This window comes from Panicum hallii, chromosome 4 (assembly GCF_002211085.1).
Source record: "Panicum hallii strain FIL2 chromosome 4, PHallii_v3.1, whole genome shotgun sequence".
Classification (NCBI taxonomy): Eukaryota; Viridiplantae; Streptophyta; class Magnoliopsida; order Poales; family Poaceae; genus Panicum; species Panicum hallii.
In genome coordinates this window covers 1,783,777-1,843,619 of record NC_038045.1, presented here as the reverse complement: position 1 = coordinate 1,843,619, position 59,843 = coordinate 1,783,777, and the positions used below count along the sequence as shown (strand labels likewise).

Sequence of the window (59,843 nt, the reverse complement as noted above, 5' to 3'; positions counted from 1 at the left end):
ACCTCGGGCCGGGGTGGCGCGTGGAAGCCGGACGACGGCGGGCAGCAGGCGGCGGCGGGGCTAGGGGCGGCGGCAGCGCTGCGGCTTGGGGAAAGTGGGGCCGTGTGGTGGTGGAGGTCGTGGGGAGGGGCGGGCTGCGCGGGGGCCGATTTATAGGCCGGGGAAGGCGGTGGAGAAGGGGTTCGGCCGGCGGCTCCGCGGGCGGCCATTAATGGCGTTTGGCCGCTCGCGGCCGTCGTGACGTGGCGTGGCGGCGAGGGCGCCGGTCTTCGCACGTGGGGGAGGGTCGGGTGCTGTGCGGCACAGGGCGGGGAAATGACGGCGCGCGCAGCGGGGCGGGACGCGGCAGCGGCGGGCGGCGCGGCGTCGCGGGTCCGGGCGCGCGCATGCGCGCACGGCGCGGCACGGCGCGGGCCAGGGGTGTGGTGCGGGCGACGGGCGGCACGGCGCGGCGCACGGCCACGCGTTGCGCGTGCGCGTGCGTCGCGGCACGGCCGGGGCAGAGCAGGCGCACGGCCCAGGCGGCGCTCGGGCACGCGGCAGGGGAAGGAAGGAGAGAGAGAAGGGAGGAGGGGGGAAAGAAGAAAGAAGGAGAGAAAAAGGAAAAAGGGAAGAAAGGAAAAGAAAGAAAGAGAAAGAGAGATTGGGGAAAAAGAAAAGAAAAGAAAAGAAATGGGAGAGAGAAAAAGGGGAAAAAGAAGGAGGAGAGAGAGAGAGAGGGGCACGGCGGCGACCGCGGCCGGTCGGCCACGCGCGCGCGTCATTCGCGCGTTGCGTGAGGAGAAAAGAATCGCGTAGGCGCTGATCGCGGAAAGGCGGTCGCGCGTGGTCGTCGGCTGCCGAGCGGTGCGGGATGGGACAGCGGCGGGGAAAAAGAGGGTACAGTCATTGGAAAAGGGGTTGGGTCAACAGCTGGAGCCGAGTGATTGGTCGGCGAAAGAGTCCGGGAGGCGATTAGGGTTTCAAGGTTTTGAACAAAACATCTTAGCGCATAATTTGATTTGGTAAATTTTCAGGGTGTCACAATATACTTCAAGTCAATGAGGCGCGTGGCTTCCCTGGAATACTTGGATCAATCGATTGTATGCATTGGCGATGGGAGAAGTGCCCCTTATCATGGAGGAGGCAGTTCACTAGAGGTGACTATGGAGTACCAACTATGATCTTAGAAGCTGTTGCTTCCAAGGATCTCCATATTTGGCATGCTTTCTTTGGAATTGCTGGGTCAAACAATGACCTCAACGTGCTGAACCAGTCCCCACTTTTTTTTGATGCTTTGAAAGGGGAAGCTCCTTAGGTTCAGTTTTCTATCAATGGGAGTTGGTACAGCACATGTTACTACCTTGCTGATGGTATATACCCAGAATGGGCTGCATTCATGAAGACTATACCACTTCCACAATCAGATAAGCACAAGTTGTTTGCCAAGTTCCAAGAAGGAGCAAGGAAAGATGTGGAACGTGCTTTTGGGGTATTGCAGTCCCGTTTTTCCATTGTTCGTCGTGCGCGTCTATGGAAGCGAAAGAGTATCGCTAGGATCATGCTAGCATGTGTGATTCTCCATAATATGATAGTTGAAGATGAGAAGGATGATGACACCATTCACATTAACCTGAATCAAACTCCAGGAATAGCATTTGTTCTACCTCCTGAAGTTAATGTTGGTGGTAATGTATGTTTTGCTGATGTGCTGCGCAGAAAAGCTGCTATCTGTGCTCGTCCACAACATACCCAGCTCAAAAATGATTTGATTGAACATATTTATGATAAGTTTAAACATACCCTTCAAAATTAACCATGAAAATTAACCATGGTATACTACTACTGCATGTGTGTTTCTATTCCTTTTTTCTTATCAACGTGATATCTAATACATGTATTTTTATTTCAGGTCCTTTCCATGATGTGTACTCCGCTAGTGGTACTTCTTGCTGATGATCAGAAGCTACATATTTGGAGTGCACCTCTTGTCACTTAGATCATTATTTAGTAACTTATTTGCTTGAGAACTGATTTGGCAGTACCTGATCCAATTTCTATTCATAAAACTTATGTAATGCTTAGTTGTGTGTCATGGTACGTGTCATTTGGTTACGTGAGTAATATTGCTTCAACATAACCTGCTACCTAGTACTCTATGAAACAATTATGCTGCAGAATTTCATCTATTTTGATTGTATCTTAAAAGTTGGATGAGTATGTATCTTTCGTACTACTATGTTTGTTTGATGGATGGCCATAAGGATATGCTGCGCAATGAATCTAAATACAATACAAGCATTAAGTTTTTATGTATTTAATTTATAGTCACTTCAGTCTATTATATGAAAAAGCTTAACTGCTGGTGATATGGAAGGAACTTGCAGCCGCAGCCGGCTGCACCATACTACTTGCTCTTTGAAGAAGGCAGAGCGGGCGGTTTTTTAGAGCGACGCCAGCTCAACCCGGCAGGCCGTTGCGGCATTGACCGCCCAATAGGGGGCTCGAGCCCGCCTGCATGCCTGTCCAATAATAATTCAGGTACATTGTTGCCAGAGTGAAGCGACGTGTGATCATCGGACACGAAAGCAGTAGTCATGCAATTGGTAATTGCTATCTAAGTTTACTGAGAGTTCAGACTGAAATGGACGTGGGCAATGGTTCGTATGCTGATTTCGTTACCAGCTGCCCTGTTGTGCAGCTGCTACAAGAACACATTGAGTGCTGACAATGATAGACACGGAGGCTTGATGATGTCGGGCTACCCATACCAGGTCCATGTACTGGAGTAGGCCAGGGGACTGGGCTGTGGATTGTTTTTGAAACCAGGCCGAGCCAGCTCGACGCACTTTTTGCGCAAAAGAAAAAACAAAATTTGAAGGCCTCCATCGTGTGCAGCCCAGTTAGCCAGTTCTGAGGACAAAAGAAACTGTTCCGAGCCAGACCAGCCCAATTAGGCCCACCATGGGAATTTCAGTGCGGGCAGAAGAGCAGCGGTGCAATTCTCCTCTCACACCGCCACGTAGGCTGTGGATTCACTTTTCAAAATTCGTTTGCTTTGCTTTTTCTGTTCTGCTGAACATGTTCGAGGCTTCAAGCGCGCGGTCTTGACAGTTCCGGCTCCGTATCCTACCTGGAATCGTGCTGCCCGGCCTCGTCACAAAGTTCTCAGCATCTCAAAAAGAAAAAGGAAAAAACGAAGTCTTTTTGACGAACAAATGACGCCGTGTTGACGCGGTCGTCTAGTATAACAAAGGAGAAGTCATCGGTGTGACATACTCGTGCTTCCTTCACATCAGACCAGACTATACACTGCACGTACGTACAGTACATGACAAGAGAGGCGTCTACGTATACGTATAGCATACGTATCGGTCACGTATATTCCAATCGATGAATTATGTATATACTCTATGTAATCCATCCAAACGCGCACGGGTTCTTCCTCCTCGTCTTCTTCTACTTGTTGGCCGCCGAGCACTCGGGCGGCGGGCCCTGCGGGAACCGGTACTTGTCGGCGCAGTAGTCGTAGATCATGTAGCTGGCCTGCGCCCGCCGGAGCTGCTCCTGCCCCGCGGCGTCCAGCTCCTGGAACATCCACGCGCCGTTCGACCGCGCGCACGCCGCCGCGTCCGGCGACGTGCACCCGGCCGCGCCGAACCCGCGGTACGACGCCACGAAGGGGGCCCTGGACCAGTCCGTCTTGACGCGCCCGCCCTGCGTCGCCCACTCCTCGGCGTCCCACACGCTGGCGTACACCCGCATCGGCTGGCTCGCCGGGAACGGCACCCCGGCGGCGGACGCGGCGCGCGCGCGGAAGTCGCGGATGGGGACGCCGTCCACGTAGAAGACGATGTGGCTGGGGTTCCAGACCACGGAGTAGGTGTGGAAGTCTGCCGTGGGGTCGAACCACACCCGGAACTGCTGCTCGCGGCCGCCCTTCCCCTGGCTGTACACGTTGGTGTGCACCGTGTACGGCTCGCCGCTCGCGTTCCCCAGGAACTCGAAGTCGATCTCGTCGTGCTGCGACCCCTGCGACGAGAGGTAGAAGGTGGTGACGGTGCCGGCGGAGTCGCCGGGGACGAGCTTGAGCTGCATGTCGAAGCGGCCGTAGAGGTACTGGCTCCTGGACTGGAAGCCCGACCCCGAGGACCGGTCCATGGACAGCGTCAGGAGCTGGCCGCCGTTGAGGATCTTGCCGCGGCCGTCGCCCCAGGTGATGTCCACGTCCTGGTAGAAGTTGCCGGCGCTCGCGACGCCGGCGAGCAGCGCCGCCGAGCACAGGGCGCCGAGCACCACCAGCGTTGTTCTCATCGTGAGCCTGGGACCAGAAGCCATCGCTGCCGGCATCTATCTATCTATCGCTTGGAGAATGGAGACCCCAGAAGCCGCCTCCGGCGTCCTAGGAAAACGATACCCCAGCTGCGTTGGATCGCTTTGCGATGGATGGTGTGGTGTGTGACCAAGAGGCGATCAGGTCGCGGTATTTATAGCCCACCGGATAGAAACTTTCGGTCGGGTGGTTGGTTGGTTGGACCAGAGAGAGAAGGAGAGAGCATCGCAGGGGGGTGTCCGTGCGTGAGCTGGATCCATCATCCATCTCATGGTTTGCGGCTCGCCGACGTTGACACGGCGCAGCGGATCGACGGAACCACACGGCTCTGCCTGCCAACTGCCGTGCTTCCTGGCATCCGTTTTGTTCGGACCCAGGGGCTCTCGACGGTGGCGCACCAAGACAAGATCACATCGATGCTGCACGCACAGCGGCGCGGGGGATCTGAACGCGTGGCTCGCCGCCCAGTGACCGGCCGGCCTGCAAGCATCCCGTTGGTTTACACGTCCTGCTCATCAGCTAGCTTTATTAGCAGGCAGGAAACTAAAAGGGGAATGTCGGAGAGGAGACGGCTCGCTAGCCACCGAGTGCGCATCGCGATCTGAATTTACTGCTGCTTGTCTCCTGGCTCTGAATACGGCAGGATCGAGCGCATTGCGATTTGCGACGGTAGGATGTATTGCTTCAGGTCAGAGGCGGTCAGCGGCTGTTCAGTCAGAAAGGACCTGTTACTGTCTTTCAAAATCATCCCACTGTAGATCACACCACAACGTACGCACGGCATGGATAAGAAAAAACAGCTAGTGCCGCCAGCTGGCTGTAGGCCGTAGGCATTGTTTAAAAAAGTTGTGAGCCTGACCACCAAGTCTACCTTTACCACCCTCCAAAAAAAACTATCCAACAGCCGAGTGTGTGTGTGTATATATCTCTTGTGAAAAAAAAGAGAGCTAAGTTTCCTTTTGATTTTTATCTAAAATAAATTCTTTTATGTGAAATTAACACAATATAGACATAATAAATGCTTACATACACATACACACGATACAAACCCTATATCTTCGAGCACCTTGGATAGACTGGAAGAAAAAAATGACAAATTTTATTCTCGAGATATAAAAATTATAAGAAATGAAGGAAATATTGTCAAAACTGTTGTTGTGAAATAGGTTAACATGCCAAGATTTAGACCCGAAACACATCTCTTACTCTGAGGAGGGAAAAATGACAAATCTATTATATTAATAAGGGAGTGTTAAAAGAAGCCACCACGCTCGTCGAGAGGGTCTAGAAAATTCTCACGTTAATCTAAAAAAGAGAAGGATTTGCACCGTCAGATTTTATGAAGATCTAACAGTCTAAACTAACTTAAAGAGTCCATATCAAGTCGATTAATAATTAAAGAGTCCTTGGCAAATACGATTAATAACTAGCTAAATTTGGAATTTAAAAAATAAAAAATTAGAATATGACCAGAAAGACCATGATGAATATAACTAGAATAACTGAGTTCGGAATTGAAAAAAAAAGAAAAATTAACACTTGACAAAAGGAGTACATATTGAATATGATTTGGATTTTACAAAGATCTAATGGTCTAGATTAATCTAAACAATCCACATCAAATATGATTAGAGTTATAAGATTATTGCTAGAAAGAAAATAATATACATATAATAAATATAGAAAGAAAAAGAATATACAAGTAATAAGATAAAGAACTCTTTATTAATTCCTCATATGTACTTTTCAGAAAAGACAATGAAGATGAGGTACGTGTACCTAAATTCTCATCTGTACTTTCAAAAACACAATAACGTCCTGGTGTACCAAAATAAGAAAATTAGCACTTAATTTTATTTTTCTTTTAATATGGAAACAATGGGGAGACAAACCCTCCACCTTTACCTAATTCCATTGGCCAAATTGACCAAGGTGAAACAAATAAGAAATTTATGTAGCGTGCAAATGATAAAAAGCCAGCAGGAGAAGGGAGAGAGGTTAGAGCTAACTAACTCCATGCACTATGTTCGGACACCAATCTAAACTCATATTTCTTGGAATGTGCAGCCCTCATATAACTTAAACGAATATAGCTCTACTTAGTTTTGAAGGAGAAAAAGGGGCAAATATATATTTATCTGTCAATAAGGTCAACCATGGAGCGTCTTATATTTTTTTATGAATCATCACCTCCATTTGCCTCACACGTTTTCAATATGTTTACCTGAGTCCTTATTACAAAAGCATCCTTAGTGGAAATGGCTCGAGGTGGCAATGTCGAACTCGGCAGGTGGAGATCGATAAGCACAAATCATCATCTCACACGTCTTTAGTCTATTTGCTTGAATCTTTATTGCGAAATCATCCTTGGTGAGATTGGCTTGAGGAGCTAAAGTTGAACTATGCAGACGGAGATTAATACATTGCAAATCTAAGGCGATGAGATGCAGATAAGCAACAACATAACCATCAAGATGGATGAGAAGGATGCAGTACTCATCCTATTACTTCTCAAATAATAGGCCGCAGATGTAACTTCAGTTGATCTATTTAGAGAGTCTGAACTCGATTTTAGCTAGACATTTGTTCAATTTAACCAGCTACTGAAAGGACCAACACTAGACCTAGAGGGGGGGGTGAATAGGCCTTGTTCAAATTTTCCTGAAAAAATTGGCAGAAAAATGTCAGTGGCCGGATGATCCGGCACAAGGTCGGATCTTCTGGGGGTCGGATGATCCGGCCTAAGGTCGGATCTTCCTGCCCGGAGAAAATGACCAACAACTAAATTCAAAATATACTTAACTTTTGACAATTCTCTTTGAATACAAAGTTGGTAAAAGGTATTGCAAAGCCTATGCAGGTATCCAATGTGCGAGCTCTACACCTATCTAATAGATCGGGTCGAAACAAGCTCAAGAATGATATGAACAACAATAAGTAAATGGAGACACAATATTTAATCCGAAATTCACTCCACAAAGGAGCTACGTCTCCGTTGAGATGCTCACAAAAAGCCGGGCTGTCACTAGCCCCAAGTCTCTCACAATCAACCACAAAGGAGGATTGAGTTACTTACTATTGATCTCACAAAGAGATGGGTAATACAAACTTCCGGGAGCTCAAACCACAAGGGAATGGGAGCTTCCCGGCACCTCTAACCATCTAGGAGCTAGGCTCCAAGAGTAACAAACGCAAATTGACGAATCAAATGATGCTTCAAGTGCTTCTTGAGATGAACAAGTGAAAACCCACGAAGGGCTCTCTTCCCACACCCCAAATCTCACTTTCTCTCAATCCTTAGGTGAATCTTTGCAAGAATCAAGCTCTTGGATGGAGGAGAGAGTAGAAATCAATGCTGTGGAGGGGTGTTAGGTCGTGGGAAGCAGTAATGAATGAGGGGGATGAGAGGGTATAAATACCCCACCCTCCTCAAGTGACCGTTATGTGTATTTCTGAGGGGTACCGGATCATCCGGCCTATGGTCGGATCATCCGACCCAGCACTCACTTTAAGCACGAAAAGCTCTCCAGAATTCCCAGTGCCGGATCATCCGGCCATGGGTCGGATCATCCGACAATCAACAGAAGGTTTCAAGCATATTGGCCGGATCATCCGACCTATGGCCGGATCTCCGACCCAGGGCGGAGGGGAACAGCCAGGCAGTCCGGATCATCTGGCCTGGGGCAGAGGACATTGGCTGGTAGGCCGGATCATCCGGCCCAGGGCTGGATCATCCGACCCAGATGAGTTTGGAAGGAAGGTTTTCTCAATAAAGTATTTCATCTCAAATTGAATCACTTTGACAACCTGGATCAATCGACAGCATCCCCCTTATAGTACGGTGGTCCTATACTCAACTTCAAAATGAAAATTTGAATTAAATCACCAGTGAACTCCACCACCATACATATTTGAATTGGGGACCTTCTTTTCATCTTCTTCTTAATTCTTTCATTTTATTCCTGCACACAACTTCATCAAAGCATCATATCCTAAATTGTGATTGTCAAGAATCACCAAAATCAATTAGGGGCCTAGATGCACTTTCAGCTACAACTTACAAGGGAACGGTTAGAGATTTCCTATGCAACATATTTAGAGATAAATAGCTACAAGAGGATGCAATGCTAACAGAATAAAGAACGAAAGTCCCTTTGGTTGATCGATCACGGAATCTACACTTGATTTATTTCATTTTTTTGAAGTGGAAACAACTCGATGTAATTCATGGAGGTTGACTGGAACGTAGCAATCATAAATGATGTAGGAAACACTAGGTTTGATGACCTTGAGCTGCTATCAATATCCTCCTCTGGAGATGAAAAGAATCGCTGAATAAATTAACATCTTCACGATCCTGATTGATCGAATGCTTATCTGAACTAGACGATAGTCCACAACATTAGACATGCAGTGTCCTGGTGAGCCTTGTGCAAGCGTATCACTACAGAATATACAACAAGGTAGAGATGGAGGAGCAGGACCAACAAGAGTAAGAGCTACATGAAGAGGGCGAAGATATTGTATAGCTCTGTAGCCGTGGACTCGCTTGCTTCGTGGTGATGAGAGGTGAGTGATGGATAGGGACAAACGGTGAAAAGAAATATTTCTATTCGATAATAGTCCCTAAATACAAATTGTCATTGCAAAACATAAATAGGATGGGAACAAAAGCTCAAGAATATAGCCAAGATCAACATAAAAAGGAAACGACGCGTATACCATTGTTAATAATTCATTGTAGCAACCATGTCCATCATCGCCCCTGCATTCTTAAGGAAATAAAGCATGAAGGGAAGAGACGATACACGTGAAAGTAAATTATGATGCGGTATATTTAATTAATTAATTAATTATTTCATACAATACTTAATCAATCATAATCAGTTAACAACTTCCATATTTTTTAAGCAATAACTTAATTATTACATTGTGGCATGGTGTAGTTGAGCGTTTATGTTTATGCAATGAGAATCGGTCACCTTTTCCTAATAATAGCCATGGAAAAGTCATACTAGGGATGTCATTGCATCTCTGAAATGTATTATTCTAAAATGTCTGAATAAAGAGGCTATACAAATATAACTAATTTAAGTATGCAATTATTAATTATAAGATCAGTTTTAGCATCGCATTAAGACCGAGTGATTGATTAAGGGTTTGGGAATCATTTTTGTCAGAATCAAATGCTACAAAAGGATGTGAATATCACAATGGATATGCAGGTGATAGCCGCATGATGAATGGGAAAATGGATAGCCTATAGATCAATATGTAGTATGTCCATGATATAGAGAGGAACCATACCAAAAAGACAAGAACAACGACACATAGAAGGCTAAGGCAAGACTAGGGGCGAAGCTAGCTAAAATTGACCGTAGGTTCTTTCCTATTACATAATGAGTTCTTTACCTTTGAAAAAATAGTGCAATATAGTGTTTTCTACTATTTTGCTCAAATCCATCGGGGTCTGCTGACCCCGCTAGCAAAGCGCAGCTTCGCCTCTAGGCAAGACAAAAAGCATAAAATAAGGTATAAACATAGCCAAAAGAGTCAGCGAATAACAAGGTGGAGAGGTCTAGATCCATCTAGGGCCAAAAAGTTCCATTAGAATATTAAGGAGGGAAGACTTAGTTCAAGATGTCAATGGACTACACATGCATCAAGATTGTGATTATTAGCGAGAAAATTGGCTTGCTCAAGGCGTGGAAAAGAAGATGGTGCATTGGTGTAGTTATTGTTGAGAAAGACACTAAGAGCATAACTAAAAAAATGCAAAAGCCGAAATGAATGTAACAAAAAAATAGTGGGATAATATGAAGTGGGTCCAGTTCAGGATATTCGAGGCTAGAGCCAAATATGCTAAAAAGAGTAGGAGAATATAAACGAGCATAGGCCTATTCTATATATGTCCTTGGACCAAATGTGCACTAAGATGTTGATTGTGGATTAGAAAATTAGCTTGCCCAACGCGCAAGAAAGAAGATGGTACATTGATGTAATTGTTTAGAAAGACAACGGGAGAAGAACCTACACAGGTATCTCACGAGTATGAGACAAAAAAAAGAAAACTTCTTACAGAAAAAATATAAATGTTGCTTACTGAAATCAGACTAGCGCGCGGGATGAACCGGTCCAGTGGGGAGTAAATTGAAACAATATTCCGTATAGTGGGTTTCCTTATAAAAACATATCTGCTACTGCTAGTAGCTTCCTAATCCTAGTGCCTCACCGATTTCCAGTGCCGGTCAATTTGGTCATGAGTTGGTCTGAAGACAAAAGGTATGGTCACGATCGAGCTGGGTAATCTGTGGTAATTAATCGTGCCACCTGTAGAGCGAGTGATCGATCTAACATTCTATGGGCAGTATAATGGGCCGGTGATGACCAGACGACTGGCTCATCAGTCCGTGCGCCCCCAACGCACGCGTCGCAATCGAAGCCCTGGGCAATGTGTGGAAGGCTGGAAGCCAAACAACGTTGAACGGGTAGTGAAGTCCCGGTCCTCAACGATGACCACCGGAAATTCCAAATCAGGCATCGCCCCCGGCCCCGGCCGCCATCACCCATCATGCCATGGCCGATCGGCCTAGATCGAGGAGAGCGCGCTTGCTCGTGCACTCCATGCAGGTAGAGGTAGCCTTATCATCTCATCTGCCCATCCCGTTTCACCTGCTGCCACAGCAGCCTTGATCTGACCCCCTGGTAGTTAAACTTATCAGTCCCTCTTGCAAAAAAAAAGAGAGATCGAGTCAGTGTAAGAAACATGATCATATTAGATTATAATTATGATTTTGGCAATTATGTAACAATATAGTCAATAGAACTAACAAATTTGTGAGATAATATTTGTAGAATTTCTAAGTCCCGTCATGAAGTCCGGTTCATATACAAGATAATTCAAATTGCTGTCAAAATATCAACGGCCAAGAGTGGATTTTAGACTATATAAAGCCTCACCCCGGGTCATTTGGGGCTGCTAGAGTTTGTGAGAAGCTACAGAAACTTTGCTGAAGTTCTCCAAGCCAACCAAAGAGCTCATTGACCAAATCTTAGGTTTAGCACAAGCTTTGTAAGGTGTAGTGCTAGGCTAGCTCTAGAGAGAGTGTGAAAGCAAGGTGTTGTGATCTTGTGATGGTTCTTGAGTGAATCTCAAGCTTGTATCTCGGTGTGCCAGTTCTTGGAGTCTTCGTAGTTCGTCGGCAAGTTTTCGACCCTCCGGCTTGGTGTGAAGTGGTGACGACAGCTTTGTGCGGAGGATAAGGAGACCCCTCCTTCGTGGGAAGCTCCGTAGTAAAAGTGGCATCAAGGTGGCCGAGGGATTTGGCGTGAGCCTTGGTGGCAAGTTAAGAGGAGTGAACAACGTGGACTAGGGGTAGCTTAGTGCCTACTGATACCACGGGATAAATCCTTACGTTAAGAGTTTGGTTCTTCTCATCCCCTCTTTTACGTTTCCGTATTTCATACTTGCAATTTGTGTATCTTTATTTTCTTTCTTATCGTAGTATCTTGGTAGGATTTGCTATAGGTTGTAAAACTCATTTTGGAACGAGGGTTTCACAGTAGATAAATCATAGTTGCAAATCTAGATAGTATATTCTAGATTTTTTTTTACAAACTAATTTGAGTCGAGAATTTAAGTTGTCGTTTCAGGCTACGCACACACCGATTCCTTCCGATCAGCCATGCCAATAGTATTGGGCCATGCATGCACCGATGGACGCCTTCACATCATCGACGATCGCTTTCGATCCGATCAAGTGGAGCGGCCAATTGACTGGCCATGCGGCTGAATGGGCCGGCGGTCGATTCATCCATCGATTGGTAAAGCTCGATCCAGACACCACACCAGTGTCTTTTCTCAACTTCCATAGTGTCCCTCCCGCGGATGATGCGCCGCCCGTAGCTACTAGCTATGGTGCTCTTTCGATCCGATCTTTGTGTCCATGCCCCCACCAACTGCCTGATTGGAAGCATGCATGACACTGACGATAAGCATATGTATGCTCCATCTCGTTCTCACGCCACAAATAAAGGCGATACGATGCATGATGGTTGCTGTTCGTTCGTGCGCGCGTGCTGGGCGACATTTCTTGCTTTGCTGCTGTGCTGACCCGGCGGTCCCTGGAGGGGCACCTGTGCTACCTTTTGCAAATATGTATAATGCATACTTCCGTTAAGAAAGAAAGGATCTACCTATCATGGCGGCCAATTAATCAGATCAGTAGTAGCTGCTGCAACTCCTGAGGATTAGGTTATTAGGTACGTAGTCGCAAAATCTAGGCCCTAGCCAGGTGCATGCACGTTTATAGTGTATAAAGGACGTATGAATAGGCTTGTATTTCAAAGATCTTTAGTATGGCATTGATTTTGTGGCAGGTGATGATGTACTAAAAGAAAAAAAATGGCTCATCAAAATCTACCTCTAAAGATATTCTGAATTCTAATACGTCTACTAATTAAGAAACAACATATATCAAGCGTATAGGTAAATACCCTGCTGGTCACTGTATATTTTTGTGTACTAGTGGCACAACGCCTTGGAGCTAGGGACCATCTCTGATGAGATCAGGCGTGCAAGGAAGAGTTTGAGCTCGCACACGCATCGCAGCATCCGAACGCCGGCGGATATCGTCGCCGGCCGGCGGCACAGCGCCGGAATGATTGTTGGGTGATGCTAGCTGTTTGGGTGCTGAACAGAACAGCGTTCTAGCTCTGTGCCATCTGAAAGCTAGCGCCGGAGAGCCTCCACCGGACACAACCGAAACCCCGAAAAGAAAAGCTAGCGTCGCTCTCCGACCGCCCCCTTTTCGTCTCGGTTTTCTGCTCACCGGACGTCGCCATCGGCGCTATCGTTCCGGCGCCCGCATGCCCTGATGCGATGCCCCCGCCCCTTTCTCTTTCAGGTTGGGACACATGCACCCAATCTGTTCCTCCAGGCCGTCCGTAGCTACCCCAGGTCGCCCCGGCCGGCCGGCGCGCGCGTCTTGTCCGGCCGCCGTCGCCGAGGGAGGGAGATCCATTGACGAGATGGAGTTCCGATCCGGACGCCCACGGCGGACCACGCCGCCGCCGGACCTACCACACCGGTCGTCCTCGATCACTGATCAGGTGTCAAATTAAAGCATATCCGCACGCCAATGATCGGTAGCACCGATCGAGCACCAACTCATCAACAACAAGTTCGATCGCGAACCAAGACCCGGCCCTCTCCGTGGTCCTTTATTTCGAGAGGCCGAACGACCGATCGATCACAAAGGGATCGGGAATTGGAGGCACGTCCGACGTCCATGTCCGTGTCCACTTCATTCTCCTGTGCATCCGTGTGTATCTATCCCCTCCCCGGCCGGCCGCACGACAATTCGTCCACGCCTGCCGTGATCCGTAGCGACAGGGACGTCGTACGTTGCCGTCTGATCGCCTCGGTTCGAGCTGGAAGCAGCTGGCTCACTGATCGTCTCCCTGCTCTCCTGATCGTCCTGAGCTTCCGAGCTGAAGCGGTTGTGGCCATGCGGGTTCGGCGCCTCTGGCGGACGGCGGCCGGTCGAAAGCGAGGACGGAGGAGTGCCGTGAGGAGCTCATTTTTCAGGAGGAGATGGATGATGGGCTGGGGATAATGGTGGATGGATTTTCAATTTGCTGGTGAAATGTCCATCCATCCCAGCCAGAGGCTTCACACACAGCTATAGTTGAGGGGAACGTGAGGAGGACACGCCAAATGTAGTTACTGTGCACAGGTAGGCCTGCGTGGCCACATATATTCCTTTTCTGTATTCTTTTTTTATGTTGGTTCGAGTGGCGTAGTCAGTACCGTGTATGCAAATTGGAGGAAGAACTAGTAACACTGTTGCAAGCAACCCTTTTTGGGAATATTGCGAAAATAAAAGGATGCACACTTGCATGGTTGTAAATTCAAATCCCGCGAGTGCATGTATGTCAGTAATACTCAGCATCCCTTTCAAAAAGAGAAAAAGAAAGAAAGAATGCTCAGCATCCAAACAGCATCTAGCCCGGCCCATCTTGTTGCGTGTGTTACTCGCAACGGGATCGAGCCCTACTTGGTGCCGCGACTGTCTGCCGGCGCCAGATCAGAACTAGCCACGCTCAGGACCGTGCTGCAGCAAGTTGAGCTGACCACACTTGAAGACCGCCGTTTTTCTCCGATCTCCGGCAAGGAAGGTGAGCTCAGAGCCGGGCCAGTATACCGCCTGACCATGCAAGCAACAGGGGCTGGCCGGTGTGATTATGCCGAGTTTGTGTGGCGCAACCGAGCACCCCCTCTTCGCCTGGTACACCTGAAGGAGAACAACATCCTTGCTGAAGCTACCTGTGAACTCTGCAGTCAGGGAGATGAGGACTGCCTTCACCTGTTCCTGACATGCCCGTTTTTCAGATTAAGTCTGGAGTAAGCTGGGAGTCGAGGCGGCAAGGCAGAACATCCAGAGGCTTTGGACTGTTCCTCGTCCGACAACAGTCCCCGCGAAGCCCTACGACAATTTTGTTCTGCTGATTTGCTGGAACCTTAGGCCCATTTGTTTTGGAGATATCTCCAAAAATCCCGTAGGTTAAGCATTTGGCTCGGCCCAACACTCCAACTGTACTGTTTCTTCCTCCAGCCAAAGCACAAGTGTTTTTCCAGATGATGCCGTAAAAGCAGGAATCATACACAGTTCGTCTACCGAATCTCATCCGTTTCAAAAGTTGTTTCGTGGAATCTAAGCCCACATCATCATGTCCCAGCTTGCACTTGTTCCTCACTACACAACCCGGCAACCGCATCTTCAAGAGACAAAAAATCAAGCCCGATTATTACAGTAGTGCCGCCACGTGGCGAGACAGAAGGTTCTCTAGCTAGCTAGTAGTAGCAGAAGCAGAAGACGACGACCGACTGATTCGAGGTTGGAGCTCATCACGACCTGCCGATGGGGATGACGCACTCGGGCGGGGCTCCGTGCGGGAACCTCCTGCGGTCGTCGCAGTAGTCGTAGACCATGTAGTTCATGCGCACCCAGCTCAGCGTCATCCAGCTCCACCAGTCCATCTTCTGCGCCATCCACGCCGCCTGCCTCCTTCGCCGCCGCGCGCCGCCCGCCGGGCACCGCGCGCGCCCGTCCCCTTCGTCCCAGACGCAGGCGCTGCTGGAGACGTTGTAGCGGCGGTAGGCGGCGACGAAGGGCGCGCTGGCCCAGTCCGTCTTGACGCGGCCGCCCTGCGTGGCCCAGTCCTCGGCGTCCCAGATGCTGGCGAAGACGTGCGCCGGCTGCCGCGCCGGGAACGGCACCCCGCGCGCGGCGTTGTTCCGGAACACCCGGATGGGGGTGCCGTCGATGTAGAGGATGATGTTGTGCGGGTTCCAGAGGATGGAGTAGGTGTGGAAGTCCGCCGTGGGGTCGAACCACAGCACGAACTGCTGCTCCCGCTCGCCCCTGCCGTCGCTGAAGATGTTGGTGTGCAGGAGGTACGGCTCGCCGCTCGCGTTGCCCAGGAACTCGAAGTCCACCTCGTCGTGACGCGCGCCGCCGGTGCAGATCTGCAATGCAATGCGACGGCGTGCATTTATCTGTCAATGCCAATCTCTATCGAGGGATCCACGACTCTGTTGAGTTTTCCCTCTCTTTTTTTACTGGCAGGCGATCACTAGTAACTTGTACAACAGTGAAATGGTCTCATTTCCACCCAAAGTAAAACTGGAGGGAGACATGTACTATACTACGTAGCACACGCGATAACTGTAGCAGAGCTACCTCGCACTGTTCATTTCGCAAATGCCAATTGAATTCATCAATTACTACCAGCATTTACTCATCAACTCGTACAGAGTTCACCGCGGCGAACCCCAACTACCCGCCCGATCCGCCGAGCCACGGCGCCGATCTTGTTCAGTGGAGAGGCTGAGAGCAGAGCGGCTATTTTTCACCTGCTTGCCTGACCAAGCTGCAATCTTTTTTCACCCCACAGAAAAAACAAAAAAGAACAAAAAAAAATCACTCCCAGGACGCCAAGTGTCAGTCAGAAGGACACATGGAGCTAGCTGGCACTACTCCCCCACCAAAACAATCTCAACTAGCACTCACGAGATGGGGCAATGAATTCCGAACGACATTGACCCATAATCTTAGCCAAGCGCAGCAATGCAATTGAGTAATTTTTGACCGAGCCACAGATCAGTAAGTAATAATCGAGGACAGGGTGCTCACGTAGAAGGAGGTGATGGTCCCCGCGGACTCGCCGGGGACGAGCTTGATCTCGAGGTCGAAGCGGCCGAAGAGGTAGCGCTGCTTGGACTGCAGGCGCGCGCCCGTGCGCTCGTCCAGCGACAGCTCCACCTGCCGCCCGCCGTCGCGGAACCGCGCATTGCCCTCCCCCCACACCACGTCGAAGTCCCGCCGGAAGTCGTGCCCGCCCGCCGCCACGGCCAGGGCAAGGACGAGGACGGCATGCCGGCAGAGACCGGAGGCCCGCATGCCTGACCTGACCTGAGTACCGCCCAGCAGATGCCGGCGCGCGGCCTGGGCAGCAGGAACCGAACGGAATTCGCAGGGAGATTGGCTTGGGGCAATGTGACGGGTGTGTAGCTAGACTGCGGCGAGCTGAGGACGGGATCGAACAGGTGGTGGAAGGAAGGAAGGAAGGAAGGGGAGAGCGCAGGCGAGAGGTGGTGTGTGTCTAGCGGAGAAGGGATGGCGGCGAGTGTCGCTGCGGCACGGGAGATAAAGAGGCCGGGGCGCCCAGTTTGAGGGCACGTAGCCGGGGCGCTTTCGCCAAATGCCAGGGCGAGCCGGCACGCGCGCTCTTTTCTGCGGCGAGGCATTCCTGTGGCCCAACTGCCCAACGGCCCAGCCATAGGAAACCGTCGCGCAAGCAGGACGGGGCACAGGGGAGTCGCCGGCGCAGCGGATGGGGGCGCGCCAGGTGGGGTCGTCCCCGGCAGCACGACGTGGCAGCGTGAATCGGCTTGACCGAACCTGAGGCAGTAGTGACTAGCGAGATGATGATGCTCCGTCCCTGAGTGCACGGCACGACGACGACGCAGGCGGAGGCCGGCTCCGTCCGTCCTGGTGTTGCCGTGTTGGTTCCAGGCTTTGAATGTGCGGGCATGGCGATGGCGTCGCGAGCAACGGTGCGGGAGCGGGGAGGACGGGAGGGTGTACGTGGTACGGTGGACGTGGGATGGGCGGTGGGAGGTGCCCGGCGACTGTGGCTCCGCCGTAGCGCAGCAAAGATGGAGGGATCCGTGGTGAGCGCCGGCCTCTCACATGGGGTGTGCCAGCCTGGCGGTCCCTTCCGTTTTGGTCTCTGCACAGTCCACGCCATCGTCATCGAGAGCGCCTGCCCGGGCTAACTTTAGCAGCCGCGGCTTTTCGTTCCAAGCTGCAAAGATTCAGGCATGTCGAAGCTGGTAACATAGTCAATGAAGCAAGGATCAAATTTCACCCGTTTTCCATCCATAATCAAGGCTCCTCTATAAATAGCTTCCGCAAGCAGGACGGGAAGCCTAAATAACTTTGAGTTACATGTAGTCTAATTATTTCCACCCACAAATAATATGCCATAACACATAAATGCAGGTGATTTTTTTTATTCGACTGTTATTCAATTTAATTATTCCAAACTCTACAAGACAGCATGCTTATTAGACTCCTTCATCCTCGGCAAAGTCGCAATTGAGATGAGCATCCTTCAAGAAAGAAAGGAGTTTTAAGGGCTGTTTGGAGTGCCGCCTAACCCAACACAGCGTGCCTAACTTGTGGCGCTCAAAACGGACGCCACACTTGCGGCGGAAAAAGTGTGGCGCGCCGTGACGGGTTAGGCGGCACTCCAAACAGCCCTTAATGCGTCACTTGAATGAACTGGGAAAAGGAATCAGTTCTTGTTTAAGTTGGGCTGGCGATCAGTATTTTTATCGGGGCCAGGTAGTAAGTAAAGCAAAGTGGGCCTGGAGTGGAGCTTGGACTGGTGTCCCCATTTGGGCCGGCGATACGGTCCGCTCGCTAAGAGCCACAGGTTTTCAACCACATCATCGACTCCAAGCAAAAGCAACTGTCAAGAAATTTGCCGGGGACATGTGCTGATAGATAAGTGATAAATGACAACCACAAGACCAAAGGAAAAAAAACAAACCGGAGGAGAACGAGACCACCACACTCGAACAGGGGGACCCGTGACGTGAGGTCCGATCCGAGTCTGCGCCACGCGTGTGGTTTTCCGTGCAGCCTCTGAGGAAAACGCGTGTGGTTAGCAGCGAATTGTTTTTCAGCCCTAGCACGTTGCACCTTTGGTATCGGCAGCTCATTAGTAGAACAACATGGTCGCAGGAACAGGAATCCATCTCGACAGCTGCATGCAACGCATGGATCATGGATGTCTGCTTCCTCCTCGGTTAAAGTAATCAAATCCCATGCATGTGTCCTGTCCCTTTCCTGCTTTCCAGCGCTCCATGTCCATGGCATGGGGTGCCCGTGCCACTGCCAGCCAGCCTTGCCTGCGTGCTTAGAGCAGCGGCCCGCACACAGAAGCACGCATGCAGTGCAAGATCAAGATTATCCTGAAAGAAACTTGAGAGAACTTCATAGGTGTACATCTGGTGTTACAGAAACAAATCAAAGAATGCGATACGCGCGCTGCTACATTTACATCATACATCGCCCCCACCATGCAAGAACGTTCCTTATTCTTCGCCATCATCATCTTCTCTCGTATCATCGAGCGATCTCTGGTTTCGCCACGGATGGGTTGGAACGACGAGGAATCGTACGTGCAACGGTGCACGGCAGCGGCTGCTCACCGGAGGTGGCACTCGGCGGGGACGCCCTGCGGGAAGCGCTTGGCGTCGGTGCAGTAGTTGTAGATCATGAACTTCCTCTGCACCCACCGCATGCGGCGGTAGCTCATGTCGCTCAGCTGCTGTCTCCACCAGCTGCGCCCGCCCACGGCGGCGGCCTCCATGGTGCCCACGGGGCACTGCTGCCGCCCGCCGGACCACAGGCAGGCGTCGGCGCTGAAGCCCCGGAACGAGGCCACGAACGGCGCGTGGGACCAGTCCGCCTTCACGCGCCCGCCCTGCGTCGCCCAGTCGTCGGCGTTCCACAGGCTCGCGTACAGCCGCATCGGCTGGCTCTTGGGGAACGCCACGCCGCGCGCCTCGTGGTTCTTGAAGTCACGGATCGGGGTGCCGTCCACCGCGAAGCTGCGAGCAAAAGCAAACTTGGCTGTCAGCGACCACTCCGCCATGTCTCGCATCGCAAGGGAACAAACAAAGAAGATGGAAGGCGGCGAGGCGATGCGATGGGTGTGAGACTCACATGATGTGCTGCGGGTTCCAGACGATGGAGTAGGTGTGGTAGGCCGTGGTGGGGTCGAACCAGAGGCGGAACTGCTGCTCCCGCTGCCCCTGCCCCTGCGCGAACACGTTGGTGTGCAGCGTGTAGGGCTCCCCGGTCACGTTCCCCAGGAACTCGAAGTCGATCTCGTCGTGGGTGCTCCCCTGCGACGAGAGGTAGAAGGTGGTGACGGTGCCGGCAGAGTTGCCCGGCACCAGCTTGATCTGCATGTCGATCTTGCCGAAGAGGTACTCGCTCTTGGACTGGAACCCGGAGCCGGAGGTGCGGTCCAGCGTGAGGTCGAGCCCGCGCCCGCCGTCCACGACCTTGCCGCGCCCGCCGCCCCAGGTCATCTCGGTGTCCTGGTAGAAGTTGCCGGCCCGCGCCACCGCCGCCAGGCAGGCCATCGCCGCGATGGCAAGCGCGATCGACCTCATCTTCTTCACAGCTGATTGCAGGCAGCAGCTCTAGGCTCTAGCTGCTAGCGAGAGTTTGCAGGAGGTGGTCACTGATCGAGCTGAGTGGATTGGTGTGATTTGGAATGGCGATGGACGATGGGGCGGGGTGGTATTTATAACCGGGGTTGCAGGAGGCCGTGGCAGGCAGCCGCGGGGGGGCGGACACGGGCAGCAGGTGGAAACCAACGGGCAAGTGCCGGCTCGGCCTCGGCTGCTGGCTGGCGCGTATGGCGGAGTAGTGAATGCGGCGCGGAGCGGGTAGATTTGGGAGACACGGCAGCCACGGCTGGCCGCGCACTGGATCCAGAGGAGGCTCCCGCCGGTGGGGGCCGCGCGGCGCGGGGCGCCTTTACTCGGCCACGCAAGCGGCGAGCCCCATCCATCCACCCGGCCACCCGCGGCGGCTTCCGGGCAAGTGGTGTGCCTGCCCGCCGGGCGCGGGATGGGAAAGCGGCAGCTTTTGCGGGTGCTTTCCTTGGCCTCGCCCGCGCGCAGATGCTTTCCAGTGAGGCGCCGGCTGGTGGTGGGCAGGCTGCCTGCCCGCCTGCTTGCTCCGCTCGTGCTGCCAGTGCCAGCCCGCGGCGTGATCCCTGATCCGGTCGGGGCCGTGGCGGCATGTGGCATGGGCGTGCGTGCAGGTCTGGGATTCGGGGAAGGTTCGTCCGGCCTGCCGGCCTCGCCGCGTGCGAGTGTCCGGCCGCTTGCCCCATTCGAGAAGGAACGGGAACGCCGCGGCCGGCCACGGCTGCAGCTCTGGCCAGGCCCCTTGCCGTTGCCGGCCTTCCCGTCCCGTCCAGGGCATTGGAGTGCACGTACGAAGGACTGGTACTTGCAAGCTGCAGGTGTGCTTACTGTCCACGGTAAAGGGGCTAAGCTGCTTAAAGGCGCTGCCAGCTGCCGGTGAGTAGGTTTCAGAGTTTGATCCGCCATTACGCCCGGGGGGCGAGGTCGCTGTAGCCGGCGACACGAGTGTCCATGTCCATGCCAAATGCCATGCTACACTGATACGTACAGGCTGGAGTTGGAGCGGCTGGATTTGATGGGTAGTACGTTCGCGTTCTCGTTCTCCCCCTCCGTCGCTCCGACATGCTGCCGTTAGGTCCGCCGGGCGTACAGGTATGCCGATGCCGACGCGTCTCTGCGAGCGACCACGACCGCTCGTGGACATGTCGGTCCAGGGGATCCGGCGAGTTTCAAAAATTTGAACCCGTTTCTTCCAAATTTGAAACGGGACGATGCAGGCTTGCTTTTACAGCCTGCGTTCTCGTCCAATCCCTACGGCTCCTACTACATACATGCTGCGTGCTGCCACGTCCAACATTGATGACCAGATTTAAAACCAGCAGCAGTACTCCGCAGTGGCATCGCCACGGGGACACGTCGGCTCGCCGGCGCCGCCGAGGAGCAACGGGACACGGCCGGCCTGCCTCGCGGGATCCAGCTGTGCTCGCTCCCGCTGTTCATCCTCCTCCTCCTACGGCTGGCGGCTGGCCCTACTCATCAGCGCGACATGCACTGCTGCCCCTCCAATCCGGTACCAGTACTGCCACTGCAGCATTAAGGCCCGCCCGTGCCCATGCCCGGAGGGAAGGCACAGGACGTGGGGTAGGATCGTATGCTTAGCTGTCGCGGCTGCCGGCCTCGTCCAGGAGCAGCGGACGCACTGGTGCCAGCCCGAGCCCGGCCAGACCGCCGTCCGGGACCGCGAGCTGCCCTGCCCTGCCCATACGGCGCGAGGATAAGGAGGACCGGGAGGGGGGGCTTGCGCGGCGGGAGCGGCCTCGTCCGCGGCGCGCGCGACGCGTGCGGCGTTGCCAGCCGGAGCCGCTCCCGTGCTCCCATTCGCGGCCTCGCATCCTTCGCCCGGCCGCTGTGAAGCTGCTGCTCGCCAGCGACGGCACGAACTGCTTGCCTCACGCACCATGCATGCATGGCACCGTGTCGCAGGCGAACTGATCCGAATAGGAGGTCATTGCCGTGCCATCAGCGCGACAGCTCGCCACTATCCGTGCCGTGCGTGGATCCAGCATTCTGCCCAAGTGCCCCGGGCCTGCCTCTGCCAAAATATCTCGGCTGGGTCGATGATGTTACACGTGGTCAGGTATGCCGCATGAGCATTGTCCAGTCGCAAAATACTGTTAAGTGGCAGCGCTGCCGCCTGCTGCTTAGGTACCGTAGTGCTTGCTGAGACTCTGAATGTTCTAAGATGCAAAAATCTTGAATTTTAAAAATTTTGGTGTAAGTGTTAGGACCTAGGGATAATATAAGGATATTCTTCTTGAATCCCAAACTCCTAGCAAAATAAAACATAATATAAGTGAAGGACTAATCTGTTAATGTGATGTATTTTGAAGCTGTTGGGATTTAATCAAAGCTATCTTGCTTATCTGAAATTGCTTTGGGATTTATTTTCTTGGTTTGAGATTGTGTGGAATTTAAATTTGAAGTGTGCCCTTCAAATTTAAATTCAAAAGATAACTTATCCCGCTTGGACCCCTCTAAATCTCTAACACGCTTGGCCCTAACCCAAACCCGATCCTCTGACTCTAACCCCAATCCAGCCCTAACCCAGCCTCACCCACTAACCTACCCTACCCAAAAACCAGCCATAATCCAGCCCGCTGGCAGAGCCGGCCTGCCAGGACACCCCCACACGGCCCGTTAACCGGCCCAGCCCGCAATCTCGCCGGCCTTACCCCTTCTCCATCGCTAGAGCTACTGACGAGTGGGACCCACTCGCCAGCTTTCCCTTCTCCCACCTCCAACCGTGCTGCTCCCCGCTCCCTCGCCGCCTCCGCCTGCACGCGCCCCGTGCCCGTGCCGCCACCCTCACCCCACGACAAGGGGACGTAACCGCCCGCGCCTCCCCCTTTTCCACCTAGCCAGCTTTCCCTTCTACCTCCCACCTGCTCCCGCACCGACGCCGCTCCTCGCTCGCTCGCCCTGCTCTGCGCTGCTCCGCCCCCGCATCGCGACAGAGGAGCCCAACGGCTGTGCCACGCCCGCCTGCGTCACTCACGCGCCCCCTTGACCGCCCGCGCACGCGCTCCGCGCCCAAACCCTATCCTGAGACCCCCTCGGATCCGCGCCACGCGTCCACGGCACGAACGCCGAGGATCCCCGCCATCCTCACGCTCCCAACCGCGCCAAACCCTAGCGGCAGCCTCTATAAGAACCCTAGCCGCCACCTCCTCGAAACCCTAAAGTCTCGGGGACTTTCCTCATCCGCTGCCACCACCACTAGATCAAGAGAAGGGAGCAGAGGAGATGAAGAGGAGGAGGAGAGGAGCTCCACCCGGAGCTCGACGTCACCGCTGCACCCGGAGAAGGCAGGAGGAGAAGGAGGCAGGACCAGGGAAGAGGAGCCGCCCGTGCACGAGCCTGCGAGCGCCGCCGTAAGCCAGAAGCCACCACCGACCGACAGCACGCAAGCCGAGGGGGAGCTGTCCGAGCCGGGGACGTCACCGCCGGACTTCACCACGCCGGCACCTGTATGACGACTCCGGCAGAGCAGCCTATATGACGATTCCGGCGGAGCAACGCTGCCTGCACCGCACCACCTCGCCACGGCCTCGACTCGTCCCCGCTTCACCCTGATCTTCTGCGACCGCGCTGGTACGGAACCGCCGCTCCCAGCTCTCCTACCCCTGCTGCTAGCGTGTTGCCTTGCGTCGCTGATGAGCCGTCCGTAACAACCACAGGACCACCCTACCCCCGTTCTTCTGCAGGAGCCCGACGCGCCGCCCCGTTTCCCGCAGCCGCCGTCGCCCTCTCGCCGCTGCACCATGTTGTGGGTCCGTGGCACCGGTGCCGCGCGCATGGCACAGCCACACCACGGTCTTGGGATACCACAACCCACGCACGTGCATGCCCACCGAGCCACTGGCCACAAGGCCGAGCCTTGTTTTCGCCTCGCCGACCTATTGACCACCACCTTGCTGCCACACCGTCGCGTTGCGGCCTTAGACCGCCAGGTGCTCGCGAGCGTGAGCTCATTCCTAGCCGACGGCTAAAGGCCATGCTTTTGCCCTCTCTCGAGCCAAGCTGCACCGCCCCACCATGCCTGTTTCCCCGCCGAGCCGTGCCTGTCGCGCCGCCACCTCGCAGTTGTCGTGCCCCACTGTGGACTGGACAACCAAGTCCCACGCATGCGCAATCCCGGCTGAAAGGCCGCCGCTTTGGCCCTCCCTCGCGATGCCCTACCACGGTCACCGTGCCTGCCACCGCGGCGTCGCAGCATGGTACGCGCAGGTGCCTCTGCGGCATTTCGCCGAGCACCCCGCGCACACGCTTAGACGCCATCCCCTGTCACCTCTAACCCCCGCCTAACACACGTACACATGCGTAGCTACCGCACCGGATCCGAGCGCTGCTACACCGGATCTGGCGAGCCACTGACCATTGGCCCTCACCTATCAGCAGGCGGCATGAACCGCTGCCCTGCGGGCCCTTCATGTCAGAGAGAGAAGAGGGGTAAGGGAGAGAGCGGATTGGGCCGTCCCTCGGGCCCAATAGCCGAGCCGGCCTGTTGAACCAAGCTCGCCCGCCAAGCCCCTAAGCCGGCCTGCCAAACCGAGTCGGCCTGCGAAGCCGCAGGCCGAGCCAGCCCTTCAGCTGAGCCGAGCCGAGTTGGGCCACTGAGCCAGCCCAACGACTTTTGGCCCATGACCCGGGCCGTGGCCATTTTCTTTTTACGCCCATCCTGACACGTGGGTCCCACCTGTCAGTGACATGGTGTGACTGGCCACCTGACCCCGTTGACCATTGACTGATCAGTCAACGGTGACGTCCTCAGGGCCCATTGCCGACGTCAGCGGACCCGACCCACCTGCTGACATCATGATGATGTCAGCATGCCACGTGACGCACCCTGGTGCTGACACGTGGAGCTGACTGTGTGTGTTCTTTTTCCAAAACCTTTTATTAATTTCAAAAAATGAATTAATCTTAGAAAATTCATAATTATTTAACCGGATCTCCAAAAATTATGAAACTCGTTTCATAATTCTTCTAAAATTATGATCTACCCATTAGAGTAGGTTTTGTTGTGATTTGGATCTTATTTGAGTACTTTTTTGCACTTTTGCATTTTGTTCCCTATCTTTATATGTATTTATGATTAGGTCCCCGCAAGAAGGAATTGATCGTCGTCCCAGACAACCAGAAGATCTAGGAGGACTTCCCGGATGACTAGAAGACCCCGGAAGACTACGAAGAACCACCAGGTTCACACCCATCTATGAATTGAATACCTAAAGATATTGCTCGCTAGATATGCTACGCTTTACCTTATATTATGATAAGATGAACCTGCATAGCCTATTTTATTTACCTGAACTCCTTGCAATTCTATACACATGATAATTATATGAGATGCCTTGCTATGCTTTGATGTGTATGTGTGGGATGGATGGATAGTCTTGGTGTGAGTGGAGATACACTTTCTAGGAGTTGGTGTGTAGGTCTTTTAGCAGGAAGCGAAAGAACTTAACTCGATCTTCGGATTGAGGGTTTGGAGTGTGTATCTTGGCACACTCTATGGAGTACCTGTGGCGGGTACGTCTTTGGTGGTTACTTGGTTGAGGAGTGGGTGGCACCTGTAATGGGTGCAGTTCCAAACCATTGCGGTGGAGACGCATGTGACGAAGATGCTCGCTTCGGCAATTGAGGTCTGGTTGAGGGTAACTATGATTAGTGGGACTATGTTAAGTGTGCACACCACTTACCCATTATGAGGGTGGGCCCGGTCCGGGGCTAGCAAGTGTGGTACCAAGCTAGTAGGAGGATCAAGTATTGGTGCAGGGGAATGATGTGCTGTTCATGTTCCCCGAGACGCAAGGGAGGCTTCATAGTCCCGGGTCGATCTCTTGGGGGAGGATGTGCCCAAGACCCGGGAAAGCCGGACTATGTCGTGGCTCCTAGTCCTGTTCAGTAGACCCGTGTCTCGTCATTCGGTTAGGTCGCTTCTGGCTTCCTTCGATTCGAGTGTGTCTAGGTGTACAACCCCCTGCGTGGTGAAAACTATACGTATAGCTGCATATTCAGTCATGTACAACCCTACTCTTCTGTTACTTTTATTAGTTAGTGTTACACATGTCTTCTACCTCCCTCTAGTGACGACTCTCTGCCTGGGGCAGTTGAGGTGCGAGGAGTGGGAGTTCTCGCATCAACTCGGTGGTGTTGGAAGGTGTGAGTGTGTGAACCGGGAGTCCGGAATGCTGGAATGGCCCGAGTTTGGAGTTTGGATGATGATATATATATTATGGTGCTGCTTATACATAGGAAACCCCAGCTTTCCTTCTTGATTTTGATATACCTTTAATATAGACCACTTAAAACTTGCATGCGGGTGATGACGTGAACCTATCCCACTCCTTGGGTGATGATCGAAGGTTGGCCCGTGCTTCGCTCAAGGTTGCCTATGGAGGGGTGTTCTCCAAGATGAAGGATGGCCCAGAAACTTAGCTACCGCTTCCATTTTCTATTTGTTGGGCTTGTACTATAAAACTCGTGATACAATTTTTCGGATTATATAATAATTAAATCCATATCTGAATCTGTGCGATGTATGACTAAGATATCTATCTAAGATGAGTTTTTTACGTAATAGCTACCGATCCAGAGACTGTCACAACGATATAGAGAGTCGGATTCTCTTTTCTAAAATCAAGTTCGTCACATAGAAGGACGCAGCTAATTAGCTAAAGCTGCTCCAAGGGGCATCAATGGACACGCGGTATCCGACTGCATCGGATCTGCGTGAGGCCATTCCAGGGGTGTAATATCAAACGTTTGGTTACAAGTACTAAATATATACTAATTATAAAATTAATTGCACAGTTGGAGACTAATTTGTGAGATAAATTTATTAAGTCTAATTAGTTTATGATTTGATAATATGGTGTTATAGTAAATATGTGCTAACGATGAATTAATTATGCTTAATACATTCATCTCATGAATTAGCCTAGATGATATGCAATTAGTTTTATAATTAGCTTATATTTAGTTTTCTGATTGGCATCGGAGGACTAAATTTAGCCCTTGGATACAAATATGCTCTAAATTTCTTTTATGTGTTTCTGAAGCTTTACACAGCTCGGTTTTTGACAATTCTGCTATTATCGGTAACGCGAGGGCATGGCAGTGCAGTGCCACGCAGACAAAGACACGACCCTGCATGTCGCATGTGTAAATGCGAGTGGATGGGTATTGACGCTCCAGAGCACGAGAGTTCCGGGAAAGTATTTATACTTATGTGCTTCCTTTTCTTTCTTGAGGAACCAAGGCAGCCAAATATACCCACCAGAAGTCCAGAACTTGCATTAAATCCTTTCAAAAGTGTTTTTTTTTTTGAAACACGATGCCAAGGGTTTGCATACAAGATATGTGAAGAGAGGATAATAATAAGAGAGAAAAGTAAAAGATGCGGCAGTGGAATTACGGGCCGGGTCCTGGGCTTTTTCCCGTATGTGGGATACATTGTCTTCGTTCTAGCAGCTGAGAATCAGCGCGCACGGCCCTCCTGTAGCCCAGAAAGGTTTTCCTTGTGTCAGACCGTTCACGAACTCCTCCCAGGCTCATGGGCCACTTTCGTCCACGGTCCGTCCCTCCTCCCCTCTAATCTCTCTGCCCTGAAATTAGACTGGTGGGCTGCATCCATCGTTGTGCTCGTCGCCTGCAAGCGGAAAGCCCAAGCAAGATGTAGCAGTAGAAAGCCCAAGGAAGAGCATGTCGGCGGCATCCACGCAGAGACCCTGCTGAAGTCTCGACTGTTGGTGACCAGTCACACCGCACGCGTAGCCAGCCGTGACGAAACTATCCCGTCCGGTTCCGTGGCGTTCATCCAAGCGGCCTGCGGGTGCTACCGGCACCGCATGCTCTGATTTCTGCAAGTCGCCATGGATCGAACCGATCGATCGTGACGTGCGCCCCCAGCTGCCGACGAGCACAACGATGGATGCTCCCGCCCCCCCGGCCCGTCGATCACCGCCCGGCCGTGAACGAATGAATGGCTGGGAGCGGAGGAGCTACCCAATGATGCGTCCTATCGCTGCTTGCATTGCCGATCGACGGGCGGGCAGATCTGATCTGATCGAGTGGCGAAGACCAGCCGGGCCACCACCGGCAATCGATTCGATTCCTGTACCAGCCAGTGCCATCATATCTGCTCTGCTCGCTCCAAGGTCGAAGCACAGGGAAGGAACCGACGGCCATGATGTGTGTGGTTGCCGGTTAGCATAGGAGATGATACCGAGATACTTCTGACAGAGATACTGCTCCCCGCATCGACTCTGACGAGATCACCCCCATCAGCTGACAGAGATCGTGGGAAAACTGGCAGGGCACTGGAAATGGTTGCGGCGACATGGCTTGCGTTGTGCGAGTGACGATCAAAAAAGGTCCAACGCTGGGTAAATGACTGGGGTTAGCATGACACCAAGGAAACAATCCAGGATCTCGGGCACTTTCAAGGTGGATTACCATGAGACCATTAGTTCAGAAAAAGGTGCCATTCTTATTTCTTAACATGCAGAGTCTACCGCCTATCAAAGCGAGGCTAGCTTTTCCGTCCTTTCAGGCGCCGCGCCTCACTATGCAGCACCAGATTCATTCATGGACAGCCAAATTTTCCTTTTGCTTGCCAATATATTACTAGATATTAACTGACGACCAAGATTGCTGAGATGAGAATGGGAACTCTCGAACAGTTCCTCAGACCTAGCAAGGCTCGCCTGCTGGTCCTGGTCCCTGGATTCGGAGGAAGTCGCTTTAGCAATGCCATTGACGCATCAAAGGTCGCAGCACTCCAGGGGTCCAATATACCACGCTGTCCTCTAACCATAAGCAACTTTGGCGTCCTGGGGAGGGCCACTCTCTCCAGACTCCAGTTGTCTGTACTCGGGCTATATCCGGCAGCGTTCTCTAAATTTCGTTCTCTAAATAAATATTCCCTATCCTTTACAGACTCCCCTAAAAAGATTCCATTCTCTATATCTCCTACTCTGCAGCAGCGTTGTCTAAATCTCGTTCTCTGTATCTTACCATCCTCAAGAAGTCATCTTTCTCTAAAACCGAGACCTAGCGCTAGCGTGTTGCGGCGGCGGAAGCAGTGGATACAGAAGGGCGAGCGAGACGCCACATTTAGCAGCACTGGTGGCCATCCGCTAAAATAGCGCACGCTTTACCTGCTCCCGCTGGACCGTGTAGCGACGTCTCCCGTTCGCTAAATTTAGGATAGCGAACGTTTTACCGTCTCCGCTGGAGACAGCCTATATGCAGGCACTGATGGAGGTCGTGCGCTTCGTTTGGACGGATGCAGAGAAGCTTTACCCACAGCCTGCCTTGCTGCATGCATGACTCTTGCTTTCACCTGCTGCGTGGATTGCAGGCTTGCAGCTGAATGAAGAACCTGTGAGAGATGATGCAGGTAAGAGACGGTGGGAACAAATGCAGAATATGAGCTATGTGCTCGGTATAACTTTCATGCCGATGTCGTGGTTGTAAAACCCTGAGTAAACTTCTGATATTTCGATGATCTGAGTGGGACTGCTTGACTGCTCCGGTCCTCTTGGTTGTTTCAGGACCATTCTGCAATCATCAGGGGACTATGCAAGTGTGGCGTAGAGCTATACGGGAATCATTTACCAAAGGCAATGATGATGTTCTTCCTGTGGTGAATTTGCACAAGCAACATGTGTTGCACGAATATGGAGGACCAGGTAGCTAGCTGCAACCTTGGCCCTCTCTTTCCAGTCCTGGCCGGGGCCAAGCAATCATCTCACTCCATGCAAATGCAAGGCAAGCAGCTCTACGTCTGCTAGCTTGTCTGTACTACTAGCACTCCAGTACTGTTTATCACTACTAACACATGAGCTCCCCCAGAAATACAGCAGAAAGGTCAAACTGAAAGCACATGTTATTACTGCAGACTTCGCTTAGCTATATGCATGAGTTTCAAAGATACCCGTCAAGGTTCATACCCCTTGTCTGCTATTGTTGGTTTGTTCAGGCGTAAATACAAAGACAAAACAAGCTGTTTCAATGCTAGTATAGTCTAGCAGCCATCCGTTGAGCAGGAACCAGCTAAAGCATAATAGCGTACGTTGTCAAATATATAAATCTGACAGTGGGGGCTCCCCTGCTGCTGCGAATTCTATAATTGCACCAGAGGTACAGCTAGCTCAATCATGCAGAGACGCACAGCATAAGGGACAGGGAGGAGTAATTTATCTGGAACCAGTGTCTCTTCAAGCAGTAGATAAGAGTTGGAGCAATGGTGAAGGGAATGCAGTTCTCTCCCTGTTGCTGCTCTGGCCGCCATCCGAAACTGCAGCTACGGCTGATCACTTCGTCAGTCATGAGGTTAGAACAGTGTCATGCTCTGATCGATCCCAGTCACCCGCAGTGTAGGCAGACACTTACTTATCTCGTATGTGATGGTGCTTATGTGAGCAGACATGCAGAGAGATCCAATCCAACCACTTGACGCCCCAAGGGACATCATGAGGGGACATGTAATAGACTGATGTTGGCTCCATACACTTCATTTTCAACTACACTCTGTGCAGATAATAAAAGGTCCCTTAGCCAGGAACCAATCAGCTGTACTTTCCACTGCCAACCACTTGGTTCTTGGTCCAAATTGTGGCCCATGACTCTCCTCTACTCTCTGGAGTGGAGAAACTGGATTTATCTCGTCAGTAGAATCCTCTGATCCCAAGAGCCTTTTCTTAGGCTTGTAATTTTGCACGCGTGGCAACTGATGATGAGAACGGCAAATATCTCTGCGACATTCAGATTGCTGAATAGTAGTAGCTAGGTTGCTGCTAGGCTGGGCCATGGCCTGTTGTTTGCTACTCGGAGCTCGAGGGGATAACTGGATAAGCCATGCCCCATGAGTCACTTCACTGCGCGCTGCCTTTTCCTCAGAGAAAAGGGGCGCCACGAGATGCTCCAACGAGCTGCCAGGTGCAATCGGCGCAGCGCACGGTACGTCCCGAGAGGCTGAGACCAGACCTGGGGGGGCAGCTCCATGCTGATCCGACGAGTAGCTCGCCGCCTAGCCGAGGAGCGGCGGAGGAGGAGATGGCCATTTGTCGGTGCCGCCACCTGTCGGCATCGGCGCTCCGGCACCTCGGCCTGCCGCGACAGAGAAGGCCGCTGGGAGCTGACGGGTCATTACGAGCCGAGGCCGAGCCGAGGCCGAGCGAGCCCCCTGTCCTTGTCGTCGCGCGGCTCGTGGCCCTGCCCTGCGAGCCCCGTCCCCTTGCGCCGCATGGAGTGAGCGGCAGCGAGCAGCCGGGCGAGAGCATGGAGTGGAGCAACGTGGTAGCTTCTTCCAGGCGGTTGGCAACCCAAAATTCGAGGCCGTGCCATGTGTGGCCCTGTGTTCTCTCCTCCGTGCCGCCGAGGCGCAGAGGCTTATCGACCTCTGCTAAAACACGCGCACCCTGCAATGTCGGTCGGCGAGAATGGTACTGAAAGCCCGGGCCTTTTTCGATCGCCGAACATCCCAGATCGTGACGGAACGAGACACGTATGGATCTGCCGTGTGGTTTAATGGAGGGGGAGAGGTTGCTGCTGCTACGCCAGTAGTAGTGCAGTGCAGAACATCTGGCGACGGCAACATTTACTTGCCGCCATGCCGATCGAGCAGTGGTGCCATCAACGTGGGCACCTAATCTTTTTCAATTGTGCTAGATCAGTACTGTAGACAGCAATAAACTGACTGACTGACCCAACATCAATGCCAGAAAAGAAAACAAGAACTGCTGATGAGTAGACGGAGTTTCAGCTCTTTTTCAGCAGGTTCTGCATAAACAATTTCCACGAGCTGAGAGCTGACGGCGTGATTGGTTGCCTGGTTCCAGCCCGGCCAGGCTCTCGGCATGCAACTTCTGAGCGTTTGGTTGCCTGCGCCAGCGGCCGAACCAGGCTCCTGTGCTGCAAGATGCGCCTCCCAGCCAGGCCCGCGGGAAACGTAGGAATCGAGAGTTTTTGTCGGGCCAGGCCGGCGCGATGCAGGCTGGATGCGCGAGCTGCATAAGAGGAGAGAGCAGCGGTGCAAGGACAACTCGTGCGCCCAGTCAACCAAACAGCTTCCCTGCTTGGCCATGCTGCATGCGCCCAGGCAACCAAACGGTGAGCAATTGCATGGCAGCAGCCTGGCCAAGGAGAGCCTGGCTCGGCCGGTGCGATGCAGGCTGGGGCATGCGGTAACCAATCACGCCCTGAGTGATCCAAACCAAACATCACAACTTCCAAGGTATAAAAGGAGCGCACATGTACACAAAGCAGATGAAAGTGAAGAAGAACACGTATGGCTTTTGGTATATTACAGACGGACATGAGCACGGCGTGTTGATTACAACATGACACGAACAGAACAGGGCGAGAGCGAGGCTACGGACAAGACGGAAGAATTTACCACCAGCTACTGCATTACAGGTCCCACGTTCGAATTTGGCAGATCCTTATTTATTTACCATACAGAAGATGAGACGCCCCCCATGTTTCCTTGCCCTTCGTCTTTGATGATGATCCGTTGATCTGTGTAGCATCCGCCATTGCAGGCGATCGAGCTTGATGATGGTGGACAGGGCGTTGTTACTGCTGCATGGAGCACTCGGCGGGGAGGCCCTGCGGGTACCGCTTGGGGTCGGTGCAGTAGTTGTAGATCATGTACTTGCGCTGCACCCAGCGCATGCGCTGCTGCAGGGTGAGGTCGAGCTCCTGGTTGTACCAGTCGCCGGCGGGTGCGGCGGCACCCGCGGCGCCCTCGGTGCCGACGCTGGCGCCGCAGCGGGTCTTGCCGCCGGCGACGGCGACGCAGGCGTCGGCCCTGAAGGCCCGGTAGGAGGCGGAGAAGGGCGCGTGGGACCAGTCCGTCTTGACGCGCCCCCCCTGCGTGGCCCAGTCGTCGGCGTTCCAGAGGCTGGAGTAGAGCCGCATGGGCTGGTTCTTGGGGAACGCGACCCCCTTGCTCTCCAGGTTCCGGAAGTCCCTGATCGGCAGGTCGTCCACCATGAAGCTGCACCCATTATTGATCAAAAGCACCATGTCAGTCAATCATCAGCCGACACGCTCTGTCTGATCAAGTTGAAGAAGAAGAGCACCGGGCAACAAGCGAAGTGCTTACATGATGTGCTTGGGGTTCCAGAGGATGGAGTAGGTGTGGAAATCGGTGGTGGGGTCGAACCAGAGGCGGAACTGCTGCTCCCGCTGGCCCTGCCCCTGCGTGAACACGTTGGTGTGCAGCGTGTAGGGCTCGCCCGTCACGTTGCCCAGGAACTCGAAGTCGATCTCGTCGTGGGTGCTCCCCTGCGACGAGAGGTAGTAGGCGGTGACGGTGCCGGCGGAGTTGCCGGGGACGAGCTTGAGCTGCATGTCGATCTTGCCGAAGAGGTACTCGTGCTTGGACTGGAAGCCCGAGCCGGAGGTGCGGTCGAGCGTGAGCGTGAGGAGGCGGCCGCCGTCCTGGATCTTGCCGCGGCCGTCGCCCCAGGTGATGTCGAACTCCTGGTCGAAGCTGGCCGCCGCCGAGCAGGCCAGCAGCGCGCCCAGCAGCAGCGCCAGGGACACCCGAGCCATGATCGAAGCGATCGATCGCTCAGAAGCTAGCTCAGTTGGCGTACCCAACCAATGAACCAACCAGCAGAGAGGAGCTAGCTAGAACGAGGAACCGCCCGTAGTGAGATGTGTGGTGGAGCTCGAGCTTGTGCTGTGTGAGTGGAGAATGCGGGGGTGTGAGGGGTTTTATAGGGGTTTGGGGTGGCGAGAATGGCGTGGCTGGCAGGTAGGTGCTGCCGCGAAGGCGAAGCAGAGCGAGCGATGGGTCGAGGAGGCAGGCAGGCAGGCAGGCGGGCGGGCAGCCCCAGCCGTGTGATCCGGGAGGTAATGCGTGTGAGTTGGCACCAGAGGAGGAGGTGAGGGGGCAGACAGGGCCAGGACACGACGGCCGCTGCAGCAGCGGCTTGATGATGAGGTCAGGGGCTGGGCCACCGGGGGACGGACGCACGCGCAGCAGCAGGATGTTCAAACCCCGATCGGGACGCGCAGCGGACTCCTTCCTGACGCGTCGGCTCCGTCCCGCTCCGTTCTCCTCTTGCTGAACATTTGCCAGGACCGTGCTTCAGCTGGTCACTCTTCTAGCAAAGGTGCTAAGTGCATGCCAAGGGCAAGCAAGAACGTGTGGCAAAAACACCATTGTGATGGCTGCAGGCAGCGGCCATCGTACGCACTCTACAAATGCTGGTATTAGCCAATTTCAGAGTACTGTAAGCCGAAAGTCACGGGCAAAACATCAACTATTTTCATCACGCACACTATCCTATTAAGCGAGTGCCATCATGGCCGTGCAACAATACGAGGGAGGAATGCCAGACCTATCGTGCTTAGCATCCGCCTAGAAAGCAGTGGAGAGTGCTCCTGCTCCTGCTGTCCTGGACCAGAGGACAGGACGAAGAAAATATCCAGAGTAGCCCGAGTACCCTAACCCTACCGTACCGCACGTTACCGTACCTCCTCCTCGATCCGCAAGTTGGCGCGATGTGGGTGGGGTTCGCCGCGACACAGCATGCTGCGTGCCCCCCGTGCAAAGAGGCAGGGGACGACGGCTCGGCGAGACGCCGGGGCAGATCTTACTACTGCCGGCACTGCCTGCCGCGGCCATAAACAACAAGGACGGGGGGCCAGCTCGCCCGATCGTCGATCATCATCGGCACGGACGGGATGGGCCACTCCGTCGTCGCCCAGGGCCACTCCGCCGCGTCGAGTTAGGCATTTGCCGGGCGCAGCGTGCTGGGCTCCATCGCCAATGATGATTTAGATGGCCGCTGCGAACAGTAGAGCAGAGGGACGAGCACGCCGCCTCCGGGATGGATCCGCGGAACCTCCCGAGACCACGGAACCGGCTAGCCGATGGATACGGTCTGGTCAGGCTTATCCCTGCGCCCCGTGGGGTCTCTCGTCCCGTGAGGCCGTGACGGCAGCCGCGGGGGCGGCCGGGGCCACGCCGCGTAGCGCAGCTGCTCGCCCGCCCGCTTTCCAGCCTGTTTCCCCGGGTGGGCAGGCAGGCGGCAGGAAGAGAGGCAGAGGCAGGCACGAGCTTTTGGTCCGTACGCGCCGCGCCGGTACGGCTCGATCGATGACGGCCGCCGTGCTCGTGCGTGCACCCCGCCGCGTCCTCACCTCCGTCGTCGGCCGTGTCGCGTGTCCCCCCTGCTTGCCTGCTCCCCCCCTCCGCAGCCGGCTCGGTGCGCCAGCTGCTCGCTTATCCAATCGCCTTTCCGGTCACGGGGCGCGGTCGCGCGGACCACGCACGGGCCAGCGTACGTCCGGAGCCGAAGCCCCACCGCGGCACCGACGCCGAGGTTCGGCGCACCTTCGCCTTCTTGGCTTGGCGGCCATCATTGCTGGCTGGCAGCCGAGCGGGAGCCAAATCGATCCATCCATCCGATCTGCTAGGGTTTTGAAATCTTTCTCGTCCCATCCCGACCACCAGCTGCTAGCGACGAGGCGGGCACGCAGGCAGCTGATTCAAATCATTGTTTGGACGCAGCGCCCATTTACTCGCTCCCTTGGAGGTTGGTCGCCACATTCATGCACGGCATTCATGCCGCCCCGGGACGCAGTCGTCGTCGCCGCCGCTCGCGCGCGCGCAAGCCCATGACCCGTCCATCCATCGGCGCAGGCCTGGAAGGCTGGAACGCGATGAAATCTACTAGCAGACTGCGAAGCCAATCGCGCGCGCTGCGTCCGAATCCGCCAGCAGGGTTTCGGAGTAAGGGCTAGCTCCTGGCTGCCATTGCTGATGCCCACACGCACGAGATTGCCTGAGCGGCAGTGTGGCTGCGTACGGCCGGGGCGTGGTGGCGGAAGGCGACGCGGAAAGGACGTACGGCGCTGCGCACGCATTGCATGCTGCAGGCTGGCATCGGCATGGCAAGCAAATGGCAACCAGCTGGGCTCGTAATCATAGCCAACCAGCGGCGTCGCTGCCCTCTGCTGGGTCCCGGCCGCCCCCGGGGTGTCAGTGTCGTGCCCCCACCCTGTCAATCCCCTCCACGTGGCAGCTGCCGGTTCGCGCACGTTTTTTACTCGCCTACCTAGCTCAGTTTTTTTTATAATGTGTAAAGGAACACGAGAGGCCTGTCTGGCACCGTTGTCAGCAGGATTAGGGTTAGATAGGCACGATTTGGTTTAGGGGTGTTTGATCCAAACTAATTTATAATTCGGATCACATCGAATGTTTGGATGTCGAAATAGAGGAATTAAATATGAACTAACTATAAAACTAATACGAACCTATTAAGTATAATTTGTCATTAGCACATATTTTTAGTAGCACAACAGGGTAAAATCATAGACTAATTAGATTTAATGAATTCGTCTCACGAATTAGCTCCATTTATATAATTAATTTTTTAATTAGACTATATTTAATACTTCTGATTGACTGATTGATGTCCAAACATCCGTGATTAAATTTTGTTACTGAGATAAACGGGCGCTTAGCTCCATCTAGTCTTCTGATTACTTGTCAGGGGCAACCTTTCATTAGGACACTCGAGACATTGTTGGTGGTGTGGAGCTTGGAGCGTCCAGCCCGCTGTATGTCTAGCATAGGCCAGCCCATACGCGCCACCACAAATCACGTGAAAAAAGAAATCCAGCCAACCTCTAGCCCTTCAACAAAGTTGCAGGCCACTTGGGCCTTACCGTTCACGACGCCTCCCAGGCCCACCACCGGCCACCGCCCCCCGCGCGATCGCCAATTCGCCATGGCAAGCTTCCGCGACACCAGATCGAGGGCGCTGCTCCTCGAGCGCATCGCCGCGGCGCTCCCCCGCCTCCGCCGACACCCTCCACCGTGGCTATCACTAATCTTATCTGAGCTCCACGCTCCTGCCACCATCCTTGCCCGGCCGCCATCTCCCACCGTTCCGGAGAGCAGCGCTTCCGCCACCCCGTCTTGCCGCTGTCTCGACCGGCCCCACCGCCGGTTCGACGGCCTCCAGCTCCAGACCGCCAACCCGGAACCTTAATCCCGGCGGCGGGATGAGCGGTGATGACGGCGCGAGGTCGCCGGAGCGACAGTGGACTGCTGGTGGGCCTTTTACGATGCGTCCCATCGTAATAGCGCGTGACCTCGATTATTCCCGCCAGATCGATGCTGCGCGGAGTGCATCCCCGTCGTCGACTGACAATACTTACCCTTGCTTTGCTGTTTGCTCTACTCAGGACAAGGTGATCTCCCTGGGCATGTTTTCTTGGAAGGAAAATGTCGAGTACTGAAAGCTAGACACTGACACTGCCGATTCATTGCATTCAGTTGAAACCTCGTATGAACAATGGCTTCGTACACTCGATAAAAAGCACTCTAGGCACGCACCGCATGATGAAGTGCTGAAAAGTTGCCATCGAATGCAAAATACCCATTCCATTGGCTGGGCGGCCTGGGGGCTCCGTCGCTTCATATTGATCTACAGGCTCTTCAGCATCGGGAGTGATCTGAAGATGTGCCGCATGGATTTTTCCGTATGGTATCCACATACATAGATAGGATCATCACAGCTCAGCATATATTGTGGGTTGTGGCTGCACTCATGAGAACCGTCATCCCACACCAAACAGTTTCACAAATCGTTGAAGGGTACAGTGTCACTGTCACTGAACTGCTCGAGTCGGCGAACACTTCTGTAAGCTCTTTGTTTCCTGCAAAGATTGGCGATCTGCTGGCCACATGTACAGACGCAGAGCTAGCAAGCAGTAATCGCAAGATTTTGGGAACGAATGTATAGCGCGCTTAAACAGGATGATAGTTGCTAATATTGTCACAGAAAAAAAGGGTAATAGTAAGTTTTTTTTTTCCTGCAAAACGAACTTTTCAGGCAGTAGGATAGAGCGGAGTTTCCAGAGGAATCGATAAAAGGATCTGAAGAGACTGATTTGGTGGCTCCTAATTTGTTGCAGAATAGAGTAAGCACATCGATCGGCACGTGTGTATTGTTTTGAAGCCTCCACGTGAAGCTACTTAAGATCCTAGGTGGATCCACGTGAAGCTAATTAAGATCCTAGGTGGATATTCTAGATCCTAGGATACTTTAGAAAATAGAGAAATCCTAAAAATTCTCACAAAAATCAGAACTATCCGATCGTCAATTCGACAACTCTAATCATAATAGTCATTGATCTGTTATCTTTTCTAATAAATTAACCACCCCTACTATTGTAAAACTAGAGTAAAATAACCTTCTAAATATATATCTAAATTACCTACCTCTGTCATTATAAAAAACAAAGTAACTCGGCCCCTAATCTTCATGTAAATTATCCAATGATCCTCTAAATTTGCATATAAATTTTCAATTATATTATTATTAAAAGTTAAAGTAACCATTAATTCTGAATCTAAATTATATAACTATAAAAAATATTAAAGTACATCAATATAGAATTCTAAATTACTATTTCTATCATTATTAATATAATATTTATGTTATTATTTATAAAAAATACTACCCACGATATGTGTCACCATGTATTCATATATGATGGAAGATATAAGAATATCAATTCACAAATAAATGGTTCAATTAAATATATATCAAACATACATGGTGGTGTGATGCAAAATGAAATCTATTACAACTAGATAATGGTAAATATGTATTTTAGAGTATGTGTTAGAATATTTAATAAATGAAAAGAGGGCGTGAGATAGATAATTATAATTATTAGCTATAAATTTTAATTTTATATTAATTCTAATTATTCCGTGCGGGAGCACGGATCGATAGACCGGTAAAAATAGTAATCTGCAACTACACCCAACCTGCGCTCGGCCCAAATGAATAGCAGCCCATGAATCCGGGCACTTGTTAACGGTCTAAGCCGAGCTGAAATTCTAACTATCCGAGCCAGCTTATTGCCTACCTGGTCTATACGGGGAAATGGCTTCCATAGCTCAAGTAAAGCCTTTAAAGTGCTCAAAGGACATCAGGAATTACACCCAGTTTACAAATAATGGTTGTAGAAGAGCTCATGTCAACTTAAACGCAAGATCTTTTTTTTCTGATCATCGATCAAGGACAGATCAAGTACCAGAGCTTTGTTACAACTCAATAACATGTATTTAGAGTGTTATAAACTTATAATCATGTGCTATGTTCAGATAATTCCCTGGAAACAGTTGAACACCTCTTCCTAAAGTATGATCATTCTTATGACATGGAGTATCTGGTCTACCACAAACAATATCATCTTTCAGCGAGGACAATTAAGCCTCAGTTTAGAGATGCAGAGAACTTTTCAACATGAATTTACCATGCTACCCCATAGGCCAAAGAAGAAATATTTCCCTAGAATTACACAATAGCTTGGCATTCTCTGTTGCGATCCTCCCCTCTACCGCTTCTTTGTACATAAATTCTCTCTTTTAATTTTTATATATAAGTAGGGGTCCCAACCCCTCCTGTTTCAGAAAAAAAACTATCCATCCGTGTTCCCCTGCAATGAATATGATGCATGAGCATGAGCTACATTTGTATGCAGCCAAGCAGGCGCGCGGCTGTAGAGTTCACCCCATTCTGATGTTAGTGTTACCAACCGCGTCGTCAACTGTGTGTGGTGGTGCTGGTGCTGGAGCACACCTCGAATCAACTGCAGGAGAGCTAGCAGAAGTGCAGGAGTAGGGGTGTATATTTATTACCGTGCACCTCCAATCATATTTTTAGTTCAAATATTTATACTGCTTCTTCAAAATAAAATTTTATTTTAGAAAAGTAGTATAAATATTTAAATTAAAAAGGGTTGGAGTTGCAAGAGTCACCCGTATGCAAGAGCTCGATCGACCTGTCGTACACGACCCAACGAGTTACACGGCCACGCCCATGACGGAGGGAGCCATCTCGTTCAGCACAATGCTATTGCTATCCTATCACTGACGGCACGAGACGATGTAAGCCAGTCTTGCAGTTGCAGTACATGCCGGACACACACGGGCATGCATCAGCCGTGTACTGTATGCAGGCTTCCTCTGAAATTTGGTGCTACTTTCTTCAGAAGAAGCCTGTATACAGTACACGGAGTCTGATGAAGGTTTGCTGATTCTTCAGAACTCAGAAACACAGACACTAGGTTTCCTAATAAGCTTCTTCCCCTTTCTGAACTTGAAAGGTTTGTAGACTCCGTTCATGCCGGCACGGCTGCGTGTTGACTGGGCACGTCATGATCAGCGATGTACGCGGCGTGTATATTTTTTTGGTCAGTTCCTCGGAGACGCTATGGCTTGTTGCTGATTCTTGTCTCACTCGCCACCACCTCATGGAAGCTAGGGAAAAGGAAGAGGATCGAGCTGGAAGAAGGCCAGAAGCACATAAATAAACCCCCTCACTTTATTTGAGCCAGGCCAGGCTTTGCGGCTTACATGCTGCATCTACCGGTCCATCCCTATCTCTCTTAACATTTGTAGTAGCGGTAACTGTCGTCAGACAAACGCTAGGGAACGCTAGGGACCGGCCAAGAGAAGCTTTGCGATCGTCGCACATGAACCCCACAGGAGAAGTGATCATCATGAGACCGGCCGCGCCGAGGGGAAAGAACCAAGATAACTGCACACGGCATGGAATTCAGCAGAGCCGATTTGGACGGTCCAGTTTTGCTCTCCAGAATACTGTACAGAGTCCACACTCATGTCTGAAAAACATGGCTTTTTTAAAAAACAAAAAATGACTTTTTTTTTGTTCTTGTGTGCGCGTATACGGTATACCATACTACTATACAGTCCCCCCGCACTGTATGTGCGTACCACGACAAAGGAGAGGCTGAAACCAAGGCGTCAGTGCTCAGCGCAGCAGAGCAGGAGTTAAGTAAGGCATCGCGTCACATTCAGTGATCAGTCCATCCAACAAAACATCCTCTTTTTACAGTAATAGATGTGGACTGTATACGCAGGGCAATGGTATCATCAATCCGGCAATGTGACTGTTCTTTTATTCCTGCGCGATGAGGGCGGCGAAGTAGGGCCTCAAAGTTACCTCAAGTTAGGGCCTCTGAACTTGCATTTCCTCGACAACGTTCCTGCGCAAGTTTCCTGTTTTTGAACAAGGCGTCCTAAGCTGTCAGTAGCAATCAACGGCATGCGTGGAGCACACAGCTCAGAGCTGAGCTGAGAGCTGCATCCTGCATGTAGTACTGATGAAGCGAAGACTGAAGAACTGGCACCTCTATGATTTCAGCGCTGCGCAGGCAGCAGTCCAGTTCCTCGGGGACATCCCACACCAACCGTACCGCTCCACTGCTGCTGACTCCTCAGCCAGTGAGCTAGCCATATGGTCGCTGGCGTACCCTAGCTAGCCACCACTCTAGACTGAGCTGAGCTGAATGGACTCGTCGAGCTGAGCTGAGCTAACTGCTGAAGACGAAGAAGAGTGCATGTGGGGGGCATGGGCACGGCCATGGATCGCGCCAGCCATCTTGCTTGGAACATCCTGCTCGTACCCCGGGGCATCCGGGCGTCTCGCGCTGCACCGGTGAGCATCGAAACGGCAGCAGGTCAAACGCGCCGCGGCCGGCCGGCCGGCCGGGCAGCATTCCTCCGTGCGCGTCCCGTCGACGTCGACCCGATCCCATACCGCGCCGGCGCCATCCGCGGGAGCGACCGAGCGAGCGAGGGTGTCGCGGCGGCGACCTCGAGCCCCTCGCGTTGCCGGGCGCGTGCTGGTGCTGCAACTCCTTCCTCATTTATCACGGCCAGCGCGCGCACCTCCGATCCGGCCGGGGCCGGGTCTTTCTCGCAAAGTGAGGGCGACTGGGGGAGTGAAGGCTCATTAATGTGGTTCGGTGGGTGCGGCATGGCGTCGCTTGCCGCGCTGCGCCGGGGGATGGGGCTTTGCTGCTCTGCTGTTGTGCCTGTGCGGCCTCCTCAGCAGTTCATCAGCAAGCTGTAAAAAATTTCTACAACTTTGCTTTAAGTTGCAGTACCTGTGCTCAACTGCTCTCGCACCCTTCTGACCTCCAAATAAGGTGCTGTTTGGATCCAAGGGCAAATGGTAAAAGGACAAATGGTAAAATTTTTGCTCCTATCACATCAGATGTTTGGACGCTAATTAAAAGTATTAAATATAGTTTAATTAAAAAACTAATTACATAGATGAGGACTAAATGACGAGACGAATCTATTAAGCCTAATTAATCCATAATTAGCAAAATTACGGTAGCATTTGCCCTTTTGCACTTTGGGATGTTTGGATCCAAAAGTGCAAAAAAGTGCAAAAGAGCAAAATTTTGCACTTTCTCTTTCTCTTTCCATTGGATCCGAACAGGCCCTAAGCAAGTGGCCGTTTTGCCATGCAGCGAATCATACTCCCCACTGTTTGTACAAGGATGATGTGTTGGTTATCAACAAGTTCTACAACTTTTTTACATTTAAATGGAACTTTTTTGGTGTGTGAAGGAAGTGTGCATCAATTGTGTAGGTTTCTTGGGTAAACCTATTTGTGTGTTGTACATCAGAAAGTTGAAAAGAAGCTCCCAACCTGGCAGAGTGCCACTCTTTCCATGGGAGGGAAGTTGGTCCTAATTGAAGCCTGCCATAGTGCTATTCCAAATTATACAATGGGAGTATACCTTCTGCCGGAGGAGTAACATCACAAGATGGATACGATACGCTCTAATTTTTTCTGGCATGGACCGAACTTAAAAAAAGGAAATATCATATGGCGAGTTGGGACCTTTTGATGAGGCCAAAGAGTGCAGTTGGACTGGGGTTCACAAACACTAGAGTGATGAACAAGTGTTTATTAGCCAAGTGGATTTACAAAATAGAAAATGAGGTTAATACCATTCTCTGCAAGTTGCTGAGAAGGAAGTACCTTAGCGGTAAAAGTATCTTCAGCTGCAAAGCTAGAGTGGCCTCCCAGTTTTGGAGGGGGTTATTAGAGATCCGTGACTGCTGTGCTATGGGGATGATCTACTTGTTGGGCGGTGGTAGGAAGGCAAGGTTCTGGTGGGATGTCTGGCTCGGAGATTACCCCTTTAAGAACAGATTCTCCAACCTTTTCCAGATTTGTCATTAACAAGATGGATCAGTGGCTGATGTCCTAAGCCTTGGGGATGTTGATGAAGAAACTTTGGTGCTGTCGAAGTAGAAGAGTGGGAGGAGTTAACTGACGTGATCGATGGGGTACTCCTCTCTACAGACAAGGATAAAGTAACTTGGGACTTTGAGAAGACGGGTATTTTTTCTACAGCTTCGCTGTACAAAGAGCTTTTGTTTCCAGGGGTGAACAATAGATGGCTAATGGGGATTTGGGAAGCCCCACTCCCCCTACAAATCAAAATCTTCCTTTGGCAAGTCTGTAACGACAAAATACAATCAGCAGAGCAACGACTTAGGAAGAGAAACTGGCCGGGAGAGATAGCTTGCAAGGTCCGCGGACAGGATGAAACAACTGATCACATTATCTTTGGTTGCGCGCTTGCCCAGTTTGTGTGGTGTGTGTGCAGAGACTTGCAGGGCTGGGATAGAGCCCCTGCAAATGTTTCCAACCGGCAGGAAAATATCATAGAGGGAGTACAGAGAGACCTGCCGCTTCTATCTTTTCTTCCTCTTTGGCTATGTGGCCTGGAGTTTATGGCTTATTAGGAATAATTTTGTTTTCAACAATGTAATAGTTTCTTCACCTAATGTAGGAATCTTTCGTGTAATTTCTTACATGCAGAGGTGGGGCGTATTGGCGAAGGGGGATGGGTGTCTTCAGATCGAGCAGGAGGCTCAACGTTTGAAGCTGCAAATGCAATCCTGGCGGTTTAGCTAGCCTAGCGCTTCTTTCTCCTTTTGTTTGCTTGGTTTTGGCTTAGAGAGAGCTGCTAGAGAGAGTCTGTTCACATGAAGAGCGCATGTGCTGCGTCTAAACCTTTTAGCTTCTTTCTCTTTTTATTTGCTTGACCTTAGCTTAGAGAGTGCTCCTCGAGAGAGTTTGTTCATCTGAAGGGCGCCTGCGTTGCGTCTGAACTTTTTAGCGCTTATGATCTGTAAACTAGTAACTCCAGTAAGACGTTCTGCTTTCTTATAAAGCTGGGCCAAGAGCCTTTTGTCTAAAAACCTATTTGTGCATGTTTTAAGATTTCCAATCTCTTGGAGGTGTTCATAATTCATAAGGGAGGGTGTTCGTAGAGTGTATGCGCACGTTGAGTGTCTAAGTTTGTATTTTGTAAGAAAAAATAATAACTTTTGTATGAAAATTGTAAACAAATAACTATAGAATTACTGTAGTAGAAATGTATTTTTCATGAGAAATCCAGTAATATTGGATCCTTAATTTCTTATGTCTAATCTCAAAGGAATCTCAAATAGTCCCCTCTACTTAAAAGACTGACTCCATTTACAAATACTTGGCAACTTTGACTTTACTGTTCGAAATTTGACCTTTACTTTTCTCACATATTCATTGTTAAGCGCTTTCAAACATGCAGATTAATTCAAGAATATCTGATAAAAAAATAAAATGATACTTTTAGTGTTCTAGTTAAATAGATACCTTTTTTAAAAAATAATTAGTCAAGTGAACCGAGGTTACTGTATGGTCAAACTAAAAATGCTAGTTGCACGCCTAAAAAGTAAAAACTGTATCGATTATGTGTTACAAGCCAAGGCAAGCACATGTTTGGCTTCTGAAACCTGTTCTTGTCCATGCCGGTTCTCTTGTGTGCTCACTGCTTTCAGTGAGGAGCTCCACGCGGTTAGCCGGGGCTCGACGCAACAATTACTGCTCGCTCGCGGCCAGTGGTCACCACGCGCGCCGCGCGCTGTTAAAACCCAGAGCCGGCTCGGCTACTCTTCCAACAGTGAGTGCCCTTCGTTTCACTTCACCACCTCACCTGAGCACCCCGCCTGTCTCCCAGTGTCCCCCGTCCCGTCTCCTCGCACGCCAAACTCTGCGCGCCCGTGCGCTGCCAAGCCTGCAGCCTCGACCAGGCGCGTGCCGTGAGCCTGAGCCCCATGAGGCGGCGGCGGTGGGTGCGCGCCGCCGCCGCGGTGTGCCTGGCCATTTTGGTCGTGCTGCAGGTCGTCGCCGCGGGCGAGGGGAGGCGGGCGCCGCCGCTGCCTCCGGAGCGCGCGCGCGGCCACGCTTACAGGGGGAGGGGCCTGCCGCCGTCGACGGGCAGTGCATCGTCGCTGCCCGTGCGCCATGATGAGGCCGCCGCCGGCGCGTTCGTCGGCTTCAATGCCGCCAGCGCCCGGTGCAAGAGCGGCGGGCGGAAAGCAGCCGGACGACTGGCTGCTGCGTGCGCCGAGGACGACGACGACGACAAGCGGCGCATTCCGACGGGTCCCAACCCTCTTCACAACAGATGATTGCGCGACGGGGCACAAGAAACCGGTGTCCAAAGAAGAGTCTAACAAGCAACAAGTTCAGCGGGAACAGCGACATGCACAGCCAGCAGCAGCAGGCATGCATTGAATTGAAACCCTGGCCGTCTTGGTACTCATGAATTCATCTCCTGTTTCTCCTCCTTTGTTCACCATGAACATGAACATGGACTAGATAAGTATATAGCGATCTAGTAGCTCAGTTCAGCAGTGATTTTTTTTATGCTTAGATTCTTCTATCCATTTCTTCTTTTTCGAGCTCTTGTCTGCCAGCACCCGGTGTATATTCTGCCTAGCTGTTGGTCTCTTGTTCTGTCAGAAAACAAGAATTGCTGGGCTCAGCTCCCTCCCAGCTTTCCTCCGCGGGCGTTTGTTCCGACCCTGGAAATGGAAAATTCTTCTGTTCATCATTTCTGAACTGCCTCTCTCTGTCCGGCACAAAAGCTTCACAAGGCACACGATCCTCTCTCTCTCTCTCTGAACCCAAAGATTTCCAGCGATCCTACGAGTATCAAATCTCGTGTAGGTGGGGGCTGCATGTGTGATCATGGCAGGAAGGGATTTACTTACCAGAGGGTAGAAATGCTCATTTTCAATGGGGTGAAAAAAGTGTTTTTAATTACTAGTTACTCAGATATCCCTAGTTCCAGCCCATCACCTGAGCTGCTCTCTCTTCGAACGGGCGTGTGTTAATGCTCTTGTACCCTTTTGCCTGTCCCTGGTCTTGATCAGTATAGCACGCGTCTGATGCTTGAATTGAAGGCCACTCTGCACACATGTCTTTCTCAGATTTAGTCCTGGCGCCAGTACAATTGCTGGGCATGATAAAAGATGGCCAGCCAACCTGCCAACGTGTGTATCTCCGACTCTGAAGATTTATATGATCCCAGGAAAAGGCTGTGGCAGTATACCGTGACCGCTGCTCCTGCTCCTAGGTGCAAATGCAATGAGTAGGAGACGTGCTCCTCCATGGGATTGTTCTTGGTCCAGAGCCAGAACCCCTTGTTGCCAGCTCTTCAAAACTTGGCTGGGGATGCAGTGGTGGTCCAACAATCTCCAATCCGTTTGATTCTTGGCAATGGCCCTCGGGGCCTTTCTGTGGCTGGCAGAGTGGCAGGGGATCATGAGGGGAGTGAAGTCTTATACATACAAAAGGCTGTCCCAGTTCATATCCTGGTCTATATGTGGTAGGAGTAAAGGCTTGTGCTCCTGGGCCTCAGCTGGTTCTTGTCCTAGGGGAGACTGGGAGGGAAATGACATGTGAACTTTGTAACCATCCAAAAGCATGTACCGGCCGTCTGGGGTTCATTGATCGGCTGCTGGAGATTGAGTGGTCCAATGCTCTGTAGAGCTCACCGATACCACTAACCACTGCATGATCATATGAAGCAACCACAAGCAAAACCGCTTTCGCAGTGTAATAAACCAAATGATAGAACAGCTATAGTATTATCCGCCAATGAAGCACTTCATGTGCTCATATGTAGCGAGATTACATCACTACATGATAGAAGTTGCTTCTACCAATCGAAAGCCATACCACCACTGAGAGTACATATAGGGTGGAAGTTGAGTACAGTCAACAACAAGGTAACCAGCCTTTCAAGTAGCCAATACGTTTACACCTTTCTGATAAGAAGAAACAGCCTCTGATCCAGCTCGAAGCTAGCTGCACTGGAACTATCACACCTAAGCAGCATCAGGAGGCCACCAAAAGATGCATAGATCTCCCTGGAATGAGGACGTAGATGTATTGAATTAGAAATGTAGCATATAGCAAACCGAGAATGTGCACAGATCAATCTATATTGCAGTTTTGCTGGCTAGCATACTTAATGCTTACTGCTCAACAAGGTGAATAAAGTTGAAAGTGTAATTAACTGTTTCACAACATAGACTGCTTCAAGTAACTTAAACTAAAGATATATAACCTACGCATCAAATTTGTCTAATTAAGACAGTTGCTTTAAATAATTCTGCTTCTTCCTTTGGGATGACTAGACTAACCTTGCAATGATTTTCCATTTTTTCAGACAGCTACACACAGCGAACATCTAATATGTAAAACCTAACCCATGAAGTTTGCATTGATCAAATGACATGGTTTCATCAATAGACGCTCACGCGGCCACAAGCCAAGGCAGCATTTTATCCATAGAATTTTTGCTTTTAAACACAATGTTAACTGGTAAAGTAATTTCGTCTTAAAACATAAAAGAACAACATTAATCAATCAGACTACCTAGCAAATTTAAATTTAACAGGATTCAACAGACCATGTACCAGTACTTGTTGAGAATTGGCAAGAAATTAGACATAATATCGTAAGAAAGAAATGATTTGCATCCTTAGAGGCTCTGACAGACTTATGTAATTCACAGGGCAGATCCAAAAAAAATTTACCATGTGGGATCAATCATTCATGTTCCAACTTATGTTGAGGATCATTTCTGTCACTTTTATTTAGTTATACAGGTTGTTAGTACTTAGATATTACAGTGGTGTCTTAAGAAAAGACCCACATAGGTTCCAATCATCTTTAGTGGTTCATACATATGAATTTAGGACCCATAAAAATGTGCAGGAACAAGGAAACAAACCAGTGTCACATTAAATGATGTAGCATCATACACACAGAACAATTGTTTCAAGTTCAGAGAAGGCATACACTTTAGTAGATGAGCTGGTGGAACTGTCTTCTGAGATCTTGTAAAGCTTTCCATGCATGACATAGTCAAACTTGTCAGCAAGTGTTTTTCTTCCAGCCTGAATGAAAGGAATGGCATCATATTATTTATCCAACAAAAATGTGCCTCAGGGAAGACAAGTCAATAGAAACAAGAACCATATCGTGGCACCTAGAACACATTCGGATCTGTATTTCCATCACAAAAATTGTCACTATGTCAAGATCAAGTTATGAGAGAAATTAGGTGCGCTGTATCACCTGTGTGTAGTAGCCAGTGTCTGGTGTTCCATCCAGATTCAGAGTAGGAGCTAACACCATGTTGAATTTGTCACCAACACGCATAGGATAGACCTCAGTAGCAACATCTAGCTGCATGTACATCTGCTCGTTGTGAGCTTCGATGCGAGTGACTGCATAAAAAAAAAACAATGTTACATCAGCCCACATGTGCAGCAAGAGAAATATGAACAATCATGTTACCAGCACTCAAAGGACTGCATAACAAAGAGCGAAGTAAAGCAATCACTAACAACAATTTACAAAACGTATTCACAGTTTCGGAACAGGAGGGAACATCATGGGACTCAAGATTACTGTGGGAAAGCCAGAGATACATTACCTCTGTCAAACTTCTTGCCATCAGGATCGAGCCTGCTCACACTGAAGTTATCGTCGAAGAGATACTCAACCATTTCCCCTGTACATGATGGATAGCAGCCGCCTTATTAAATTATAAAAGCCAAAACAGCCTAGCAGGAACACTAATAAGTTCACAAATCGCAACAATAAAGCATAGAAGTTCAACATAGGCAAATAGCAGTCTCCTGGAGTTCTATTACATAACATGGCAGTCCCAAATTTAGGAAACTATATTAAGAACATGATAGCAATAAAGAGCCGCTTGCAACTCAGGCTTCTTCTCCACCCCTAGCTTGTTCATTCTCCCACATCCACAGCCCACAGGACCGAAAGACCAGTAGTCAATGGATCTAGGGGGCGGATAATTTTTGCAAAAAAAAAAAATCGAAGCTTAGCAGGTAAATACATGGCAGAGGCGGACCCAACATAGGACATGGGTGTACGTGTTGGGTGTACACACGTACACCCGATAATTTTTACAAACAAAATCGAAGTTAGTAGGTAATCTATTGTAACTGGATCAGATCCGAATACAAATAGTTTTGTTAGGGTTTGGGGTACTCCGTCCCGCACAGCAGAGGGGAAGAGAAGGGGCGGGCATACCTGGTGGGTGCTCGTCGCCGGCAAAGGGCTGGGCGAAGACGTGACGAGTGGCGCCGCCGCTCGCCCAGTCGCCGCCGCCAGGGAAGGAGGACCAAGGGAGGAGGGAGCCGGAGAGAAGGGAAAGGGGGAAGAAAAAAAGAAGTCCGAGGCCCTAAACCCTGGGGAGGGCTGTCAAGTGTCAATGGGCCGAGCTCGAGCGAGCCTGCCAACTCAAGCATCCCGAGCCGAGCTCGATCTGAGCCTGAGATCCCGCTGAGCCAATACTCAGCAAAACTTTTTTTTTTTTGAAAAGGAACGGGCAAGAGTTTTGCCCCCTTTTTTATATTTTTTTGGCCTAGGCCTCTCCTATATTACTCAGCAAAACTGTCAAGCTGTCACCACAAAATTCCCTAGGAAAACAGTTTTCCCAAAAGAAAAGGAAAGAAAAGAAAAGGAAAAAAAATACAAGCTGTTCCAATTTTGTTAAGAACTTTTAAACTATAAATGTAAGCTCGCACAGTAGCTTTGTGGTGTATATACTTTTTTTTTTAAGGAAAGCTGTTTATACTTTTAAAATTGGGTTGTTCTCAGTAGCAAGAGTCTAACTCAACTGTTCCTTGTCCGCCACGGCTCCGTTGAGCGTTGACGCCTAAACGAGCGTTGGTGCCTCTGACTATTCCACTCCATGCTCCACCTGCTAGTGCGATCCTTGTCGGGAACAGCGGCGCATTGTCAGGCAAGTCAACTCGCCCGGCTCATCGCTTTTGATCGACCTGCTGACCAAACCCGCATCTGTCGGTTGCGTCGAATCATTGGAGCCATCGTCACCGACGAGCACAGAGTCGGTTCCGACGAGCTATATAAAGAACGCGCGAGATGGCACCGATGATCCAGACCACATTCCAGTCGCAATCATTAATCGAAAGACCACACAGTCACTGTCAGAGTGAGAGCCCTGACTGACCTTGCGACCGAGCACCGAGCAGCATGAAGGCAGCCGTGAGCTGGGGCTCCCTGGGCTCGCTCGTCGCCACCGCCATGGTGGTGCGCGCGGCGGTGCGCGACGTCCTCCCGCCGGAGGCGCACGGGGCGCTGCGGGCGCTGCTCGCCCGCGCCGCGGCCGCGCTCGCCCAGCCCACCGACGCCATCTTGGTCCACGAGGTGGACGCCAACGGCGTGCCCAACGAGCTCTACGACGCCGCGCAGCTCTACCTCGGGGCGCGCTGCCTCGCGTCCGCGCCCGCGCTGCACCTCCACAAGGCGCACGGCGCGCCGGAGGCCGTGGCGTCGCTCCCGGACGACCACGCCGCGCGCGACACGTTCCGGGGCGTCCGCTTGCAGTGGACGTCGCGGAGCGCGGAGGCGCCGGGCGGCGGCGGCGCCGCGTGCTACGCGCCGTTCCGCTGCCCGCGCGGCGGGTTCGGGGCCCCCGGAGGCGCCGGCTGGCAGCAGCGGTGCCTGAGGCTCGAGTTCCCGCGCCGCCACCGCGACGTCGTGCGCGGCGCGTACATCCCCCACGTCCTCGCCGTGGCGGCGGCGCTGCGGCTCAAGATGCGGGAGCGGAAGCTCTACACCAACAACCCCATGTACGGCGGCGGCGGCGGGATGTACGACCACCAGATGCTGTGGTCGTCGCACCCGTTCGCGCACCCGTCCACGTTCGACACGCTCGCCGTCGACCCGGCGCTCCGCGATGGCGTCCGCGCGGACCTGCTCCGCTTCGTGCGCCGCCGGGAGCACTACGCGCGCGCCGGTCGCGCGTGGAAGCGCGGGTACCTGCTCCACGGCCCGCCGGGCACCGGCAAGACCAGCCTCATCGCGGCCATCGCCAACCTCCTCGAGTTCGACATCTACGACCTCGAGCTCACCGCGGTGGGCTCCAACTCCGACCTCCGGCTGCTGCTCGCCTCGACGCGCCCCAAGTCGCTCATCGTCGTCGAGGACATCGACTGCTCCCTCGGCCTATTCGACCGGACGAGGACGTCGTCGCCGGGCCAAGACGACGAGTTCGACGACCCTGCAGGAACGCCGCGTCCCCTCCGCATGTCGCCGTACCCACCGCGTGGCCGGGAGAGGATCAGCCTGTCCGGCGTGCTAAACTTCGTCGACGGGCTCTGGTCGTCGTGCGTCGGGGAGCGGCTCATCGTGTTCACCACCAACCACGTGGACCGCCTCGACCCGGCGCTGCTCCGGCCCGGCCGCATGGACCGCAAGATAGAGCTCGGCTACTGCAAGGCCCACGCGCTGCGCGTGCTCGCCAGGAACTACCTCGGCGACGACGATCGTGGGCCGGCTGACGACTGCAGGTACGAGAAGCTGATCGGAGAGGCAGAGAGGCTGCTGGAGGAGGTGCATTTGACGCCGGCCGATGTCGCGGAGGTGTTCATGGGGTGCGACGGCGACGGAGCCCCCGCCGCGCTGCAGAAGCTCGTTGACGACCTCAACAGCAAGAGGATTGCTCAGAAATGCGCAGTGAGCAACAACGACGGCTGACGATCGGTCGCTGTCAAGTTGTCACCTATCAACAAGAAGTGCTATCAACAAAATTAGAAGGGTTTGGTCGTGTTCGGATCCTAGTGCTAATACACAAAGGTACTAAATTTAAGCACAAGCACTTCCAAACAAAAGTGCTAATAAGGGTGTTAAAGTTTAGCTAAATTCAAAAATAAAGGCAAAACATTAGATGGGAAAAAGAGGCTAATGAGTGTTAAACTTTAGCGCTTGGCATTAGCACCTTCCAATAGGGCCTAAACAGCTTGATCTGGTTTCGCCTACCTTAGCTATATGCCAGACTTCGGAATGATGACAGCATGACCTGACATCTACGCCGACCATGTCGATTATTCTACTCCCTATTTTGTTCATCTGAAACAACAGAAGACATCGGTTACATTGCCTCCATCACAGCTTCCATCATGCTCTAATGATCAATGCATTAGTCTTCTACTGTACTACACACACGGGTACCAAATGATTTGCCAGGTCGTTGAACTCCATTGCCATTACATGCAGTTGTTAAGCTCCTCTTGCAGCTTGTCTCCCTCCTTGCCGAGAGGACACAACATCTGCTAGATATGTGGATACTTCTTGCATCGCCATGCATTGTTAATCAATCCGTGTTTCAAAATCACCCAAAATTCAAATAAAAATATTTTTGCCGTCAGATGCATCTTTTTTTGTACAGGTAACAACGAGTTCAAGACGGTGATGGCGCGCGGCGGCCAAGACGGTCTCCGGGAATTGACAGCTCCTCCTTCCCGTTGCGGTTGCTTCCCGGCCTCAACGACGCGTGCTGACACGGCCCAAGCATTTCTTGGGCTTGGCCTGCTATGCTAGTCAAATAAATTCGTTGGGCCAACTAAAAAGTATTGGAATAGGATATTTTTCACGGGTATTCTTGCATAATAATCCCTAAAAAAGAAGATAATCCTGCATAATTTTTTAGTAGGAAAAGCGGATAGAAAATTCGCATGCCCTGCACCAGTGCTGAACACTGTGCCACATGAGCACAATCTCTCCCTACAACTCGATTTCCGTGATGGAGATGTACAATTTTGGGTGCTTAGTGGCTCAATCCTGGATTATAACCACGCCATGGAGCATCAAAATTGACCACGTTTCGTCCACCTATACTATACTATAGTTATTAAAACTATAGAGCACGGAAAGAAAAATGGCAACAGGCGGTCGCTACTCCCCTAAAGCCAAAAGTTTGCTCAGCATCGGCTCGACGTGCGGGAGCCGTGTAAAAGAAAGAGAGGACGTCTTTGGCCCCCGCGTCGACTTCTCCCGCCGCGCCGCCGCCAGCAAGGCCGCGCGGCTTATCGGGATAGCGGCAGCGAGGCTCTCCCTCGCACTCGACGGTGATGGCGGCGTGCACTGCAGCAGGCTAGCGGGGCGTGCCCTCGCACGAGCGTGGGGCTCAGAGAGGCTGACAGCCGCGGCTGTGGCAGCGCCGACCAGTGCCCGTTCTGGCTCCGGGTGGCGGCAGGAGGCTCTCCTTCCTCCCTCGCTTTCCCCTCTCCTCCTTGTCCATGGCAGCAGTGGTGGCGCGATACGGGCTGCTTTCGGGGTCCTGACGGCGACGCTTTCGACGTCGTTCCCTTCCTAAAGGCGTTATAATTAGAACTTATCTCGGCTATGATATCATTTACGGTGGACAATCTACATTTCTCAGCATCCGGTCGATGTGAGGAGGTGGCACTAGCTGCGTGAAGACGGAGCTGCTGCGTGGGGAGCCGAGGGCGAGCCGCGAGCTGAGGCGAGGGCCAGCCAAAGCCAGCACGGCCGGCGAGGCCACTGACCGAACAGGGCGACGCGCCAAGAAAAGGGTGACCGGCGCGGCGGGGGGCGTGTGCCCACGAGTCCCCTCTCGGCTGCCGCCACGTCGCACCCCCCACGCCACCGCGCATCGAGCCTGTCCGCTCCGCCCTTTTTGGTCCACGAGCCCCGCCTGCGTGGCTCCTCCATTTACGGCGCGCACGAGAGGCTCCCGGGGCCGGCCATCGTTTCTGGCCTTGCCATCGCCGTCGCCGTCGCCGTGCTGCTCCTGCTGGTGGTGCCACGTCGCTGCTGCCGTCGGCCGTGATGGGGCTCGCCGGGGAAAGATCCCCCGTCAGTGGCGGCGGGTTCAGGTGCCATCCCCGTTCTTGCTGTTTTCCTGCACGAACTTTGGAAACCTTTTTGATGTTTCATCGACATGCTAAAGCTGTCACCATCTCCGGAGTTGATGTAACCTGATCGAGTTCTCAGTAAACCTGCGACTGCCATGTTATGTTTTGCCGAGGGGTCGGAAATCCTAGGTGCATGATGCTGCGTGTTGTTGTTTTTTTCATCCTTTTCAAACTGTTTCTTGCTATTGTACCATGTTAAGTGGGTTATCTGCAAACACAAGGGATGAGTGCAGGACCAATATTTTAGCATATAATTGTTCGAACAAAATCATAATTGTTTGAAAAATATTTTAGCATATATCCACAAATACTTCTCTTTCATGGATCTGCTGAATTCCTGCGGAATCGTGATCAGACTGACTCATCCATTTGGACAGCTCCTAGCGATAGTGTCCAACAAACATATCTCCCACAAACCTTGTTCATCTTGTGGTAGTGAAAACGGCAAGTTCAGCTATGGGTATGCAAGCTCTCCTGGGAAAAGATCTTACATGGAGGACTTCCATGAAACCAGAGTAGATGGTGTCGATGGAGAGACAGTTGGGTTGTTCGGCGTTTTCGACGGTAAGATGCAGCCTATCTTGGACGAAAAATTCATGACACTAAGACTTTTAGGTGTAGCCAATGTAAGCAAGCAAGTGATCTTTGTTCAACCAGATCATAACTTGTTCCATAGCAGCAATTTCTAGTGTCAACCAGATCACTACCATTTGGTGGGGAAAATTGGCAAGACTGCTTGATTGCTAACTGATTTCTTCCCCCCTGCAGGCCATGGTGGTGCTCGAGCAGCAGAGTTTGTAAAACAAAACCTTTTCACAAATTTAATCAAGCACCCAAAGTTCTTCAGCGATACCAAATCAGCTATTGGTATTATAACTCTCTGCAGCTGCTATAGCTTTGAAGAAAAATACTTAAAATTCTGAACTTGGGAGTCTGAATGTTGGTAATATCCTCCTGCAGCTGAAACTTACACTCACACAGATTCAGAGCTTCTGAAAGCTGATACCAGCCATCATCGAGATGCGGGGTCAACCGCTTCCACTGCTATTCTTGTAGGTGATCGCTTGGTGGTTGCAAATGTTGGGGATTCTAGGGCAGTCATATGCAGAGGAGGGGATGGTAAGTCAAAATCCCCTGGTACATATTTCAGCCGGTGTTTCAGACATTTCAGCTTCCATTGCACTCTTCTTTATCCTTTTTTTCCATAACGAATTGCAGTCTCTTCTTGTAACTAATTTGTTTACATGTTTGCTGTTAAGTTTGTGCAACTGTCGCATAGAGCACAATTGGCCTTTTTTGATCCAATCTTCTGACAAACTATGTATGACCTTCATTCTTGGTGGTGATGCAGCTATAGCGGTGTCAAGAGACCACAAGCCAGACCAGACAGACGAGAAGCAGAGGATAGAGGAAGCTGGTGGATTTGTGATGTGGGCTGGTATGTTCATCTCCTTGGTTTATTGGCCACCAAGATAGGACTTTGATCGGTGAAAAATCGGCAGGAACATGGCGTGTTGGTGGCGTTCTTGCTGTTTCTCGAGCATTCGGTGACAAGCTCCTAAAGCAGTATGTGGTCGCTGATCCAGAGATCAAGGTTTGTAGATTTCCCACCCAGAGTATAAAACTGATGCATACCAGTCACCAGCATCATTTGAAAAATGCCCTGTTTGGTTGGTTCAGGAGGAGGTTGTGGACAGCTCCTTGGAGTTCCTCATCCTTGCAAGTGATGGTCTGTGGGACGTGGTGACCAACGAGGTAGAACGCGAAACCTTTCATCAGAAAATTAAGGGCCCCGGCCGGTAAGCTCACTTTAAGCTAAGCGTCCTTGGTGTTGTGCTTTCCGTGGTTGCAGGAAGCCGTGGCCATGGTGAAGCCGATCCTGGACTCGGAGCAGGCCGCCAAGCGGCTCGTCGCGGAGGCCTCCCAGCGGGGCAGCGCCGACAACATCACCTGCGTCGTCGTGCGCTTCATGGAGCAGCACAACGGGCCGGGCAGGGCCACCAACGACCAAGCCTCGTAAACATCTGCTGCTGTGCTGCTGTGACATCTTCTTGGCACCAAATATACAATTTTACTCGTACTTTCTGCTTCGTAGCATCATCATTCTAGAGATGCAGGTAAACCAGAGTCATGTGCAAGTTGTTTTATTTATGCTGCAACTGAAAATGTAAACGAAGGACACCTGCGTTGTTTGTCTTGGAATGGAATCTGGGAGGAAAAAGAATCATTCCCCAATCGTTTCTTCAGCCCATGTTGCCGATGCAAAAGAACAGGGGTGGGTGACAGTTGGCGTTGCTCAGGTAACCGCTCAGGAGGAAATAATGGAGATTATTTCCCAGATTCATCGAGCAGAGACCTGCTCTCGAGATTGAAGAAATCATCATGGCAACACCCCTTCTCATCCATCAGAAACCAAAACATGATATGAGGATTGAAGGAAGAAAAAGAAACAAGCAGCGTCGAAAGAACAAGAAACAAGAGCAGTGGATCCAGAGGAGGCGGCGTTGGGCTCGGACTACTTTTAAGCTCCGCAAGGCGGGGGAGAACCCGCCGTTCAGACGAGCGAACCATGTTTTTCGTCATCGCCGCAACTCTCCTCGGATCAACCATCAAATGAAACCAAAACCAAGAAGAATCCGAAGAAGAAGAAGAAGCAAAAGCAAAACAGAGGAGCACGAACAGCACATCTCGCATCGAATCCGAACGAACGGTGGACGTTTCGGCTTTTCGGAGCGGCGCGTAGCCGTGGGCGGCGCAGGTGATGCGAACCCTAGGCGGGGGGCGTGGCACTTTATGAGCCGAGCGCCAGCGAACGCCCACGAAGTTGCCTTTATTTCCGAATGTGCCAACCACCGTTGCAAACGCTAACGATGTTTCCCGCAGCAGGCTTCGGGCCTACTGATGTGGGCTAGATCAGTCGGGGCCCAAGCGTTAATGGGCTAGGCACTCGATATCTGTCATGGACTCAAATCAGCTAATGCAGTTAACTCAAATCCGCGCAGTCCAGTCCACGCAAAAATAGCCCAGCCTAAGCAGACACGTTTGAACTTGGGCTCTGCGTCCCAGTCTCCCAGAGGCCCACGACAGCAATCGCGTAGTCCCTAGGCGGAGACGGGAATCCTATATATTTTTTCTTCCCCATATTCCAGTATTTGAGACTCCTACAATTGGATCTCGCTTAAACCCTAACAGCGCAAACCCATCCTCTCACATCCGGACCCGCCGCCACCCATCCCTCCCACGCACCCTCTAGCGCTGCCGACCCGTCGACGCACGCCCCGTGCCGTGCCGGCTGCGCTGCCCCACTCCACCGCTCGCCGCGCCGGCTAGCGCCGCCCTGCCCCGCCGCGGCCGAGCACTGCAGCCGGCCGACGCGCTCCTTGCATGGGCCCGCTGGAGCTTCCTGCCGCCGGCCGCTGGCGTCGGAGAAGAAGGGGTGACGGGTGATTTTTTTTGAAAAATATTGGTTCTGCTATTTTGAAAAATGTTTCTGAACATTCTTTTAAAGAAAATGTTGAAGTTGAGAGCAACATTTTCAATATTTCTGAAAACTATAGGTTCAACTTTTTTTGAAAATTGAAAAATATTTCAATATTTTTTCAGTTGAAATGTTGAATGGATCATTCTTAGTTGGCCTTCGTGGGCTTTAAAGATAGATAAGTTATCCATCTTGTGGAAGGTACATATGAGCCCTCCGGCGGAGATGGCAGCCGCAGGAGGAGTCGCGGGCGAATCTTCGGCGACAAAGACGAAGCGGCTTAGGTAGTGTTTGGTTTATGAGATGTGATAGGATTGATTCCATCCCACTTCTTGATGTGTTTGGTTGGTAATTGAGGTAGAATTGAGTAGTTTTTATAGGAGAATATTCTCCTAGATGCTGAATGAACTTATCCTAAAAATGGTGGGATGCAATAATGACCGTGAACCCAAGGTTCTAAAATAGGATGGAGCTATCCTACTCCTAAAAACTGGGATGGAGCAATCTTATTCTTGAAAACTGGGATGGAACTGCCATCATAGCTTGCACTCCAACCAAACACACCGATCGTCCTCCCTGACCTTTGAATCGGTACGTCTTCCTCGCCCTCCCCGATGGACCCATCTGATCCTTGGGCGCGTCCCCTCCCTGTCCATTTCTGTACATATGCCATTCACCTCCTTCCTGGAGCTCCAGGAACGAGGAAGAAGGTGGACGTTCTCAATTTTTGTGCAGGTAAGGATTATGACACGCCAGGTGGTGTGTGCACCTGTAATGAGGTAAAGGTCGAGTGTTTTCCGTACGGATTCTACTTCTAGTAAAACAGAGACGCCCTTGTTTTTTTTTTGCGAGGAAAAGATTTTTTCATTAAGCATGATTAGGTGACATTACAATCTTGAAGCACAACATGTTCAATACAACTAGGAACACGTCCTAACCAAACAGCCGAGCTGCAAACACGTCTAGCATGTTGTGCCAATTCATATGCTACTCTATATTGCTCTCTAGGAACCTTGACAAGATGAACATTTTCCAACATTGTCATGATCATTTTAACATCTTGTACCAAACTTGCATGAATTGAACAATTAATTCCTTGCTTACTAAGAGCAGCAAGACAACTAGAACAATCAGATTCGAGAATCACCGGACCATTACACCAATGATGGGCCAACAATAAGCCTTCCCTGCATGAAAATATCTCTGCTTCTTCCGCAGAGGAGCAATGAAATAGGTACCTCCATGCAGAGACAAGGACATGTCCATTGTGATCCCGAATTAGCACACCTGCAGAGGCTTGACCTGTCCTTTCAACGTAACTTCCGTCCACATTAATTTTAATCCATCTTTTCTCTGGAGGTTGCCACAGGAGTTTGGCAGTTTGCTTCTCCTTAGGCACTTCTTGCTTTTGATTTCCTGCAAAAATATTAAGGGGACGCTTTCCTTTCATATCATCTGAAATATTGTGTTGTATTTGAAGTAGAGTTGTTTGCAAACCTCTTAAAGCATGAGCTGAGGCCTTGATGGAGAGGCATCGTCCTCCATGTGTTACAGAATTACGATCGCTCCAATTACGCCAAAAGATTAATATCATTGCAGAGCGCTCTTCCTTGGATAAGCGATCTAATAAAAGTAGAAACCAGTCTGGACCTGAGAGTTGGAATTGAGAATCATGTGGCACCGGCCAATCTGTCCGCATTGCTTCCGAAAGAGCTCGGGAATGAGGGCAAGCAACCACTGCATGGTAACTCGATTCAGACTCCATACCACAAATATGACATGTATCATCCTTCAGGATATTCCTAGCCTTCTTATTTACATTAGTTGGGAGAGCATTTCTTGCCAGGCGCCGTGCAAAGATTTTGACTTTAGGAGGAATATCTGCCTTCAATATATGCTGCCATAGGCATCTTCGGTTTTTGTTCTCACTGCTCGAAGCATGGGTATCAAGAGTGCTCAGATTCAGAGCAAGTTTGTAAGCACTTTTAACTGAAAAAATGCCAGAACGCTCAAAGTGCCAGGCTATAATATCTTCAGTCCTATATGAGAACTTAATTTTCAGAATCACTTCAACATCAGCTGGAGCAAAAATTTGTTGTAGAATGTCAATCTTCCATTCCATTCGCTCTTCATCAATGAGATCAGCCACCCATTTAAGCCTTGATGGTCTTCTTCTTTTGATTGGTCTCAAATAGAAGTCTCTTGGAATCCAGTTATCACGCCAAATACGAATATTCTTGCCATTCCCAACACGCCAAATTATGCCCTTTTCAATTTTCAATAATTCAATACCATACTCAATTGCGCGCCATGT

The 59,843-nt window shown here is 51.4% G+C and overlaps 8 protein-coding genes, 1 long non-coding RNA gene and 1 other non-coding gene across 12 annotated transcripts; 4 read left to right on the top strand and 6 right to left on the bottom strand.

Moving 5' to 3' along the window:
• Positions 1-3,325: 3,325 nt before the first annotated feature.
• Positions 3,326-4,451, bottom strand: LOC112890967 (probable xyloglucan endotransglucosylase/hydrolase protein 23). Its single transcript, XM_025957854.1, has one exon. The coding sequence runs from the start codon at positions 4,327-4,329 to the stop codon at positions 3,439-3,441; it is 891 nt and encodes a 296-aa protein (XP_025813639.1). The 5' UTR covers positions 4,330-4,451; the 3' UTR covers positions 3,326-3,438.
• A 10,565-nt stretch (positions 4,452-15,016) lies between these two features.
• Positions 15,017-16,977, bottom strand: LOC112889846 (xyloglucan endotransglucosylase/hydrolase protein 24-like). Its single transcript, XM_025956623.1, has 2 exons — positions 16,510-16,977; positions 15,017-15,842 (listed from the first exon to the last, which is right to left on the bottom strand). Exons 1-2 carry the CDS (start codon positions 16,774-16,776, stop codon positions 15,222-15,224), a joined length of 888 nt encoding a protein of 295 aa, XP_025812408.1. The 5' UTR covers positions 16,777-16,977; the 3' UTR covers positions 15,017-15,221.
• A 1,862-nt stretch (positions 16,978-18,839) lies between these two features.
• LOC112890760 (xyloglucan endotransglucosylase/hydrolase protein 22-like) lies at positions 18,840-20,295 on the bottom strand. The gene is made up of 2 exons (XM_025957616.1): positions 19,615-20,295; positions 18,840-19,499 (listed from the first exon to the last, which is right to left on the bottom strand). The coding sequence occupies exons 1-2, from the start codon at positions 20,067-20,069 to the stop codon at positions 19,094-19,096; spliced, it is 861 nt and encodes a 286-aa protein (XP_025813401.1). The 5' UTR covers positions 20,070-20,295; the 3' UTR covers positions 18,840-19,093.
• A 1,579-nt stretch (positions 20,296-21,874) lies between these two features.
• Positions 21,875-26,702, top strand: LOC112890167. The gene is made up of 3 exons (XR_003228275.1): positions 21,875-22,191; positions 25,214-25,315; positions 26,483-26,702. It is a non-coding gene; the product is annotated as an uncharacterized LOC112890167 (long non-coding RNA).
• A 5,861-nt stretch (positions 26,703-32,563) lies between these two features.
• LOC112891018 (probable xyloglucan endotransglucosylase/hydrolase protein 23) lies at positions 32,564-33,839 on the bottom strand. Its single transcript, XM_025957912.1, has 2 exons — positions 33,232-33,839; positions 32,564-33,123 (listed from the first exon to the last, which is right to left on the bottom strand). Exons 1-2 carry the CDS (start codon positions 33,681-33,683, stop codon positions 32,700-32,702), a joined length of 876 nt encoding a protein of 291 aa, XP_025813697.1. The 5' UTR covers positions 33,684-33,839; the 3' UTR covers positions 32,564-32,699.
• Positions 33,840-44,749: 10,910 nt separating this feature from the next.
• Positions 44,750-45,993, top strand: LOC112890791. Its single transcript, XM_025957651.1, has one exon. It carries the CDS (start codon positions 45,097-45,099, stop codon positions 45,451-45,453), a length of 357 nt encoding a protein of 118 aa, XP_025813436.1. The 5' UTR covers positions 44,750-45,096; the 3' UTR covers positions 45,454-45,993.
• Positions 45,994-46,865: 872 nt separating this feature from the next.
• LOC112888448 (DNA-directed RNA polymerases II and V subunit 8A-like) lies at positions 46,866-49,556 on the bottom strand. Its single transcript, XM_025954666.1, has 5 exons — positions 49,400-49,556; positions 48,777-48,854; positions 48,416-48,567; positions 48,137-48,234; positions 46,866-47,199 (listed from the first exon to the last, which is right to left on the bottom strand). The coding sequence occupies exons 2-5, from the start codon at positions 48,847-48,849 to the stop codon at positions 47,088-47,090; spliced, it is 435 nt and encodes a 144-aa protein (XP_025810451.1). The 5' UTR covers positions 48,850-48,854; positions 49,400-49,556; the 3' UTR covers positions 46,866-47,087.
• Positions 49,557-49,962: 406 nt separating this feature from the next.
• Positions 49,963-52,435, top strand: LOC112890240 (AAA-ATPase At3g50940-like). Its single transcript, XM_025957141.1, has one exon. The coding sequence runs from the start codon at positions 50,366-50,368 to the stop codon at positions 51,869-51,871; it is 1,506 nt and encodes a 501-aa protein (XP_025812926.1). The 5' UTR covers positions 49,963-50,365; the 3' UTR covers positions 51,872-52,435.
• Positions 52,436-53,789: 1,354 nt separating this feature from the next.
• Positions 53,790-56,286, top strand: LOC112888566 (probable protein phosphatase 2C 59). Of its 3 annotated transcripts, none has more exons than XM_025954800.1 (8): positions 53,790-54,012; positions 54,429-54,615; positions 54,820-54,918; positions 55,012-55,170; positions 55,403-55,489; positions 55,554-55,645; positions 55,732-55,806; positions 55,904-56,286. In XM_025954800.1, exons 2-8 carry the CDS (start codon positions 54,543-54,545, stop codon positions 56,069-56,071), a joined length of 753 nt encoding a protein of 250 aa, XP_025810585.1. In that variant the 5' UTR covers positions 53,790-54,012; positions 54,429-54,542; the 3' UTR covers positions 56,072-56,286. The 3 variants fall into 3 exon arrangements, with proteins under 3 accessions (XP_025810585.1, XP_025810586.1, XP_025810584.1); XM_025954801.1 differs by having other exon boundaries at positions 53,794-54,012; positions 54,488-54,615; XM_025954799.1 differs by having other exon boundaries at positions 53,872-54,615.
• Positions 56,287-56,343: 57 nt separating this feature from the next.
• LOC112891250 lies at positions 56,344-56,440 on the bottom strand. Its single transcript, XR_003228476.1, has one exon. It is a non-coding gene; the product is annotated as a small nucleolar RNA snoR128 (small nucleolar RNA).
• Between the last annotated feature and the right edge of the window lie 3,403 nt (positions 56,441-59,843).

Excerpts from the sequence above, each read along its gene's own strand:
- LOC112888566 (XM_025954799.1), top strand. The coding sequence starts at position 54,372 with ATGGATCTGCTGAATTCCTGCGGAATCGTGATCAGACTGACTCATCCA. Across the intron at positions 54,616-54,819 it reads GTTGTTCGGCGTTTTCGACG|GCCATGGTGGTGCTCGAGCA; the intron begins GTAAGATGCAGC and ends TCCCCCCTGCAG. Across the intron at positions 55,490-55,553 it reads TGGATTTGTGATGTGGGCTG|GAACATGGCGTGTTGGTGGC; the intron begins GTATGTTCATCT and ends AAAAATCGGCAG.
- LOC112890240 (XM_025957141.1), top strand. The coding sequence starts at position 50,366 with ATGAAGGCAGCCGTGAGCTGGGGCTCCCTGGGCTCGCTCGTCGCCACC.
- LOC112890967 (XM_025957854.1), bottom strand. The coding sequence starts at position 4,329 with ATGCCGGCAGCGATGGCTTCTGGTCCCAGGCTCACGATGAGAACAACG.
- LOC112890791 (XM_025957651.1), top strand. The coding sequence starts at position 45,097 with ATGAGGCGGCGGCGGTGGGTGCGCGCCGCCGCCGCGGTGTGCCTGGCC.
- LOC112890760 (XM_025957616.1), bottom strand. The coding sequence starts at position 20,069 with ATGAGGTCGATCGCGCTTGCCATCGCGGCGATGGCCTGCCTGGCGGCG. Across the intron at positions 19,500-19,614 it reads TGGAACCCGCAGCACATCAT|CTTCGCGGTGGACGGCACCC; the intron begins GTGAGTCTCACA and ends TTTTGCTCGCAG.
- LOC112891018 (XM_025957912.1), bottom strand. The coding sequence starts at position 33,683 with ATGGCTCGGGTGTCCCTGGCGCTGCTGCTGGGCGCGCTGCTGGCCTGC. Across the intron at positions 33,124-33,231 it reads TGGAACCCCAAGCACATCAT|CTTCATGGTGGACGACCTGC; the intron begins GTAAGCACTTCG and ends TAATGGGTGCAG.
- LOC112889846 (XM_025956623.1), bottom strand. The coding sequence starts at position 16,776 with ATGCGGGCCTCCGGTCTCTGCCGGCATGCCGTCCTCGTCCTTGCCCTG. Across the intron at positions 15,843-16,509 it reads GGACCATCACCTCCTTCTAC|ATCTGCACCGGCGGCGCGCG; the intron begins GTGAGCACCCTG and ends ATTGCATTGCAG.
- LOC112888448 (XM_025954666.1), bottom strand. The coding sequence starts at position 48,849 with ATGGTTGAGTATCTCTTCGACGATAACTTCAGTGTGAGCAGGCTCGAT. Across the intron at positions 48,568-48,776 it reads TGGCAAGAAGTTTGACAGAG|TCACTCGCATCGAAGCTCAC; the intron begins GTAATGTATCTC and ends TTTTTTATGCAG. Across the intron at positions 47,200-48,136 it reads ACCAGCTCATCTACTAAAGT|GGAGATCTATGCATCTTTTG; the intron begins GTATGCCTTCTC and ends TCCTCATTCCAG.